General features: G+C 31.7%; 1 protein-coding gene across 1 annotated transcript; it reads left to right on the forward strand.

Annotated features, from left to right (window-relative positions):
* The first annotated feature begins 20,402 nt into the window (after positions 1-20,402).
* Positions 20,403-36,969, forward strand: SPON1 (Spondin-1). Its single transcript, XM_051215808.1, has 7 exons — positions 20,403-20,480; positions 22,804-22,990; positions 24,442-24,934; positions 27,243-27,572; positions 29,201-29,553; positions 32,884-33,255; positions 36,212-36,969. Exons 2-7 carry the CDS (start codon positions 22,971-22,973, stop codon positions 36,492-36,494), a joined length of 1,851 nt encoding a protein of 616 aa, XP_051066342.1. The 5' UTR covers positions 20,403-20,480; positions 22,804-22,970; the 3' UTR covers positions 36,495-36,969.
* Positions 36,970-72,089: the final 35,120 nt, after the last annotated feature.

A 72,089-nucleotide genomic window follows, 5' to 3' on the forward strand; every position in this document is an offset into this window, starting at 1 on the left:
CGCGCGAACACTTAACAACTAGACCACTGAGCCGGTATCCAACGGTTTTAATGTCTAACTTCAAATAATCCACGAAATTGAGCGATACATTGACCATTGTCTTCAGTGAGTTATTATCTCACAACAGACCCGGTTGAAATCCACAGGTCACTGTTTCTCATTAGAAATCCAGGAAATACCTTTTGAAGTCAGTCACTATTGAGTATATTTTGATTAGTATTAGAAGGGGTTTTGTAGATATTATGGTAATTTTTATAGTTAAGATCATGAGTCAATTGATGCTAGACCACTATGGAAATAAATAATTATTTCAGAAGATAGTGTTTGCTACAATTGGTTATGTAAGTGTGAAGTTTATTGGTCTTCAATGCAATAGGTTCTATATCCAACTGACTAGTAAATTATTTAGATACTATATCCATTTAAAAACTTAGTGAAAAGAATAAAAAAGTAGTATTTTATTGAATTAAAATGAAATCAGTCTCATAGAAATAATACTAACAAAGAAACGTTGGTTTTTGAGTTATAACCTTTACATTTTTAATAAACAAAAGAAAAGTATCTTGTGAGACGAAAAGTTTTTCTTACTTACTTACACCTGTTACCCCTCGTGGAGGAGCATAGGCCGCCTACCAGCAATCTCCATCCAACTCAGTCTTGGGCAATCCTTTCTAAATCTTTCCAATTGCTATTCATCTTTTCATATCTGCTTCCAATTCTCGACGCACTGTGCTCTTTGACCTTCTTCTTTTCCGTTTCCCTTCAAGAGGCCAACTTAGCGTTTGCCTCGTGATATAGTTTGATGATTTCCTCAGTGTGGGTCATATCCACTTCCAACATCTTTTCCTAATTTCCTGTTTATCTGGAAGTTGGTTTGTTCTCTCCCATAGTAGACTGTTTCTGATGGTCTCCGACGAATGAACATTCAGTAAATCATCAGTCAGTAAGGTATAACTTGCCTTGAAATGCCTATAATTAATTTAAAAAAATTAGAGAGTAATAAGAGCTAAATTCTTATCTTATTATTATTTTAGACAAAACGTTTTATATAAACTCTTGGACTAACATGTTTTATATTGTTTCTGTCTCAACGAGTAATAGATTAATTGTAATTCACTTATTTCGACAAGTCACTCGCATATGCTGGATTGATCATTACATATTATTTATATTATCATCAGTCAAGCAGTAATAATAAAATGTGTTATTTTGTTGAAAAATATAACTGGATAAAACGAGATTTCACAACCTGTACACATCAATGCTTATTCTAGTTTAAGAGTTCAATCAGAATTAAAGCCAAGTAAATTAAAATGAATTAGGATACTTTTAATAATAAAAATCGATTGAGTCATATTCAAAGGTATAATCGAATTCCAAAGAAGCACTGATTTACACTTTTACGCGATTATAGAACAACTATTATGTTTGTTACATTTACATGTGCATGTACTCTTATAGAAATACATATTTATAACTAATTATACGGATAATAAATATTAGTAATAAAGCGATTGAAATTGTATAAAACAGTATAATTTAGTGAGTAAATGGTCTTTCAATACATACACTATAAACTAGATTTATGCTAAGATTATCGATATCTATGAATGATGAACGCTCTGATATTGTTAGTCACATGGTAATACTTTTATGGGGAAAAAATTAAAATTGCTGAGACAACATAACAGTTTCATTATAAATTGGATCATATAAACTTAGCAAACATGGAAACGCGTGGGTGTGAGTAGTTTCAAAATCCAATGAATTGATAATGATTATTAATGTAAATATCGGAATAGCAAGGAATCGGTAATAACGAAATATGTACATTCTCGAATCTATAAAATCTAAAGATCCTACATTAAATGCATTATTTGCATATTTCCTTTGAGTCGTTCTTCATATACTTCATCGTTCTATCAATCCTGTTGTTGTCCTGATTACTTCTTATCATCTTTCCTCTTCTCATTATTTCATTCTTCTACTGGTAAGCGTCCAAGTTCAAATTTTTGCCACACACTACCTATATCTGTCCACATAAGTATCGCGTACTACAAACTGATCCTCATAATAATTTTTGGCTATCAAGTCTAAATGATAGACATTCAGTTTGTTTTTTTAGATTTCGGAAAGTTATTTTCTTACATATATTAATTTTTGCAAAAGTATTTAAATTCAAAAGAAGGACTTTACAATTATTATCAAGAAATATGCAGATCTATGAAACTAACTGAATGATCATTCCAGCTTATTTTCATTACTTCATGTATACTAAAGTTGATAAAATCAATGATATACGACGTACTGCCTTAAATTTATTGTTACAAACTATGATATCATTCGATCTGGAAATTAAGACATGGATCATTTTTATCCATATACCTTATACTACAAAGAGTTATCATGTTCTTGTTAGAAGATTGTTTGTGATTAGATTGTAGTGAAGGAATGTTGTAATAAAAACTAAGTACCCTGTAAAACAGATGACATATTCACTTTTGATACTGTTCTTACAATAAACGTGTTTGTAAATATTTCAGTGCTGAACAAATTTTTTAAACAATTCGGACTATTCATTCAGTTATTTTAAACAGCTAGAAGGGAGATGTTTGCAAATGTGTCTTTACCGCAAGCGTATATTTTTTATATAGTTATTCAATTAAAAATATTGGCTATGTGTTCCGTAAAATCATAATTCAGTGTAGACATTCATTTGCCTTTCTAATAAATATCAATCAAAATTATATTTAACGTTATAAAGCTAACTAACCAGTCGTGGACGCGCACTGCTGAGGAGTCCCATACTAGGCCGAAATGGCCATCCACTGCTTTCAGGTTTTCAATGATTGTCTAACATTGATCATTTCATAATCTAAATAAAACCTCTTAGGTTTGTAATCAACATACTAATCAATTTAAGTAAGGCTGTATGAAAAATGTAATCTATTAATAGGTTTATCGTCTGGGTTTAGGTGTAGTTAAACTGACGGAAATTATGAAGAAAATCCATTCTTTTGTTTTAACAGTAGAGAATTTATTGTTTGCATGAGAATAAATTAACACGACTTTATTTATAATATAATAATGTTAGAACGTTTGTTTAAAATCATGAAAAGATTCCTTCCGGAATGAATAAAAAATATGGAAACCCAAAAAAACTCAAGAGCTTGTCAATTTAGTATTAATTTTTAATGCGAACAATAGAATTCAGAGGAAATTCTTATTTTACATATGTTCAATGTACAGTATGTACATGATAGGAGCAGGGAACATACTCCAAACATACCTTCAAAATAGTGTAGAAATCTTAAATAACCGTTCACGGAGGCAAACGAATTTCTGTAATACAGAAGGATACTCTTTATATCTTTATGATTGTTAACAGTAATTAAATCTTCAGGTTAGATGAATCAGAAATCAGATAAAATCACTGTTGATAATAATAATAATTGAGAATTTTACTGGCAAAAAAAAGAAGTTTCTCCACATTTGTGATATCAGCATAACACAGGAACGATTAGGTTTTAAAACGAAGACTAAATGACATTCCGCTGTATAGCTATACAATTATTTTTCATTAACTAAATATTCCAAAACAACAATTTCCTAATAAACCTATTAATCTCACTTAGAATGTCCTTATTTGGATAAAATAAATTTAGTTTATCGATTTGATCATTTATCTAAATATGTTCCAATACTGAAATGTTGTTATAACATGTCATTATAACATGAAGGTCTTGTTTATAATAGAGTCTTGTATCTTTATTAGAGAACTAGGTTACTGTTAAACCATTTAAATACATTCGATCTCAATATATAAATGTATAAGATTCAAACCAATATCAATATCTTGATGTACTTTTGATAAAATAAAAGTATTCAAGTTCGATTCCAAGTATAATCTATAATCCTGAGCAAAGCAAAAAACGTTAAACGGAAAGGCTATAACCTAATAAGTAATTTAGATTCTTCATTTCACTTGTAGTTAAAATAAAGTTCATGAATTATAAGGGTCTATTTGTTAAATTATAAGACAATTTATCTAACTTCTCATGATATTACGTGAAAATTTAAATCAAATAATTATTACTCTAAATATTATTTCGGCTGAATGTTGAATTCAAAATAAATGCAGTAACGTTTCAAAGAAGTAAAACGTGATTACATATATGCAACAAAAAAAGCAAACAAGTTATTCTCCCGAAACTCACTATTCCTGCAAAACAGTACAAGTGAATTACTTTACAGACAAAAATGGATAACTGTCATTGAATATAAATGATTAGTATCAGAAGGGGTTTTGTGGAGATTGTGGAAATTTCAATAGTTGAGATCATGAGTCAATTGAAGCTAGAACACCATGTAAGCACTGGATGGCCATTTCGTCCTCAACAGTGCGTATTCACGATTTCGCCTCGCGGGGTTCGAGCATATAACCTACCAGTCTCGTGCGTGAGCAACAGTTTTGTTGTCTTTCATCTCCCAACTTCATACTGTATATTGTTGACGCTTAGTCAATTTTAATAATTTCAATACCCTAAGCAAGTTATTTTAATTATCTGTCACTTTTAATGATTCGACTGTAATTTCCTATATATATGAAAAGAATTATTTACACCCATTTTAGGTTCTTAAAGGCTTTACGCTACTTCTTGTTCACCAACATACACTACTTATCAATAAAAAAAAATTTCATTGAAAATGATGTAAGAAGATGTTTAACACTGTGCATTTTCATGCACAAAAATTATAAGTTTATGTAATCAGTTCATTAGCACTAAGTTTCTTATTCCATATTACTCTGCTTTTCTCTGTTAACATTTTAGTTAAATACTAAATCAAATGAAAAAAATCTCAATCAAAGATTCATCAATAAAGTTCTTTAGTTAGTTTAACCCTAAAGCTTTAAATTTCACAAAATCAGGGCATTTTAATCAACAATTTCAAATTTACTTACATCTTTACAATATCCTTATAAATATAATGGAATATTTATGAGATTATCCTTAGGTGTCCTAAAAGATAAACAGTCAATAAAAAAAATCCTCACCTACTTTTAAAGATTCAATCGAAAGGCTTGTTGCCATTGTATTTTTTCTGTTCAAATCAATCTTAATCTTTAGGATTCTTTAGAAAATTTTATTTTAAATTAATTTATGAATACAGTTTAAATGACATGACTTATGAGATCAACGTACTCAACTCATCACTATTGACATTTCAAACATTGATAAATAATAAGAATAATAAAACTCAATACTTCAAGAATATCAAGCTTGTCGATTACAATTGAAGATTATCCCATATGTAAAAATCAATATTCTATAGGAATCTAAATATATCTGTAAATAAAAATTAAACATTTTATCTTCATGTTTTCCCTGAGAAAAAACTTCATCAAATTTGTGAATCAAGGAATTCATTTATAAAAAGTAAAGTGACAAATCGAACCCAATTAATAAATATAGCCTATACTCAACTATACATATTTAGTCTATATAATTAAATTCATATTTTTAAGGACTTTCTATATTACAAACATTAACAAATATACAGTGAAGTTCAACCGGGTCTGTTGTGAGATAATAACTCACTGAAGACAATGGTCAATGTATCGCTCAATTTCGTGGATTATTTGAAGTTAGACATTAAAACCGTTGGATACCGGCTCAGTGGTCTAGTTGTTAAGTGTTCGCGCGCCAGACTTACAGATCCTGTGTTCGAATCTGGCGAGATGGGATCGTCGATGTGCACTGGTGAGGAGTCCCATACTAGGACGAAATGGTCTTCCAGTGCTTCCAGGTTTTCCATTGTGGTCTAGCTTCAATTGACTCATCATCTCAACTATTGAAATTACTATAATATTCACAAAACTACTTCTGATACTGAATATACAAATATTTTTAAAAAAGTCCATGAATGTTATGACAATGGTTGAAATAAATCAACTATTTTACAGACAGAATTTCGGCATCAGTTAGCAGAAAATTTATTGTTTCAATGAAATTCGTAAAATTATTATTTTTTGGTGTTTGAAGCGAACGGTACTGGGTTCGAGTCCTGGAGTGGATATCAACTATAGAATGCATGTACATATAGCTGATGTGTCCCAAATAGCATGAAAAGCGCGTCCTAGATTCCACTACTAGTCACTATCCATCCTTACATAGAAAGGTTGCGAATTAAGGTAATATCGAGGTAAGACGCACAGTTTGCACATATGCCAATAAGAGACCGATCAATCGCAGTCCTAAACATCAATTGGAATATTTAAGTAAACAATATTAAGTGCATTATTATTTAATACAGAAAAAACACCCTTAACACAAAAATATTCCTACTATTAAATGTCGAAGTACTATTTGCATCATTTGAAAATTATTTGTTTCTTCTGTTTGTTTGTTTTATAATCGTAAAGCTGGTAAATTTTCTACTGTGATAAAAAGAAAAGTTGAACAATTATCTTATACAATAATTTGTTTAAGCAAATTAGAACAAGGAATTTCTTTGACATCTTCTAGCCTGGCTGAATAATTTAAGTATTTGCTTGAATGGAAATAACACATTTAAATAAATGTGTAATAAAACACCGAATTTACCAACAAAAATAATAATAGGAACTGTTTTATCATTTGAGTTCATATTTCTCCTTATAAAAGAGATTTTATGTCTACATAAAACTAACAGACAGTCTTTGGGATCAAAAAGTGCCTTTGGATACAATATTTTTAAATATCAGTAAAATGTTCAGTACCGTCTTTTCTACGAACAAATAACGAATAGGTTTCACAAACCTCTTAAATTCTTGCTTCTTAGCGTATTATAAATGTAAGAGATTCCTAGCCAATCTAAAATAAACTCCTTTATTATGAACAGTACTTGTATTTAAGATATCAACCAATCATTATAAAAGACCAGTTAGCTCAGTAATAACGTCTCTGACTGTAAATTTAATTGAGACTAGTTGAAATCAATTGGAGAACATTATTTATCTTAAAAGTATAGATGCTTGTTATTCACAATTCCCACCCACTAGAAAATGCAGACCCAGGGTCTGTTAGTGATTACCTTTATTTAACATTAAAATATGGTGGAATATTTGTCCTCTTTCTTTTCATTTATGTAAAATATAATTAAATACATTCTTATTAATTTCGTAATACCGCGATTATCAATGCAAACATTCATTAATTGGAAAAATTCGAGTTATTGGTAAAAAGGGATTGATAGAAACTGTAGAAATTCCAGTTCAAATCACCATCTGCTTTTAGTTAGACCAACACTGAAAACCTGTAAGCACTAAATGGCCATTCCGTCTTAGGATGGGATACGAACTGCTGAAGAGTCCCATACCAGGACGAAACGACCGTCCAGTACTTAAAGTGCTGGTCTCACTACGACCAACTCTTGACTTAAACTATTAGAAGACTGAATTACATATACATAAATATGGTAAGCGTTATTCTAAAACGTGCATACGTTTTGATGTAAAAGGTAAATAGTTTTGGAAAATTCAACATGAAAAATTTTATGAGATTGTTGACCAGCAACACCTTGTATCACTCTGTCATCTGACTCATTACAATTAGCCATGATTTATAACTTTATAAACATACATGATCTTAGTGATTTCACTACGAATAAGTCAGTATTAATTAATTATCTATCTTATTCTGTCATGTTTGAAAATTAAACATAAATTTTTAGTGGTCCGAAATCTGACTCCAATAATATCAGATGAATGATTGTTATTGATGATATACATTCTGATTATTCTCGTATATAATTATCGACTTAGATTGCGTTAGTCAGTAGCGGAATTAAATAAGTCAAATACGAGAACGAATTTTGAAAGCGTATATTTTGTACACTCACTGATCTGGACAGGGAATCAGAGGGATGAAGCGAATAGAAGAGACCGAAGCAAAACGACGAGCAGTAGAGAAGGCATGTGAGTCAGCTTAATCAAGCGTTAATCTATATTTATAGTCACATAAAATTAAGTTACAGACGTGATCAATGGGATAAGAAGGGCACATACATATGTGCTCATATAAAAACAGTCAAGATTGATAAGCGAATAATTAGCGAGGTGAAAGGTGACCCAAGTAGAATGAATAGATTGGTCTGTCCGAAAGCTCGAATAAGGTATATGAGATTAACATATCAACCGACACTATAGATTCACGTTTCATAGATACTTTCAATTTTATTAATTTTAATGCATTTTTGACAATTACTGATAAATTTTTCATATGATTTCAAGTTATTTATCGATCGAAATTGTTATCAACATTTTTCCTAGTCCAACAAGTAATAAGTAATTTACATAATTTGAAATCATTCATTAAACGAATGATGAATTGTAATAGCTTAGCTTCGATAGTCAAACACCTTGATAACCTTCGTTACATAAATCTCAACGGTGTTTGAAATCAGAGGGCAATAAGAAACGGCGACGGTTAACAAATCTATAAACACACTGAGTAAATCAGGAGACGAATGTGTGTGTGTGTGTGTGAGCAATTACAGAGGCGAATTTATAGCCAAATCAAATCAAGGAGCAGCTAAGAAAGACAATGGCTAATAATAGGATTAGAGTACATATATACACATAGGGAAGGGAATGATTTATCGAGCGATATTCAAGCTATCGACATTTTGTCTAGAGAGATATGTGTGCGTAAGCTGTCATGTGATCAAGCGTACACATTTATACAGGTATCATGGTGATCATAATAGAACAAAGAAACAGACGAGTTGCTAGTGTTCGGATAACATCGTCTGTTAAGTAAGTTAGTAAAAGGGCTTAACAAAATTTAACCACAACCGAAATTGATTGCAGGAAAGTTGCCATAGTATCATATATCTTTTATTTAGGACATAATACATTTCAACCTAGTAAACCTTTGTTGAAATGAATAATAATAACAACATAATGAAGTCTTCGAAGCATTCAAATAAAAAATTAGGAAGACTTAAACATTGACAGACATATTCAGTTCAGCATTAAATGACAACTCAGTAATTTCATTGGTAATATATATATATTCAAGATGTAATGAATTCAGACCGCTTCACTACCATCGACTACCGAACAATACTAGCAAAAGATAATTCATCGTTGAACAAAGTACCATCAACGACATAATTAAATTTTAAGACGGGGTCGTTATTTCATCGTCTATCAGTTACAAATGATACATTTTAACTAGTAATCAAAGCGCTCTTAAATCCAAGTTAAAATAGAGTAATTTGTGAGTCTATCATTCAAATAAAATTATCTGCTCTATTCACTTGGTAAATATAAGAGAAAATCAAAACTTCGGTGAATTGGAGGAGTTTCTTTATCATTTATCAATCTTTACGTTAGCTATTAACAAGGTTAAAATAAGGCTAAATCATTAAAATAACTTGACGTATTTTGGCCAACAGTAAGATTTCTATAAATTCAATTTATATTTCTTCATACAACACTCAGGTTGTATTTTCTATCTGAGAATCGTTTAAATGACTTTTGTTGTGATATCATACGATAGGTTTTGTGTACGATTTTTTTAAAGTTTTTATATTCATCTGACGTTAAGGAATATTCTTCCCCATAGTTCTTGATATACCACTCTGATAAAGCCTGATATTTCTATCTAAATGATTGAACTAACCAACCCGGTTATCACAGAATACATGATTTTGTATTAGGGAATTTACACACTTACTATTATCATTTATAAGTAAAGTTGTAACAATAAAATCTGAATCATCAAATGTCATATTTCCCTTAAAACAAAGTGAATCTTTCTTTTGATTTGTAACAGTTTATGTAAATTTGTTTTCTGTTTGCAAACTATTTTATTTAAATTCTACCAAAAAGGTACTTGAAATAATCAATTGAGAAGTTTACTTGCCTTTTATTAAATTTTGAACCGTAACAGATACTTGTGCATTTTGAACAGATTATCATGTAACTGGTAGGATTCAGTTATGTTACTTAACAGTCAAAGTTAAGATGATCTTTGTCGACTGGTCTTTTTGATAAGGTCTTGATAATTTTGTTTTTATATTACATCAACCGCTTAAGTAAATGATAATATTTTGACATAGTAATAGAAGTTTTAAGAATTTCCACGTTTTATATTAAAACAACATATATAAGAGAACAACATTGTTTTTAATTATATCCTCATCAGGCTTTACTTTAATGTACAGTAATATTGATATATATATATATACGAAATTATTAAACCAATCAAGGCAGTTTAAGAGTCAATGATTACATAAATATAATAAGTGAAAAGTACAAATTGGTAGTGTGATGACAGGTGTACTAGTAGTGATATGAATAACAAAGGCTCCAATCAGTGTTACTGATACTAGCTGATAAGAACTTCATGGTTTTATTAAAATGTGACTCAATAATTAATGTTGTTACTATTAAAGACACGAATAAGTTTATGCTTATGTACATTTATGAATAGATCACTAATTTTCGATGCATTCCAGTTTATACTGATTACCATGTTAATGTCAGTCATTTATGAAGGTATTTTATGATTAAACTAAATAAAGTATAACTTCCAATCTGTTGACTAAAAGTAATTCTTGTCATCATAGAAAAAAAACACAAATAAAATGACGTCATTGCCATAGGATTTAGACAATAATTCTTTACTGATTAACAAAAAGCTGATGTATGTAATAAATCAGATGCATAAGACTTTGACGTAAGTTAAGCATCCTTGCTTGATAATGATGATAATAAAGTTACATTACATTAATGTAGACTGTTTACCTTGTAGGGGAGTAAAACAATTGGCAGATCTTAACTAGATGTTTGTAGGAAAAAAAATTATTTTCCCAGAAACTTTAAGAAACAATTGGAAATCATTATTAATTCAATTAACTGGAAAAGAATACACAAATGTTGATACGAAATTAAGTGTTTCAAATACTTGATTAACCATAGATATTGACAAAGCATCTTGAAAAATTCAATCATTTTCAAGTGAAATAAACATATTTATGACTTCATTTTGAGATTGAAAAAGAAAATATGATGAATAAATATATTTTGATTTGCATTGTTAATGAAGAAATGAAAAATAAACATAACTCTTTTGAAATATGAATTGCTTCTATTCGGGATAGGATTAAACAACAAATTTCTTGATATCACATGAACTCTTATACATATGAATTATGTTTTTGATTGAGATCATGAACCGATTGATGTTAAACCACCGCTGGAAACCTGGAAGCACTGAGCGGCCGTTTCGTCTTATCGTGGGGCTCGTCAGCAGTGCCCATCCACAATCCTGCTCGCGGGTTTCGGACCCAGGGCCTTCAGTCTCGCGCGCGAACGCTTAACCTACTGGACCACTGATAAGATTTACCAACGTGAATAATATCAAGCAACCAGTCTGTTTACTTATTTTGATGGAATTATTAAAATCTAGTTCATAATTAAGAACTTTCGTCTAAATTTGAACGAATAGTTTCACGATATTTGGGCGCCGAGTTAATTTGAGACATTAAAAAGAAGAATATATTTGTAAAATCTCAGCGAATGAATTTTAAGTAAATCCAACGTTTCGCCTGGCAATCTGGTCCAAGCTTTTTCAAGGAAAATAATTATTTGTGCAAATAAATGTAAGATCTTGTTCATTTAACCGTTTTTATTTAGTGGAAAAGTAATTTCTATTAGAGAATGAATGAATTTGTGACTGCTAGTAGAAGCCAGGACCCTTATTTCGTCCTAACTGATCTCCATTACTTGGATGTACCTACGCCAGTGTAGATAAGTGAATCGTTAGTAGAAGAATAGGGTATTTTTTGCTTTAAACAGAGCTTTCTCCACTGTGCTACTGACTTCAAATTGTGACTAGCTTTTGAAACGGGTATTACATTTGAACCATTTAAGTCTCGACATGAAAATAAACACTAAGAAGAGGACGAATTCAGTCGATGAGTCCAAAACAGGACGAAACACGGATCCTGCATCTTATTGGAAACTGAAAATTTATTTATTATAGTAAGGAAATTGGTGAAAAATGGGTGCATCGAGGCAGTATACACAAATACCAACAAAGACTGATCGAAATTCAATTAAAATGATCGGCGACGGACTAATGCGAAATCATTTTTGATAATATAATTTCTGTTACTTATTCGGTTATATTTTGTGAATATCAATTTTGCTTGAAGCCTGAAATAACGGAATTAAACTCAAATGAAGTGAAACTAGTGCAACTCCAGAAGTGTGCAACTGGAAGCCAGTAAAAGTATATAATGTGAAAAATCTGATAACGAATGGTTTTTGATCATTTCAAATTTACAGTAAATGAATACATTCATGACCGTACAAATTCATTCACTACTGCCTAAGAAGTAATGTATAACGCCACATTGACAATTGTACATATTAGGTCCTCAGCTATCACCAACTATGAACTGCTATATTCAGGTACCTAGCAAACTTAAAGTTAATGATGTTCCTGTATATAGGAACATTGAAAACCTTTCTATTTTGTATTCATTAGGCGAACATCGGGATACAACGTTCTGTATGAGACTAATCGCGCAAGATTTATTATTTCCAATATTTTAACCATTTTGATGATTTTCTCGAACTAAACAGTATTACTGGCTAAATATAAGTAGCATGAATTCAATATGATAATATTTCATGCAAATTTATCAGTCAGTTTGATCATCGTCATTAACTCGATGGTTTTGTTGATTTCAGAATCAATTAACTATAAGTCACAGTTCAAAAAATTAATTAACTTGGGCTAGTTAGTTTTCATTTACCAGAAACAATAAATCGATCATCATCAATAAAAAAAATGTGGCTAACACATGATTACAACAGCACTAGTTAGAGTAAGAAAATTAGAATATTTTTTTCTAAATTTAATTTATTAATGGATACTTTATTCAATCTCATATCACTAGGCTGAACAGCTCCATAACTACATTTCCGGCACTTATTAAAATATATGTTTACTACTAATACTAGAACTACTTGTTATAGACAGAGATAAGTGTAACTCACGCATCTAGAACATGAAAAGTATCAATTCTAAAACAGGAAGAGAACAACAAAATATGGTTACAAATCACAATACGGAAATATGAAAATTGTTAAATCTTCTTAATAATGTGCTTTTCCAGACCAAGGAAGAACAGAAAAGGAAAAAAATGACTGAACAAGTGATCATTATTACATCAGTTGAATGCCGAATTAACCTACAATACTCAAGAAAATCTTTGAAAGTCAAATTGTTTTTTTTTCCTTCAAGGAATCAATGGAATTTGTTTGAACGAAAATAAAATCCAGTATTTGAGAATGTATGAGTTAGAATAAATTAAGATAAATATCAATAATTACCATAAGGAAATATTGTTAAGATCTGAGTACCTACTTCATAGAACTAAAACGTAAATGTTACTCTTTGATTAGTCTTGGTATTGATTTTAAACGTTATCTGAAAGTTGACAGTAATCTTCATTTGGTCCTAAGTGTCTACCAATAAAAAATATCCGACAATGAAAAGTATAGTGTCTATACCAATACGAAATAGTTTATATAACGACTATATATATATAAGCTAGAGAGAGATATGTGCGTAGGCTGTCACATGTGATCAAGTACGCACGTTTATACAGACATGATAGTGATAATAAAATAAAGAAAATAAACAAATAGTTACTGTTCTAATAACACTGTCTGTTTAACAAGTTAATTGAAGAGTTTGACAAAATTAATTGTAGGAGAGTTGCTATAAATTTATTTTATGTGTGATATGCATCGCACCGTTCTAATTAAAGGTTATGGGCATAGGAGTTCATCCATATCGGAAGCGAGAGGGTTATTACTGATGACACAAGATGGTCATCATACTTCATTATGAATAAACTGGTACTGAACAACTAGATTCTAACTCGGTGGAATAAATACAATGAGCTTCCGACAAGACCTAAATATACTGAGTTCAAGCTTTAGTAAGGTTGTGGGCGTTCAAGGCTAAATAATCTTATACTAAAACAAAAATGTCTAAAAATTTTAATTAATATAACCGATACGTAATATTTATTGGACAAAATTTACCCTAGTTAGCAAAATAATTTGACATAAATATTCTATCCTTATATACTTACACTCATGCAATAATTATAAGCCACCATTATGTACGAAGAGATTTATATAAAAAGTATTAACAGTAAGGTAACCTACTTAAAGCAAAAAAAATTTGGCTTGTTTAACTCTTAAAAAGTTTCATTTATGTTTTCACTAGTGAATAGCTTTGAGAGATAATTCTCCGAGTTCTGATGAGAAGCCGTGACTAATGGAGTTAATCTGTGTCAGGTAGAGACTGGTATCTACTTCAGACAGTAGAAAATTGTCGTGCCATATTGCAGATTGGTTGAAGTTAGACATTAACATCGTTGGATACCGGCTCAGTGGTTTGGAGGTTAAGCGTTCGCTCGTAAAACCGAAGGTCCTGGGTCCGAGTTCTGCGTGCTGCATCGTCGATGCACACTGCTGAGGAGTCCTATATCAAGAGGAAACGGCCGTCCAGTGCTTCTAGGTCTTCAGTGTTGGTCCAACATGATCTCAATTAAAATTTATGTTAATCTTTGTATCTTTATTATACATTGAAACAAGTTCCAGAAATGATGAATTTGAGTTTAAATCGATTTGAATAAATCAAAACAATTATGTTCAGTCATGTTGTAAAATATTTGCAACAGTGTTTCAATTAACATTATCTGACATACAAAGTCAAAATGAAGTAATTTTAATCAATTTTTATACTTCCGTTTGTCTTTCAATTTCCGATTTAAACTAAACACAAAAAAATATTAAAATTCACTTGGTAATGTTTACTTGAATCGTTCCATGTTTAGGACAGCGATTGACCAATCTATTATCGGCATATGTGCATCCTGTGAGTATTACCTCGATAATGCCTTAATTCACAAGCATTATAAGCAAAGATAGATAGAGGCTAACAGTGGAATCTAGGATGCGCGTTTCATCCTATTTGAGATTCGTCAGCTGAATGTACCTGCATTCCATAATTGATATTCACTCTGGGACTCAAACCCAGTACCGTTCACTTAAAACGTCATCGCGTTGTTCAAATAAACGTTACCAAGTGAATTCAAATATCACCGCATGACTCAAGCAGGTGGTTATCAGGACTCATTAGTTAAGTGGATAATGCGATGGTGTTAGAAGCGAAAATTGATAGGTTCGAATAATGGATTAAACATCAACTCTGAGATACAAACACGTCCAGCTGACGTGTCCCAAATAGGAAGAAACTTCAGTCCCAGATTTCACTTCTAGTTACTATCCTTTTTAGCTTACAAAAAAACATTTATTTAACCTTCGCTGAATTAATATTAGTTTGTGCATGTATGTAATTAGTAACTTAAATAGTGTTATATGTCAACTCATATTTTATGAATTATCTTCATAAATTACTGAACATCACGTAATCATTTCAATAAGTATTCATCAAAATTATTCACTATCGCATATCTAGATAAAGAAAATCATCAACAACAAAAAAGATGTTGATATTGATCATTTTATTTGTATCGTGTATCATAGTAATTTTGAAAGTGTTTAGCTCAAATTTTACTCCCTTATCATTCATCTGTAGCATATTTATAACTTAATTATTGCGTGTTAATTTCTCTTACAGTACTACTATGAAACTATGTTTCTAAATATTTGGATATCTAAATTACATGCCAACTTTGTTAGAAATGTTGACATTTGTAGCTTATGTATAGATATGTCTGAGAATAAATAAAATAACTCATTGTAGGTGTCATTACCAAGGTTTAATTTGATAATTTCAAATAAATTGAGTAGATTTTTATGAATAAAAATAATAAATTTGTAATATCTTATTAATTAAAAGATGAAGTATTTAAAATTTCTGATGTTTCGTGACTCAATATAAATCACTTCTTCAGAAAATAAGTAACTAAATTAAATTTATTCTTGTTAGTTTAAATGAGAATAACCCATCGCGTTATCAGTTTTAAACAAACTGTAATAAACTGTACTTTAAAGGCGTAATTTAACCATAATGTGTAAAAAATAAATTACTGGGTTTGCTAGATGAATAGCTCTGAACTAAGAAATAAAAGTCTAGTTTCAATATTTAAATCCTTCTATTTTTGTGACTTACAAATGAGTTCATTCAGTAAGCCATTGTTTGAACGAAAAATGCTAATACAAAGAGTAGTTAGATTCTATTTTTCAAAGACGAAGTACTAATTTTTTGATTGCCAGATGATAAACTAAACTTAATAACTTACTTACACATATAACCCCTCGTGGAGGAGCATAAGCCACCCACTAGAAGTTTCCATACAACTGTCTTAGGCAATCCTTTCCAAATCTTTCCAGTTGCTACTCATCTTTTCATCTCTCCTCCCAATTCTCGACGCACTGTGCTCTTTGACGTTCCTTTTTTCTGTTTCCCTTCAGGATTTGAAGTTAGCGTTCGCCTCGTGATATAGTTTGATCATTTCTTCAATGTGTATCCTATTCACTCCCAATGTCTTTTCTTAATTTCCTGTTCATCTGGAAGTTGGTCTGTTCTCTCCCACAGTAGGGTGTTGCTGATGGTACCCAGTCAATGGACATTGCGTATCTTGCACAAACAATTGTTCATAAATACATGTACCCTTTTGATAATGGTTTTAGTAGTTCTCGAAGTTTCAATTCAGTACATTAGAACTGTATTGAGGTTCGTATTGTAGATTCCGAATTGATGTTGGTTGACAGTTGTTTTGAGTACCATATGGTCCTTAGTTGTGCAAATTCTGTCAATGCCTGCACACTTCCACCAGATCCTTCTTGTTTATCGATGATGACGCTCAGGTACGTGAAAGATTCCAACTCTTCCAGAGTTTATCCATCAAGTGTGATTGGGTTGGTGTTCTTCATGTAATATTTGAGGATGTTTCCTTTTCCTTTGTGTATGTTGAGTTCTTATGATGTAGAGGTTGCTGCTACACTGTCTGTCTTGACTTGCATTTGTGGATGTGTGTGAAATAGAATAGCTAGGTCATCGGCGAAGTTCAAATCGTCTAACTGCATCCAACCTGTCCATTGTGTTCTGTGCTTACCGTCAAATGTGGAGGTCTTCATAAATTAGTCAACCTCCAGAAGAAAGAGAAAAGGAGAAAGTAGGTGGCCTTGTCGGACTCCGGTTCTTACCTGGGATGTGTCTGTCAGATGTCCTCCATGCACAACTTTGTGGTGTAATCCGTCGTATGAAGTCCGGATGATGTTGACAATCTTTCCAGCTACTTATTCCATAGTGTCAAAGAAGGTTCCATAAGGACTTCCTGTTCACATTGTCAAACGCCTTCTCGTATTCAAGGAAGTTAATGTATAATGACGAGTTCTATTCAATTTACTGTTTAACAATGATCACGATTTGGTCTGTGCACGATCCTTACAGAATCTAACTTCCACTGGTGCTGACAGTAGTGTGATGTCTCTGTAGTTCTCAGATTTGCTCAGATTTCCTTTCCTTGTTATTTTGACGAGATATTGTTCCTTCCAGTCCGTCGGCACTTGTTCTTCCTCTCAAATCCTACTGCATAGAGCGTGAAGGATACTTGCAGTTACTTCTATGTCTGACTTCAGAGCTTCAGCTGGTATATTGTCAGGTCCTGCTGCTTTCCCATTCTTGATTTGTCTGATGGCCGACCATCCTGATTTCCTCGATCGTTGGTGGAGTGACATCTATAGGAAGGTTTGTGTGTGCTGCTTCGATGCTCAGTGTATTCACTAGAGCTGGCCAATTAAAGAATCCCTCAAAGTTTTCTACCCATTTGTTCCTCTGTTCTTGAATCTCAGTGATTGACTTGTCTTCTTTGTCCTTGACCACCCCCTCTGGTTTACTATATTTCTCTGCCAGTTTCCCAATTGTGTTAATTAGTTGTTTCATATTTACTTCTCTTGCAGCTTTTTCCGCTGTCGTTGATAGGTCTTCCACGTAGTTCTGCTTGTCGGTTCTAATGCTCCTCTTCACTCGGCTGTATGCTTCTCAGTATTCAGCTTGTGCCTCGGCTTTCTCTGCTCGTGTTCAGCTGTAATTAAATGTTGTCTTCTCGTTCTTCCTTCCTTGAATCTTTTCCTGGGTTTCAATAGCGATCCATTTTTTATTATGATGCTTCTTGCGGCCCAGAACCTCCTAACACGTTGAAGATAGTGTTATGACTTGTGGCCAGTTGACATATCACGTGCTCGGTTCGCCAATCAGAATACGACTTATACAATCTACAAACTGTGCCACAACAATGACGTACTGACCGGTATGAGCAGCTTAGCGTCCTTATTGGTCCTTTTTCTTCCTAGCTATGCCTTTCGTGTCCAGAGCACCAATATCACTTCCCACTACATGAATCATTTATTTCAGACATACTAGGTTTATATACAAGCAAACCAAACCACATCATAATATAGAATAAAAATAAAAATTGTACAGGATCAAGCCAAAATGTGGCAGTGATTGCGAGTGACTGTTACTAATCAATAGAGAATATCTTAAGAATAGTAAATCATGTGATAATAGTCAATAGGTCAAATAAAAGCTTATAATAGAAGGAATATGGATGTATACAATCTAGTCACTTAACAGTTGAACAATAAGAATATATGTATAATAACAGTTCATAAATAATTCGTGATGGTTACCATTTATTTACTCTTCATCCGGATATAATGATTAGTACTTCTTTGATCCTGTAGTCCTCCATAGTAGTTTCCTCCTCGCTGAGTAAATTTTGTCAGGTTTGGAACCTGTTGTTGAGGGCTATTTTGAGTCCGTTGAGTTTGTCAGTATCTTCAAGAAAGGCTGTATGGAACCTTTAGTAGTGCCGTTTCCCCAGTTGTCCAGTGCTTCTTTAGCTTCGGTTCCATAATGATAACCATCAACTAGTGGTGATCTGAAGCTATGTCGGCTCATCTGATGGTTCTTACGTCTTCCGTGATTGATCTTTTTAATATTTTCTGATGTAATTTGACCGATCTGATTCTGTGTAGTGTGATCCGGTGAGACCCATGTAGCTTTGTGTATGCGTTTATGTGGGAATATAGTGATGCTCACAACTACTTTATTTAATGCACATAAATTCAAAAATCTATTGCCGTTCTCGTTCCTTTCTTCCAGCCAGTCCATGTCGTCCCATGACATCTTCATACTCGTTGTTATCTATTCCGACATCAGAGTTTAGGATTACCATAAGGATCGACAGGTTCTCCTCAGAACACTTCGCTATGATCTATTGCATTCTGTCGTTAAACCGATTTTCATCGTCTTCATTACCAGAATTATTGGGTTCATAGTACTGATTAACATTCATTATAATCCCCACCTTTATCTTGAATGATGCTTTAGTGATTTTAAATTCATGAGATGCTGTAAGTGCTTGTTTGGACAGCATCGGAGTAACTCCTAGAGTGTGTGGAGTATTTCGTAACCAGAGTACAACAGCATATCTCCCGTACTAAACTTTGCTATTCAGCTTGAGTCCAATGGGTTTCGCTGATTTCGAGAACCGCCAAATTGTATCTCCTCATTTCTGTTGCTATTTGACTGGTCTTTGTGGTCTCCCACATTGTTGGGACATTCCATGTACCTCGTTGTTAGAAGAAGCTTAGGCTTCATGACTTTCGAAGAATGTGAGCTTCCATCAAGATGTGTCATAATTCTTCCTTGAATTCCGAAAGCAGAGTTTAAATTATTTAGTTTGTTTAACCTGGCAGGCTTTTTTTAGTAATTTTTTTACGGGACAGGGTTGCCGATTTCACGCTCTACCATCCCACTTTACCGGGGCTTGGGATCGGCAGTATCCCTAGAAGAGATAAACTAAACACTTCAAGTATGTATCCACGATCATAGAAAACTTGTGATTTTACAGCCGAAACTATTTCCTTAGTTCTTTTATCAACTCACATCTTTATCAAACTGAAACCAGTGTTTATAAATGACTATTAGCTCACCTTGTGAATTCATTATTTTGTTTACATGAAATCTCTCTAATAGTCTTTTCGCAAATAATCCTCAAGTGCATCACATTAGATAATAAAGATTTGATTTATCTAAACGAACTATTATTATAATCATGATTAATAATGAAAACGTGATTTCATTAAGAATATGGATTTCCTATTCTCTCTAGACAATTTATAACCAACATTTATTTCTCTTTTCTTTTTGATTATAAATGTATCATTATAAACTTAATTTATAAATAAACAAAAGCAATGAGATCTCATCTTATTAAATCGATTGAAGAAAGAATGAATTTTTTAGTTTAATCTTTCTATATAATAAAGTTTGTTTTTTTCCTCTTCAGATGACCTTACATTGAACTCTAGTTTGTCAACTACACTATCTACATAGAACTTTGTTGTTTAAAAGAAAGATTTCATTGTAAGTAAATAACGATTGGAATAATCATGTTTGTCAATATCGATAAAAAGAGGACAATTCCACTGAAAAAAGGTGAATTTTTGAAATGTAGGCAAAATTGTTATAATCTCTTAGTTTAAACGTGACTAAAAGAACTGATTAACTATAGTAAAATAAAAGCTAAAATCAATATTACACGGAAGATACTTTACAACTTATCTGTAATCCTTAGAGTCATTATATATTTTAAAGGAAACTATAAAAAGTTACACAGAGAAGGATTTTTTTTTTAAAACTAAACGCAGTTTCATCATGTCTTTTTTTCATTTTTCTAATCGAATCTTCAAAAAAATACGGATTTTTAATGATCTTAGATTTTAAGTTTTTCTAGAGGCTGAGTTGAAAAAAACGCAGCGAATGCACGAATGAACAGACCTCAGATAGGAAATTTATACGAAGCGTCAACAGATATGGTGTTTTTTTATTTGTATCTTCTCATTATTATTTGGGATTGCAAATTGATCAGCCATTTGATGGCATATGTGCATATTGTGCGGATTGCCTCAATAAATTCACAAGCTTTTTAAGCAAAGATGGATAGAGGGTAACAGTGGAATTCAGAACACGCGTTTCATTCTATTTGGGACTAGTCAACTGGATGTAACTGCATAACAGACTTGATGTTCATTCCATTATTCGAATCCAGTACCGTTCACTTCAAACGCCATCGCATTATCCACTTATCTACTGAGTCCTGATAGCCACTTGCTTGTGAAATGGTGTGAAGTTTAAATTGACTTGGTGTTATTTTACTTGTATCTTCCTATTGTTATTTAGGACTCAGTAGCTAAGTGGATAACGCGATGGCGTTTGAAGTGAACGGTACCAGGTTCGAATAATGGAGTGAAAATCAACTCCGGAATTCAGGTACTTTCGGCTGACGAGTTCCATGTAGAACGAAACGCGCGTCCTGGATTCCACTGCCGGCCATTATCCATCTTTTCCAACAGATACGGTTTTGTCAAACATTACCTAAATTTAATCTAAGACATGATTAAAGAATTCAGTTGTCCTTAATAAATAAATTTAAAAGTATACAAAATAATAGACTGAAATTAGAAATTACATTATCTATTCAAAGAATCTCATTACGGCTTTGATCAAAGCACCAATATGATTTCCTAACATACTTGTTTCCTTGAATATATAATTAGTTATTTCATTCAAGCATAATTAAATATTGTGTGATTTTACCGAGATTTAAAATGGATAACTTAGTTTCCAATGTCTCTTTATTTATACATCTTAAACTAAACTTAATACATAAGGTTCAGTTATTAACTTTGAACATAGAACAAAACTTTTTAATATTTAATAAGAGCACAGTAAGACAATAACAAATGGTAGTAATAAGCATACCAGAAGTAAACAACCAAACAATAATCTCGAATGTTTCATGATGACAAAATAAATACGCCAAGAATAAGACTCATTATTTTTGGACTATTAGTTAGCAGGTGTATTTCAGTTCATGTTTATATCATAAAATACTGGTGGTTGGTAAATGATTTTGCAAAGCAATTTTGTAATTCATTTTGTATTGTTTGTTTGTATCTTTCCATTGATGTTTAGGGCTGCAATTGATCGAGTCCTAGAGTGAAAATTAACTCTGAGATGCATGTATATCCAACTGACGAGTCCCAAATAGGACGAAAAGGGCGTCCTAGACTCCACTGCTAGCCACCATCTATCTTTGCTTATAAAATTTTTTGATGATATTATATATTATAATGACTAAAATTAGGGAATAATGAGTATATGTAATCAATCCATACATTTTTATGATTAATAGTCATATGAAATATAACTACTGGTATTTTTTTTAAATGTCACAAAGTAGAAATGCATGAAATCCAGTATAACTTTGCACGTCAGCTACGTAGTAATCAATAGTTAAAGATATAACTCAACCCCACATAAAATCAGATTATGTAACTGTAACAATAATTGTAAAACTTTATTCCCCCACTAAATATGAATGAATAAACTTGTTATAAATCCAAGTACCGTTAATAATTTTTTTCGCCCCTCCTTGTTTTGTATCACTCCTGATTGATTTCGGTTTTAACTCTCATTGATTTATAAATGATAGTTGTGTCTGATTAAATGAAGCTAATTACACAATAAATGGAGTAACACGCTAAATTTTTAACAGTTAATCGCACTTTAAATATAGTTTTCTTAGTACTGTTACTATGTAAAATATTCTAATTTGATGTTTATCGTTGAAAATTTATTATTTTAATATTATAACAGTTTTTCTATGCATTAAAATAATTTATAGGTGCTTCACACAGCCCACAATATGACATTTTTCATGCTGGTGGCTATGCATCACCCGCTGTTGATGCATTATGCACTACAAGTGATGTATCCAAATTGGAAAGTGAATTTCGTAATCAAGCAGGTGAGAATATATTAACTGTTATACGTACAAGAGGAATTGATTCTATGGCTCCACCTGAACAAAGGTATGAGATTCCAATTATTTAGTCTTTTTAGTTTTTAAAAATAAAAAAATTCATTATTGTTGTGAATTTCTAATGTTCCTGGATTTTTAAGGAAAACGAAACCATCTTCAATGTACATGAAGAAGATTTAAATGATACTACTTTTTTACGTAAACTAATTCAGACTGAGTATTTCATTTTTAATTTCACCTTTGATTGTTGATCATTTCAGTATAAGATATTTAGGTGTTCCAACTGTGATATTTTAGTAAACTTTTTAGCACATGATTTCCAAAAGTTAAATGGATATAGTGTTATCGAAATATGGCAGTAACTGAAATCTTGATATACTTCCCCACATCACTCACTTCTCGTGAAAATGGAAGAAGGTGATGCGCTAAAGGATACTTAGTTGTTGTGATAAGCAGTTTCTAAGTGCACTTTCTTTTCGACCTTAAATTTATGAATTTTAAAACAAAACAATAAAATTTATTACATTTTAATTAAAACATAGGAGTTTAATCCACATGAAGTTCTGTAATCTTTAGAACAAAATGAATTAATTTCATAAAGTTTGCAATGTAACTAATAGGCCAATTAACCTGCCGTTATAATTTACTAATTCTTGTGTTTCAGAAAGCACTTAATCAAGATTTGTTTTCTGAAATTCATTGTCACAGGATATCTACAATATTGAGGCTTGTTTGTCCTCCGAAGTACTAAATGTTTGTCATCTCACTAAATGACACGTATGCAATGAATAATTTCATGAAGCCAATTATCAGCGTATATATATTGTTAAATTTGTAGTTGAATGAAAGTGTGACGAGGGGTATTGAAAATACATATGAACCATCACCTTGTTGTTTTGCGAACTAAGCAACAATAGCTAGCAGGTAGTCAGGTTTCAGTCTTGTTTTATTCACTGAATGAAGGCTAGTCAGTCTTTTAAATACGACAAAAGTTTACTATTTTAAATTTTTTTATCATCGTGTACAACAATAACAGATAAATTGAACAGATTAATTACCTAACAATCGACTCCAGATATTATCTGATTCTTAGGCAAATAAAAGTTTCTGTTTTGCTTATAAAACGAAGATAAAACGCTCAATGTACGAGTAGGATTAAAACGTGGTTACAAGTTAGGTTTTATAGTTTAGTCAGTGTTGCTCAGTCCAGTCTTGTTATGAGTATTAGGAATTATAGGAAACAATTTGTCTAATTATGAATACATTCTTTGTCTTTCCACCTAGAAGCTGCTTTTTCGGGTAGTTTATTCGTTAGTCAGTAAATGTTACCGTAACTTATTACCTAACTTTTATATCTGAGTAGGTAGTCTATAAAATCTGTTTAAATGTTTAAAGTAGATGTGAAAAAATTAGAAATTACTTTTCTTCACATGTTTAAACTTTGTTTATATAATGAGAAAACACTTAACTATTTCAAATAATCTATCAAATTCCGAACAGATTTCGCTCTGCCCTGTTTGCAGTCAACAGTTCTCATCATCTGTTATCATTTTTATCACGTATAGTTCCAAGTCCCGATTGGTGTACAGGTTTATCAAGAGTTGATATATGTCTACAAAATTGTTCATGGCCCTTAAGAATGCAATTTCGTTTAGAACCATGGGATGCTGGCGTTATGACTGGTAATACATATATTCCCATTGAAAATTCTGAAAGATTAAGAGAACCAAAACCAATGTGTCCAATAACACCTGATTTACGACCAAATACTCCATTTACTGTTTTGACTGATTACGTATCTCTACCGAATTCGGATTCATTCAGTTTAACTAATCTACATACCAGTGGTTCAAATACATTTAGAAATCCTAATTTAGGTTTACCAATGTCAGATCAAATGAATCTATTAAATATTCCATCGACCAATGGACGTATGCGCAGACAATTTGCACGACTTGGTACTGTTGAACTGGAGTTATTACGCATAAATGAGGTAACAGCTATTACTGGTAATAAATACTATTTAATGAACAAAAAAATAGTTAACTTGTATTTGAAACGTAATTTTTCCAGCTGAATAAATAAAAGACAAATTTCTAAGTAAATGAATTCAGCATCTGTATTGAAAGTGACTATAACTAAAATGTGTTGCAAGATGTTAATAATAATGTCATTTATATATTGAGACAATCAACCGGAAGGTAATTTATCAAATGTTATTTTATCAAACAAACGGTATATAAAATCTAATAAACAATGAGCTGTAACAATTATAAAAGAGACTAACTAAACGAGTTATATTGATTAATGATAGAAATGAATTTTAATTAAGTTGGAATATTATCAGTTGATTAACATATCAGATTTATTCAGTGATTAGTAAAGTATTTATGAAGAACTGACGTCTTCTTATCTTATATATTACATGTCAAAACATTGAATATAAACTGAAGTTACATTATATATGAAACTAACGATAAACAAAAATGGATGGATTACTGACAAATCAGTTAGTTCAAAATTTAGACAGGAAACTTGATTTCCGAAAAAAATACCAGTGCTTTAAGAAACTTAACATTAGTTACTATTGGAAAGTCAGTCTTTTATATTCTAGTTTCGGTAATAAAAATGGATGTGAACATAGATGAATAACTTGTGACAGCAAGATATTTAGAAAAATCTCAATACAACTGAATATTCCAAAATAACAGTTAAAGTATAATTTATACGAATATTCGTCAAGATTAGAACGAATAGTTTGACAGAAATTGGGCGCCGAGTATAGAGAAGTCATTATATGTGAAAATTATATTTGAAATAATTTCAGCGATTGAAATTCGAAATAATTTCAACGTTTCGTTCAGCAAACTTATCTGAACTTCTTCAGGGTAAATAGTTAAAGTATGTTTAGTTTTTTATTAGATGGGGAGTAATTTTGTATCCGAAAATCTTATCAGTTAAAAGTTCCTTATCGATTTCCCATGCAGCTTATCAAGTTGATTATTCCAATCTTTTAAGTTAACATAACCAAAGCAATACTACAAGGAAGAGTTCATTATACCAAAACATTGAATTTTGAAAACTTGACATTTTTTTACTACAGTTTCTTTCGAAACATCTCATGAAATGTTCTGTTCAATAGATGATTATACAATAGAGAGATTATTTCAAGTATTTTAAAACTTCAGATTAAACTGTTTATCTTCTTTTTTTTAAAGAAAAACTTAGAACAATCCTGAGACTTAGAATAAATGTCATTCAACCACAAATTTATTTCAGAAATAATCTTCTCAACAACAAAAAGATTTTCTCAGTTTAAACAAAAATAACTGAGTTTGGCGTTTGGTAAAATTAAAATTGATCATAATAAACATTTTCAATAACATTTAGTTACTATATTTATTAACTCTAAAGTGGTTGAAAGAACCAACTAGAGTAATCAATGAAATGATTCAAATATCATCGTAAGAAATTCAGATTAACTAACTCTTTGACTGTAACCTACGTTAACAAACGTGCACAAATTCTAAATTCACTTGGTGCTATTTTACTTGTATATTCCTATTGTTATTTAGGATTGCGAATTGATCAGCCTCTTGTTGGCATATGTGCATACTGTGCAGATTGCCTCAATATAGCCTTAAGTCACAAGCATTTTCAGCAAAGATGGATGGTGGCTAGCAGTGGAATCCAGGACGTGTGTTTCATCTTATTTGGGACTCGTCATGAGACTGATCAATTGCGTTCCTAAATAACAATAAGAAGATACAAGTAAAATAACACCAAGTCAATTTAAACTTCACACCATTTCACAAGCAAGTGGCTATCAGGACTCAGTAGATAAGTGGATAATGCGATGGCGTTTGAAGTGAACGGTACTGGATTCGAATAATGGAATGAACATCAAGTCTGTTATGCAGTTACATCCAGTTGACTAGTCCCAAATAGAATGAAACGCGTGTTCTGAATTCCACTGTTACCCTCTATCCATCTTTGCTTGAAAATGCGCAAATTCTGTTACTGAATAAATTTGAAAAATTATAAAACAATTGATTAGGCAGCGAATCATCTTAATAATTAAATCCATTCAATCATTATCATCAATTCGACATACTCAAAATGATAGAATGTTTGTAAGTATTATTGTATCAGTTAGAATTGACTGCTTAACAAGATTCCACTGCTAGCCAACATCATTTTTGCTTATTAACAACATAGTTGTATTAGTGTGAGGATACTACAAAAAACTAATATCCTCAAGTTTATTTCCCTTAGATATTCATTTTATAACATATTTTCAGCATGAATCTTGTGCTACCGAAGTTCTTCAAGAAGATCAAGCTATGTCAAAAGCATCAAATTTTCCCCGTCGTGATTCTTATGGAGGGTCTTTTGATATAAAAAGTGGTACAACAGAGAGTGACACGAAAAGAACACCAACTGACTTATTGGGGGCTCGATGTCATTTAAGTGAATGGTCACCATGGAGTCCATGCACTCAAGTCGATTTAGATACTTGTTCCACTAATGAGGCTAAATCATTCTGGACCAATACACCACCTCGTATGTGGCGAACGAGACATAGTATAACCCAATCGAATAATGAAGACTGTTTAGCTGCTAAATTAAAGGTAAATATTCGTGAAATAGGTCATATGCATAAATATGAGTATGATATTATTGGTTTTAGCTGAAGAAGGTAGCTTATATGTTATTTAAAATTAAAAAAACCATGAGTGTGACATTCTACTAAAATCTTGATGATATATTTTCATTATCTAAATCAGGAATTAATGTTGACGTTTTTCTGAATCTTTTATTTATTAACGGGAAAGGAATGATTAAATTAGAGTATTACTTGATTGGGTCATTTCAGTCCATGAATGATGAGTTTGGAAATCTATGATGTCCTGTTGTTTTCGTGATATATTTATCTACTATGTTGTAAACAGAATATATATTTGTACATGTGTCTTACAAATGTGTATAGTATATTATCCTCCTACAATAATTGTTCAGAAAAACTCCAAAATTTTACGTTACAAATAAAGCTTTTTGATTAATGACCTCATAAATTTCTATGGACAATCTAATTAAACATCGCATACATTTTTTATTCATAGATCAATTTTATTGATAAGGTCATACACATCTGTTAAAGTATTCATAGAAGATCTTTTGGTCCATAGTGGCATCTGTAAAACATAACCCTTACAAGCAACGAAAATAACAAAGGAATAGTAATTGATCATTTGACACAATTAACCTACTTACCCTTGATTGTGCCATTGCATTAGATCCATGTTCACGTTACTGTGACTTTTTTTAACCTATGATATTATAAAACAGGAAACATGACAGAAAATGGAACTGCACCAAAATGAAATAACTTGTTGACTACTTTTGTATTTCTAAGGTAAATTAAGTGAAGAAGTGTTGTGACATTTTCGAAGCCATGTCAAACCATCTTCTAAAATTAATTTCACTATATACTAATTATGATAATTGGCTTTTACTCAAGGTCCATTACAATTTCCTAAGTAACAACAATATCACAACGCTTTGCCCTTCTTCAAAACAGTCTGATCTTGAGAGTTTTGTGTTTGTATATTTCAGTAGAATATCTATGGTAATGGACCAATCAGTAACGTCAGTAGCTATCCATTTTCAAGTTATCTTTTTATTCAGTAGCAAAAGTTACATCATATTTTAGTTCCAACTTTAATATCTACTTAAAAAAGTAAATCTCAACGCATAAACAATAATCTTCACTCTTTACATATACAAGCGGTTCAGAAAAATTTGACTGTGTCTTAGAATATGAAATAAACTTTAACTTCTCAACAAATAAATGTAAAACTGATAGTTTAAATGAAACAAATTCATCGATTTATCCATGTTAAAAACTTGAAATTTCGATGCAGTCAACTGAATTGGACAACAATCTGTTATGTTCTCATTTTATGAATAGATTTATTGCATACATTTATTTTATGACTGTTTTTACAAAGACTCAAGATAGTTCCACTTGTTAAGCTGTGTATAAATATACTCAGCAAGATTTATGACATAATTATTTGGTTTACTACTTTGTCAAAAAATCGCAGAAACCTGTCAAAATGACTTTTTGTTTTTATGAATTTACAAGGAAACGACACTTCAGTAATTTTTTTTAAATGTCGGAAAGTCAACTTTTTCCTGACTTCTCACATAGGTGACTATTTCCTAAAAAAAACCCGTTTTTTTATATGATTTCCAGGAAGAAAAAGCTTGTGAAACGCCTACAGCTAAACAAACCTGTGGACCAATTCCAATTAGTACACCTAATACAAGAATGAATTTTATGGATACCTGTAACAAATTACCTTGGGGTCCATGGTCTACATGTATTAACGCAACATGTACGCGTCCAGGAATGATTTATCGTTGGAGGCGGTTTCCTGATCAAGCATCTAAAGTAGCATGTGAAAGGCATCCACTAGCAAGCCAAGTTGATACTTGTTGGCCACCATCTAATTTCCAATGTTCTTTGACGGAATTACAAACAGCATGTCTTGAAGAACCACCAACTCCACAAAGATTATGTGTTAGACCATTGAACACGACTAAACGGTTGGTTTGCTATAATACTCAATATTTTTACATTTTTCCTTTCACTTCTTCACAACTAAATTTAGTTAAATTCCATTTTTCTAACTAGGTAAAATATACAAACTATTCTTTTGAATATTGTATTTTGTCAATTTGTCAATTCTTCAGAAATTTATGCTCAAAAACTATTCTTATTTTGACAGGAATATGATATTTGACATTCACATTTTTAAGGTTCAATATTACCATTCTCATCACGTTCACTATAACAAACAATCAGTTCGTAATCTGTTCACGTTGTTAACTTGTATTTTTTTCAAATGTTTTATATAATGAAGTACATCATAGGTTGGTTGACATTAAACATAACGTTTTTTTTGGGACGTCATATCTTACCTTAGATAATAGTTTGTTGTATAAATACAAACAAACTTTAAATAATAATGACCATGGACAATTCAAATTTAAATAGAATGTTCCCTCAAATTCAATTTGGTTTATTCTATTTATTAGTTATATAAACAGAGTAGATTCATTATCATAGTATAATCAAACAATTTAGTTACAAAACTAAAAAATAGACAGAAAAATAGAAGAAATGAAATAAAACAACAGTCATAGTTAGTATTATTCTAACCTACTTTAAAACAATGAACTCTACATTTGATCAATTAAATAAACAAAATTTAAGTATACACACTTTCAAATAGTTTGCCTGATTGATTCTGACATTATAAAACTCAAAGCTAATCACAATTGGTTTTAATTACAATTTTGAAAGTTTTCTAGTAATCCAAATAAACAAAAAATTGGGATTTAAAATGTAACTGTCAAAAGGGACTAATCTATTGAAAGTGATTGCAAAATATATATGACAAAATTAATGTTTTTTCTATTTTATTAAATTGTAAAATTTTATAATTATAAACCATAAAACCCTAATGCTTAACTTAATCATGTATAGTACTTTTATAATGTATGAACTACATTTTGATCATTTAATAAATATCTACTATTTTCCATAATACTGAATGTTTATGAACTATAAGCAGTTTACAGAAATAAATAAATACATTTGTGGTGTATACTACTTATACTGACAGAAATGAGTAGTATGTAGCCACAATCGGAAATAGAATACTTTACAGCAGAAGATTGGAATAAAAAGAAAATAAAGTAAATCATGTAGTAATCAAGATAACAATAAAATTAGAGGAATAATAGTGTAACTCAAAAAAGATGTGCAAATGATATATTTAATGTATTTTACAAAAGCACTGTGTAATTTTGGTTTTCCACACTAAATCTCATTTATTACATATTCACTTTCTGCTTACACCAGTTGAAATAATAAGGAGAAGATGTAATGGCTGAATGCATTTAATCAACTTGGAAATTATATCAAACGCTTTTAATCAAAAGAACTGTCATCTTTGTTTATGTTCTTCACATTTCTTTTCTGACAATGGTAGTTAGTATTTATTACTTTTTCGTTATCTAAGTAAAATAATGACAAGTGTATAATTCCTTCCAAAATTCTCACTCACAACATTCAGTCAAAAACACTGAAAATTCCGTTTCTCTGAATATATGGATTTTGTCTTGACTTAAGACAACTTTAAGGTGTATATCATTGAGATCTCTATAGATCAAAACTAATAAAACGTAAAACCAATCAGGTATACGATACTTTCAAGTCGCTAGATCATATTGTATCGACTGATATTTTGTAAGCCATGATCAAGCTACAATATGAAACAACTTTTGATAAATATTCCCGAATTGAAATCTCTCACCATTCTGAAGTTTATTAATCTTTCAGCTCATGGTTTTCTCATAACGATATATAATGATGAGTCAACTATTATTAAAAATTTTACCAACTCCTCAGTAAATCATATTGGACTAATAATGAAGTATGAATAACACTGTAAGAGTACATTAGTCCCCTCAACTATATGTTGAATGAATAGGAAGTTTAATTGTTCGAAATTAGAAATAAACAGCTGTTTGTTATGTTGAATTTTTTTCAAGTAAAATTAGCATACAGTGTAAATAATTTTCTTTAGAACGTTTAGTAACATTAAAGCGTATATATATATAAACCCAAAAGATGGACTGTAAGTCCTAAATACATGCCAAAAACACCGTGATGGTAAATTCAAGTTTATCCGTTTATTTCTCGAAAACGCCACTACACAACAATAGGATTTCGTGTGTGAAATAATATGAAATATCGATTGATAATAAATCCGAATTTCTCCCTACTGCTGGTTACGTGATCTCATAATTTATGGAATTTTCGAAGATGCATTATGATTATAAGTAAAAGATGGCAAAAAAAAGATATTTGGGAAAAACACGATAATCGTCCTAACAAAGCCTTAATATCATTGTGGTGGGGTAGCTTAGAACTTTCTAATAGTTAACTACTTTTATCTAAATGCCAATTGGTTAACCAATTCACAGTAGCACGAAAACTCAATTTTCAAGGACAATAACGAACAAAAATATCATGATATTTAGTACATATTTACACATATTAATAATTATCAATAAGATCCACTTACGATAAGTTTATTTGAAACTTAAAATGGAGCTATTACGATACATAACATAGTAACTTGTGACTTATAATAATTATGAGAGTCATTTAACCTTTGAACTCTGTGATTAGGATGAATATAATCTGGCTATTTTTGAGGGACATTTATGTACCGGATGTGATATGAATAAATAGTACAATCAGTACTATGGTGATTGTTGCTGAAATTTCTAGTAACTGAATTATTTTGCAATCTTGTTATACATATTTCTTACTAATAAACTTTCCATTTTAATAAATATAATAGAGTATATCCTCGATGATACAACAACCTGAATACGGAAGTGAGGTTGGATACTGATTCAAAAATGGGCTTTATTCAACTAAAGATCAGCATAAATTTAACAAATAACCTCAGTTTCATAGTAAATACGCAGTTTTCATTCTGCTTTCTAATCGATGAATTATGAAAGCTGATAACTCGTTTTTAGGAGCTTTTGCCCCCATTCAAATACTATTGAAAATAGATAGATGCATTCGTCAAGCTTTTCTAAATTTTATAGTCATTAATTCTCAAGATAATTGTGTGCAGAAAATGGAAGCTTCGGGTAATAACTCAGCTAATAGTACACTTGTCTTGTTCAATAAATCAAACTTCCTCTTCGGAGGATAACTTTTATCGCTCGTCTAGAATCAAGTTTTTAAAAAAAACGAATAAACATTTGTCAGTGTAAATGCTCACTGAATATCTATTTGAATATTTTATTACTGAGATTCTAAATCATTCTTACATTCAATTACTCTAGATACTACTACTCTTCAGCGACGAAGCAATGCAAAGAATTTGAATATGTTCCTGAATGTCATCTTCGTGCACTTGTTGCAAATCATCCAATTAGTTTAACCAGAAATGTATTTAAAGATCGAAACACTTGTGAACAACTGTGTACAAATAAACAAATTCAAGCTGATGCTGTTTGGAATCCGATTGTTAAAAGAGAAACAGAGAAATTACAGCACAAATGTGAACAGTCATTAATGAAAGGATCATTGTGTCAGTCGAATAAAATATCTTATAGCTGGTATTATGATAAACAATTTAATAGATGTATATCTTTTGAATATCTCGGTTGCTATGGAAATGAGAACAATTTTAGAACAGAAAAGGAATGTATCACGTAAGTAAATTGTAATTATATTTGTAGAATCCTCATTATTCGAAATGAGTTTAAAAAAAATAAAAAAGGTGAATTGAAATCGACTGAAAGATTTCAAGCATTTCAATTCCTAAAATCTTATCTCAATTATGTTATCGTATAAAGAGAAAAAATAGGGAGATTATTTTGATTTTTTGTTGAATGATAATGCCGGCGTTTCATTTTTAACCACCTAAAATCAATTAGACAATGTATATTATGTTCTATTCCAAAAACTGTTAACAAATTCAAAGGTACTAGAATATACTTTAAAAAATTCAAGCGTACCTTACAAAGCGGACATAAATTATCACTGCATAAACAACTTTTAATGTCCGTGATTCTATTAATAATCAGATTGAAATGATCACAAATTGGTTTTACAAGAATCTTAGTGAACAAGAACACCAGTGGGAACAATCGAATATATTTGACACAAAATTACAGGACTTGTTAATAAAATCTAACAATCATAAAGTAAATGCTTGATTTGCAAAATGTCCATCAATTGTCTCAAAATGTGCCAGACTTCATTGTTCTTGCATTTTCATACAAATTGCATCCTGTTTCCATCCTTTACTGTTCGATCCTCTTGTCTCTCTGCTGCCAGACATTCTGTTTCTGACTAACATCATCTACTACTTATGTCAATATAAGTAGCACACACCACAGAATCACTTATGACTTGACAATTTCATATATGTTTTACTATTCAAAATTGTATCAATTTAATGAAGTTTAATTATTCGATTGGTAAAACTAAAATAAACTGATGACTTAGAGTGAACAAATCAGCTTAAACATACTCTAAACGCTAAATTGCAACCTTAACAATCCTAAACCCAGCGTTACTCAGTAAAATATTACAAATAAACTATTGTTATTATTATGATTGACTTTTTAAAGGAATTAAAATAAAATAATCTTTTTAGTCGTTCCTTTTATTTCATTCTGATTCCCTTACTTTACTCATAATTCTCTGTTCAACGTATTCATATTTCAAATCGTTGTAAACTTTATCAATTTAGAATGAAACATAATGGAATTCATAAAAGAATTAAGTAGAATGAATAAAATGTTTATTTTTTGAAAATTATTTCCTCTACCTAAGAGATTACTCGTATTGATTTTTTTGAATGTATAGCCCTCAGTTAAGTGACAAGCGTTGTCTTATATATATATGCTAGTTAATGCATATCACTTAATTCCTTCAAGGATTTACTTGAATAAAACATTTTAAATAATCAACCAGAATGCCCTTATTTGTTCCATTAATAGGATATAATTTATATGATGATATTCATTTCAATACAAAAGTAAAATTGTAAATCAATCAAATACATAATAGGAAATAACAAAGGAAATTAGAAAGAAAGATAACACAAAACAAATATAAAAAACATCAAATAACATAAATGAATCACTTGAGTTGATTTCTATCTTATCATAAGTAAATTTTCAGTAATTATCATTTGGTTAATTCATGAAGGTAATAAAGGTAAAATTCACTAATTCACTTAGACAACAAATATGTTGATAAGCATTAACTTTTGATATAAACAAAAAATATTTAGTTTTTGAACAAAAAGTCTAATGATAAAAGAGAATGAATCAACTGTTCCTAGTCTAGAATAAACAAGGTATAATAATAATAAACATGCATTTTGGTTTTATTGTATGGGATTCAATAATATTAAATCAGAAGGGGTTTTGTGGAAATTGTAGTAATTTCATTAGTTTAGATCATAAGTCAATTGAAGCTAGACCATCATGGAAAACCTCGGAACACAATAGAATGAAACGGCCGTCCACTGCTTCCAGGTTTTTCATGGTGGTCTAGCTTCAGTTGACTCCTGATCTTAACTAATGAAATATTAAATTAATTTACTTTAAATACAAAGTATGTCAATTAACCAGAACAATAACTCTATTATATACAAGCCATATGATAAAATGATAATTTTATTATTAGTATCGAGTGTTATTCGCGTATTTTTGAAGTAGTAACCAAAATGGTATAGATTTTTCTGTGGCATTTAAATATATATATATTTAATTACAGAAAAGTGTAGCAGTTTTTTGGCATGTTTAGATTGATACAAGGAAACAAAACATGTACACATTAACTGAAATGACGTTATTCATATACTGTTGCCATAGTATATAGTCACAAAGATTTTAACAACATAAAATAGCTGTCGAACACCAGTAAATTTTTAGATAGGAAGACTGAGACGCCATGTTTAAGGATGAATAATGTAGTGAAGGATGATTTCAACATCGTTACAGGGTACTTATAAACATTTACAATTAAAGAAAACAAAATAAATACAGAGTTCACGGAATAACAACAAGAATTACTGGGATAAGTCTGTTGTCACTAATGAACAGACCGACGAAAAATTCAAGTATTTAACTTCTGATAAATAAAACTCTGGGCAACTTATAATAAACTGAAATATACAACTCCTATAACCTGGTATCAACAGTCCTTTTGACTACCTCCAACCACCTTCTTTTCTCAACATAACGCACGCAATGTCGTATCAACTAGAATAGTGGCCACATTGCAACTTGGTTGATAGGATTCGATGTACACTAAGGAGAACTTAACACACCTGAAAATGATCACCACCCAGTGATCAATCAATTGTCAACAGTATGATAATTTTAATATGAGACTGACGATTGTTTTTTTCGTCGTCAACTAGGCTTATTAAATGATATGATTAGACTTGATAAAGCATGTTTTCATAGTGATGAACATGATAACAAATAATTATCTAACCTGATAATTATTTCAAGCTGATAGTCACTACTGTTTGAAAGATTTACTAATATAAATTCATGTAAGGAAATTGTATACTTCTAAATTTGATTTCAGATATCATTATGGATCACTAATACTTTTCAAACTGATTTTTTTATGCATTTTCAGTCAATGTGTCTACCGCGATAACACTACAAATGATTTAGATCAATTAAATTTGACAAACAATAATAATAAAACATCACTTTTAAATAATACTTATGATAAGTGGATTCAAATGCCTCAAGAATGTCGGTATACGCAATGGACAGATTGGTCGAGTTGCAGTACTACCTGTGGACAAGGAATTCAGACCCGTGTACGTGAACGAATTTCATCGAAATCAGACAACTGTCAGAAAATTTTACCGGAACTTAAACAACAAATGAATTGCTTACTTAAGGCTTGTTAACTAATAATCACAAACTGGTCATTTCTAAGTTTTTCCATTTTCCTTATACATATGTTAAAATATTTTTCAGTTATTCATTACTACTGACCGAGATATACTACTCAAGTAAAAACAAATTATAAATGAATACTTTTCAATAATGATATTTGCATGGAGTTCATAGTTTCGTTTTAGTACATATACTGTGTTTTTTTTTCTTTTCCAAATAACCTGTCACTTGTTGACGGTTGTTTGCTATTTTAAAGTATAGAAGATTATCGATGTTAAATGTTTGCATTCCGTTGTTAATTATCTAGCATTTTACTCCAACTTTTTTCTTTTTTTCTCATCATTAAACTATTCGTTTTGTTCTTGTTATTATTGCTTGTATGGCTGCAATAATTAGTATTGTTATCATTGTAAACTATGAAGTGAATGAACCTTTTAAAAAAGAAAAGCAACTTTCAGCGAATATTTAATAGATATTTTTCTTGTATGATTCAGTTATTGCTTTACACCGACTGAAGGTTTTATTATGCCGAGTATTTTATGAAAATTATTAGTTGACTTCTCAAACAAAGTTAGATGGTGAGTTGAGATACGGGTAAATCAGGTTGATGAATCCTAAGTGGGACGAAACGAGGTTATCTCATTCCAATGACAGCAACCATCCAACCCTGATTATGATGTTAATAACTTAACGGCAATAACGAGGCAATCCATACACACCATTCGTATAGACCAAAAGATACTGATCAATTGTGGTCCTAAGCATCAATGTGAAGATTCAAATAATCAATGTTAGGACAGCTGAGTACAAAGCAAGTTAATATTTGTAAACTTAAGCCATTAGAAAAATTTGATCTACTTGAATTCAACAAAAAATGTGTTTCTCACCTTAAACCATATGTGATTAAAATTATCTCATATGAATGTTGCAGACGGTAATCATGATTGTAATTTAGTAAAGGTTAATCATTGTGTGTTCACTCCATAAGTGTCCCATAGATAAACATTATTATTTTAGTGAGAAGCCGTTACCAGTGGAGTTCAACCAGGTCTCTTGTGAGCTATCAGCTCACTGAAGACAACGGTTTACGGTGGCGCAATTTGTGGATTGGCTAAGCGTTCGCGCGCGAGACTGAAAGATCCTGGGTTCGAATCTCACGAGGTGGGATCGTGGTTACGCACTACTGAGGATTCCCATACTAGGGCGAAAAGGCCGTTCAGAGCTTCCATTTTTTCCATGGTGGTCTAGCTTCAATTGACTCGTGATTTCAGCTATTGAAATTTCTAAAATCTTCACAAAACCCCTCCTAATATTATTATATTGTTTTAATTTTAATATACGATTATCTGACTATAAATGCGCCAAAGTTATCTTATGATAAATATAACTGAGTATGACATTTTACAATTTCATCTAAATTATCTACCGTTATTTTTCATTAGTACACTAACTAATAAAAATGGAAATAATCTAAGATGAATTTCTCATATGTGATACTTTATTCATTACCACTTGTTAATGACTTACATTTTGATTTCAAAATGACCAGTGCTTGAAGTATTTATCTTTTGGAATTCTTAAAAATTCAACAAAGAGTAAGCTTAATATAAGCGTTGACTGAATAAATTCATCTCAGTTTTTAGATAGTGCGTTATTTAGCATTTCTGTATTGATTAAAAAACTTAATATTACCTAGATACAAATTTCAAGTATTAATCATCATTTACAAACTGATTATTTTCATGAACCAGTTTAAAGAAATATTTTAATGGTTTATAGTAAGTTTGAAATCATGTTATGTTTCCGCATTTATTAGAAAATAGTTTAGTTAAGAATTAAAACCGTAAAATTAGATGATGGCTGAAACATATCTGACGAGGGTTTTGTGGAGATTATGATAATTTAATAGCTGAATTCATGAGTCGACTGAAGCTAGACCACCATATAAAACCCGGAAACACTAGACGGCCGTTTCGTCCTAACATGGGACTCCTCAGCAGCGTACATCCTCTATAGGTCCTGGGTTTGAATCCCGCGAGGCGAGATCATGGAGTTGCACTGCTGTGGAGTTTTATGCTAGGATGAAATGGCCGTCCAGTGCTTCCAGGTTTTCCATGATAGTCTAGCTTCAATTGATTCATGAATTCAACTATTATCTGTTTGCTTAAATGAAAAGAAATTTACAAATGGGTGATAACTTATGCTTCTTGATTATCAAAAATCCTTTAATCCATGTCAATTTATGAGGAGACTTAATGAGTAGTTATCTATTTGTCACTGAACTATTTTTTTTCATCAAATGACATTACACTTGTCAGTCCTATAATATAATAAGCACGAAATCTCATAAGAAAAGAAGACAGAACTAGATTTTTGTAAACAAAATGAATGACAAAAAGTAGTCAACAGGAAACTAATTAATTTCATGTTTATTCATTAATTATTGCATAACAGTAAAGTGACATTCATACTATACACTCCATTACTACCGTTCATACAAATATAGCTCACATTTAGTCGTTGATAACCAAAAATCCAGTAAAGTGGTAACAAATTGACAAAACAACTTGAGAAAACATTTTATGAATATGACGTAAAATATCATAAAGAAAAATAAACATTTTTAGCAAATAAGAAATCGATAAATGAATGATCCCTAGATGAATATTGATTTTGAAACATTAAATTGGCAAACGATTTACGATATTATCATAAATTACATTTATCTGTATTACTCATCATTATTTAACTGAATGTTTACATGGATTTGATAAATACAGATACTTCTTTCACCATAAAAATAGTTATTTGCTGCGTACCACAAAATGGATACACCATTGAACTTTGTTTCAATATCATGATGACATCATGGTTACTACAGGGCCTGGAGGTTATGTCCATGATTTCGAAAGCGATACATTTTCAAACCTATGGATTCAAATCCGTAGGACGTTTTTTATTGCTCCTTTACTTAGATAAGAATACCTAACCTTAAACAAACTTTTCCGATGGTACACTTAGCTAATTTATTCATATTTTACTTACGAAAATATTTGGATATCATTTGTTTACTGAGAGAATGCTAAGGTACTTTTCGCAGTTGAGTCTTATATCGCATGTAAAAATTCCAAGCAGGACTATGATTTTTTACATCTATTCAATGTCTCAGCATCCTAGTGTACCGATTGAAATTCCTCATAATACAAACCGTTCTGTAACCTGGTAATATTTAAATCGACAGCAATTTTAAAGTTTTGGTATAAGGTTGTGGAGATTGTTGACTTTTAATTGCGATCATGAATCGAACTTGGAACATTCGGTCTTGTGCAAGAAATGAAATTCAGCATCTTCGCAACCCCATTATGGAAATTAATATGTGCTCAATATTGAATACCTTCAAGAGGAAATTTCTGGAGTTTTAGGTTGAAGCCATGATTAGTGAAGTTCAGCCGTTCAAGTGTGCGGAAGTTACCTACTGATGAATATTAAAGTTGATCACTCAATCTCGTGGATTGGTTTAAGTTAGACATTACTACCGTTGGATGCCGGCTCAGTGGTTTAGCGATTAAGCATTCGTGCACGAAACCGAATGACCTGTATGTCGAGTCCTGTGTGCAAGATCGTGGATGTACATTGTTGAGGGGTTCCATACTAGAACGAAACGACCGTCCAGTGCTTCCGGGCACCCAATAATGATCTAACATCGATCGATTCATGATCTCAAAGTTTTAAATTTATCTTATAAAAATCAACCTTGAACTTTTTATCACAACAAATATACTCATTTTGAAATAATTGCTTGATTTCAGTAGTATAATCATCTCTTTTAACTTTTAGTTACTTATTCTGTAAAGATTCAATGAATTAACTAAATCCCTCACTGCTAAATCAAAAAAACAAATTTCAAAAGATTAAATATTTTTTCTCAAAGTATATTATACGAACCATTGATTTGGTCAAAACATAATATAAACACATTCATAGCCATAATTAATAATCAAGCAAAGTAAACAATGAAGTGAAAATAAAAGTTTAAAGGAAAAGTGAAAAATATCAGAAAAAGAAAGTTTTTCATATTTTTTTCAAGCTAATATAATCATGGAAACAATCATTTCCTCCTGTAGTATTGATCATAGTAATTAGGATGTTTTGATGAAATACAACTAAAATGTTGATATTTGTTTATGAAGAAAACATTACGTCATTTATCATGTGATGTGTAATTGGATAAATACGTTGGTACTTAATAGAATAACAAAAACTACATGTATATTGATTTATAAATTCAATTGGGGAAAAGAAAAACTTAATTTTAGTAGGATTAAAATTTTCAAACTTTAAGTAGTAAATCAAGTTCATATATTAATTATAATCTTCATTATTCAATTGTTCTCATTTCAGTTCAACCAAGTTCATAATCATAGTCTAAAAAGAACGTTATGGTTGTCGAAAGGGTTCTCCACTTTAGTGGCCCATTGATCTGACTCCTGATGGATCGTATGAACGTTTGTTATCACCTATCCTCGTATATAATCATCGACGTAAATCGCGTTAGTCAATCACGGAATTAAATAAGTCAAATAACGAGAATGGACTTGTGGATACATATATTTTGTACATAAAGCGAATGGAGTAGAGAGAAGAGAAACGACGCAGAGTGGAGATGGCTGGTAAGCCAACACCCCTTTAACCAAGCCTTAATCAATAGTTATAGTTACACAAAAGTAAGTTACAGACACGTGATGAGTAATGGGATAAGAAATGTTCACACACCTACGCGCTCATATAGAAACAGTAAAGATTGATAAGCAAATAAATAACAAGGTCAGAATGTGACTCGATTAGAATGAATAAAATGGGCTGTCCGAAAGCTAGAATATGGTATATGGGCTTAACATACTAACCGACACTACATTATAATTATCATAATATTTACCATAGAAATAATGGTTATTTCTTAATATTTAATTATAATTCCATTAGGTGTCATCTCAGTAACAGTGTGATAAACGTAACAATTAAATTCTTGCTATTTTTGACAATGAAATTAGTTCTAAGTTATAATTAATATGAAGGAACTCGAATATTCAAATAGTCTGATAATTACATCCGAACAAATGAAGTATTAGAGGAAGTATTTGATAAGTCTTCTAAATGAACATTATATCTGGTTTTCTACCCGTATCTAAAAGGCTCAGGCTAAATCTATATAAGAACTTGAACAAAATAAAAAAAGGAGCGAAATGCTAGAAAACGCTTTGTTCTAAGATTTGTTTATGTACTGAAAAACAATGGTATATAAAGGGTCACAGAAATCCTTGAGCTTTGAGGAGTTTCTGGAGCCAAATATATTAGCGGCATAGGTACAGATCAAATCAAATATTAGGCAAGTGACTCTTCTCATTGTAAATGTCTCTGGGTAGCTTCTACCCAACTCTAAATAAAGTGTTTCCTAGCGTTTTCTGGGCTTCTATGGACTGTTCTGAAGAAAACTAAGACTCTAACTGTATTCATTAAGAGAAGTAATTTTAGATCTTATTGGACGCCAACTCAGTGATCCGAAGGTTAAGCGTCAGTAGGCGAGTTTGAAGACCATGAATCTGACTCTTGTGTACATTGTTGTGCGTGCATATTGCTGAGAAGTTCAAAAGTAGGACAAAACATCTGCCAAGTGCTTCTAGGTTTTCAATGGTGGTCTAACTTTTATTTACTTCTCTTAACCGTTAATCTTTAAAAACCTCTGTTCCAAATATTGTAAGGGATTAAAAAAAAGATCACAAAAAGGAAAGCAAAGAATTGTATTGAGCAGTTTTCTAAGGTTTTTCAAAGTACTCACAGAAGTATACTTTTCTTTAAGAATTTTGTTATATTTTGATAAAAAACTGATTTTTAATGAATTTACACAATATAAATTAGATTTTTATTTAAAACAATATTTGCTTAAATGTATTTATGTGATCAGCCTATATCAACTATATATTAAATGGGTTTACAAACAAAATCCTGAAAAGTCAAAATATCACTGATACGGTTATTAATGTTTGATAGATAAGCCTATTATCCACATTATAAATTATCAGTTTTCAATCAAGTAAAAATCTTCTATTCGTTTCTCTGAACAAAATTTAAAATGGTTTTGTTTTGTATTGATTGTTTAAATTTTTTCATTGATGTTTATGACTGCAATCGATCAGTCTCTTATTAATATATGTTCACCTCGTGCGAATTACTTTAATAGTATCTTAAGTCACAAGCATTATAAGAAGTGATAGACGGTCGCTAGCATGCCAGGATTCCACTGCTAGCTACCATCCATTTCTGCTTAAACTTTTAAATAGATAAGATATTCGGTATTCACTTATATAACATTAGTTTTACTCAAATTCCTTTTGCTGTCATAAAATATTATTATTTTTAGTGTTTGTTACAACTACTAAAATAACTCGTTAACTTCCAGTTCATTTATTGCATGAATATTTCAATTTGTTTGTGTATTTAAGAATATCATTGATTTATATTCCTTCCTATGTATTAAGGATTACTAGCACTATTGAAACTGGTTATTTATCATAGATTGATTTTGATAAATACTGCAAAAACTAACTTTGCACCAAACATTATTGTTAACTAAATAAACAGATTACATAATAAGAAAATATTTTTGAAGTCAAGTACTAGTAAAAACCAATAAATGAAGTTATTCGAAGTTCAACATGATAAAATTTTACTTATCACTTAAGTGCCTACTTGTTGGGGACGTTAGATCCCCAGAACTCACTTGGGAAAGGATCCAATTTTGTAATTTATTTAGAAAATTTGAATTTCTTTGTTTTCGCACCAACGGCGCTCTTGTCACTTTCATGTCATATTTCCCACTGGGAAATATTTTAAATGCTATTGGTCCGTTGCGTCTCGTAGTATGTTATTTGGTAACTCTCTCCAAGGACGATTTTGTACTGTATATATACGTTTTGAATTGTGTTTGTTGTTATCGCTCGTTTCTGGCTGTTTGCAGAATATACTTCCCCATTCCAAGCTTGGACTTCTCCCTTTAGTTGGCAGGGCTTGGACGCATCAGATAGCTAGCTTACTGGTCTTTGGTCACTGAGTTTTGTTCTCGTTTGCAGATTAAGTGAACTCGTGATGGCTTCAAACCTAGCACTACTGAATACTATCAAATATGAAGTTAAAATATTCGTATATACCAAAATAAAATATTAATGTTGTTAAGCCTACTCATCAAATTTACATCCTTCTTTTAAGCAAAACAGACTTCATATCAAATGTCATGAAAATTATTATGTTTGACAGAACAAACGAAAAAAAAAGAAATTTTCTAAGTTATTCATTGAGATATCAGTAGATATTTTGCTGCTTTTTACAATTTCAGTTTATCATTACCTCTTTCCTTTGCCAATTTTAACTTATCAATAATCTAACTCACCTTGAAAGATAAACCAATCAAAATATCACAAAGATAACTTCTACAAGGATTCATAGCGTTTTCCTAGTTGTCATAATATATTTTCTGAAATAGCTAAGAAGTATCTGTTAATAATAAACCGCCAGATAATAAACAAATAATTTAAACTAGGAAAAGTTAGTTTTTCATCTAAACAGACATTTTTACATAATTTATATCTTTTTGTTAGATAAATCACCATAATAGTAATAAAAATATGATACTAAATTATTTTAATATCAAATATGACAAACAGATAGACGTTCAATTTAAACGATTAGCAAAATTTGATTTACAACAACAAGTTGCTTTATTGTATTGATAGCAGTAATACATCTATTTTATTATTGAATACTGATTTTCTATTACAATATTTATGTAACTGCAAATAATTCCATTTTGATATAATATAGACATTAATATAAACTAGAATATATAATTAACTTGTGCCAATATAAAGTAAATGCTTTAAAAGAGTAGAGATAACGAATCTGGAAGCCTTGATATTTCCTTGTGAATAAATCATATACATCTTACTATTTGATTTCACCAAGAATTGAAGTTTAAATTGATTTGCATAGAAATTTTGTGAAAAAATTCCCGAGAATTTTAGAGATAATTTGACAATAAATTTATATCCATTATATTCATTGAATAACAAGTTAATCATTGCTTCTAATTGACTCCCATCTTTTTCTTGACATTAGAACAGATAAACACTGTACAATATTATTTCATGTTGATGAATATAATTGTTAGTGAAATTTTAATAGTTGAATTCATGAGTTGATCTAAGCTAGATTACCAATGACAACCTGGAAGCACTGGACGACCATTTCGTCCTTGTACTTTACTTTTTTTAAAGAACTATCAAATTTCCTCATGGATGATTTAATAATTTAATAAATCTTATTGTTAATGTAAAATATTACGTTACATTCCCCAGTCTAATATTGACCGTCAATAGTTACATAATAATCACTTATTTGAGATTATCAATTAATTACTTATTAATAAGTTAGATAACATATAACTGGACTTTGTATGACCTTAAACTCAGTTGCTTAAATAACCAGGCTTTAGTGATTAAGATTTGTATTAAATAGGCTACTGGATGATGGGATATTAAAAACTCCATAACAGATATTCTCTATTCTACCGACTACATCACTCCCTATTAACGTAGAGTAAATGATAACTGAATTAAGTTAAATGGTTTCTTTTTGACTCATAACCAACAAACTAGTCAAAGCCACTATTATTATCTACTTGATCGAATAAAAGATAATTTAATTACTTTTACTGTTTGCTTTACTCATACTTATTACAGTACAAACATATAACCAACTAGATTAAATTGTTGTTTTCTTGATAGTGTAAAAAATGTCAAAATGTATTGATTAATCTTACCTTTCTTTAAAGTTGTTTATAGTGTTTTTCTATAGATATTTTGTGATATCACCACTAAAACCGGGTTAATTCCGCTAGATACACTCATTGTATATGATTCCGTACTTGTAACTGACGATTATGATAATTAAATAATGTAAAACAATTAGTCTCTTTGATAAATTTCGATAATGTAATCTTCGTCTTCTAATTACATTATCAAAATTAAATAATGACTTGAAAACCATTACTTTTATTAATCAACTATGATCATGTCATTAGACCACGACTGTACTATAACTCTTTAAGTATTTGACTGACATGTATAAGTATTCCTTTTAGTTTTTTTATAAATTAACAGGGTTTTAAACACAAATATTATTTAATTAAAATCAAAACACTAGGAACTCGTCATAGAGATGTGCTATTAAATAAGTTCTTGATTAGTAAAGCAAGCTACTTTTCAAATGGTTCGACATTAAATAATACATGAACACATAAATAACTTATTAAGAGCAGTGAACTAATAATTAAATGTGGTAAACATATGCCATTTGAAAGAAAGTTTGTATCGTTAGAGTGCCTGTTACACAGTAATAAGACCACTTGTTTCATTTCATTCGAATACAAGCTAGTATTATAGGTTTTAACATGTTGTATTTCGTTTTTGAATCCTTACAAAAAAGACATGTTAAAATGAAGTCATCATTATTGATCGTCGGATGAAACAGAGGAACGGAAATTTTAGAGATAATGGTACCTTATTTATAAATCAATAATTATTTTTACTAACGTATTCAGTTGTTTCTTTAATGAAATTTATTGCCAATTTTAAACAAAGAATAAATATTTCAATAGGCAATAAACGGTCGATTATTTTTCACTTTCACAGATTGAAATCATGAGTCAATTGGAGCTAGACGACCTGAAAGCACTGGACAGCCGTTTCGTCTTAGTACGTAACTCCTCAGCAGTGCGCATCCACGATCCCGCACCCCGCGATATTCGAACCCAGGACCTATCAGTCTCGCGACAGGCACTTAACCGACTAGACAACTGAGCCGGCATCCGACGATGTTAATGTCTAACTTCAACCAATCCACGAAGTTGCGCCACCGTACACCATTGTCTTCAGTGAGTTCCTATCTCACAACAGACCTGGTTGAACTCCACTGGTAACGACTTCTCGCCAGAACTCACTAGAATTTAGAAAAAATAATAATAAATCAATAACCAAATAACTGAATTGATCAGGAAATCAATACTATCATTCATATACAAACTATTCAATTAAAACACTGATTGACTTATCAGATAATAAAGGATACAATGAATGATTATTTTTTTCACTTTGTCAAATCAATTTTTATTTTCTCTTCTTTATAACTACAGCTACTATTCATTGATTTTCATAGACTATAATTTATTCTTTATTTATTTTCATTAATCTATTTGTTTTTGATAGTTTTTTCTCTTCTGTCAGTTTGAATGATCAAATTTTGTTTTTCCATTGTATTAGTACATAATTACTAATTTAATATTCTATAAGAATTATTCAAATCATTTTATTATTGTGTATTTCCTATGGATATTATTAATGAGCAAATTAATGAAGTCTGAAATTTCTAAACTATTTATCGTTTAACAAATTACTTTCATAATATTCAGCAATATAAATATAATTTAGTTAATTTATTCTAGTCTAACATCATTATCTCTCTTGTTTTTCTGTTCAGCTGAACAATATTTCAGTCTGTAAAAATGTTAGAAATAAATCTTCATTTTTAATCAAACTAACCATTGAATATGATGTGTTTGACTAATTTGTTTAAATAAAAATTTTATCAATAAAATAAATTCTTTCTTTATTCTGTATAAAATATATGATACTTCATTGCATAAGTAGGTAGCTATTAGAACTCAGTAGATAACGTGATAGAGTATGAAGCGAACGGTACTAGGTTTGAATCTCAGAGTAAACAACAACTTTGAGATTCAGGTACATCCAGCTGACGAGTCTTAAATAGGTTGAAATGCGAGTCCTGGATTCCACTCCTAGCCACTATCCATCTTTGATTAAAAAGCTTGTGACTTAAGGCCTATATCTAGACAATCCGCACAGGATGCACACGTGCCAACATGAGACTAATCAGTTGCAGTCCTAAATAACATTAGAAAGATACAAGTAAAACAACACCAAGTGAATTTACAATGAAGTTATTTTGATTTATGTAGTTTTCGATTTATATGTATATATGAAATATAAAATATTTCTTCATTTGTATCTCTGTTATTCTTCTACATGTGTTTATCATTAGTTACTTGTTTTCATTTAATACACCTTATTTCGTAAACACTTAATCTATCAGAAAATTCTACATCAATATTTTAATAATAATAACGAGAAGGACTATGAATGGTAATAAGCTTAACATATAGAAATAACAACGTGTTCATACATAGACAAGATTTTAAAAAGGTTAGATACATGATTAGATATTCTTCATAAACTAACAACAAAACAAACATAAAAGTAATTTTTCATCATTTATATAGAGAGGAGAAATTAGAATCTCAATAATATTATGATACATTCTGATTGCCCTTATCAGTACTAATCATTTTCAATTAGTTAAATATAATTAGTGAGAAAACATTTGTTAGACAACATCATAATCGTTAGTGTTAAATGAAAGTTTCATAATCAGTAATAATTAAACAACTTAACTTATATTAAATATGAATAATTCAATACAATTCACTTGATAACTGTTTCAATAATCAAACACCTATTGTAACATTTTTCAGGAAATAATTTTAGATGGGGTATAATTAACAGAACTAACTGATAAATCTTGTTTCACTTTGGTTACTCATTTAATAATGTTAAGTTAAATTTTTCCTAACCAAGAGATTACTGAATACATATTCATTCAATGATTTAAGAAGCAGTAAGATAGAAAACATGATTTGTTATTAATCAATCTGTAAAAAAAGTTTACCTTTTAGCTTTTGTTGTTTTGGGGGGGGATATTAGAGAGTTTATTGATTAGTTTTATACGTACATATCTCGTATACGGTTGGTGAAAGTGAATTATTCGTTAAGAATAGATTGTTTGTTGTAAATATTCTGATTTTTATACAAATCTTATCATCATTATGACTAAAAGTTTGTTAAGTACGTGAATAACTTCTGTTATTACTTACTTTCTATAAACTCTAAGTTTTACAAGCTAATAGGTTAAGTAGAAATCAATATTAAGCAAATTTCACCCTGTCAACCATGAATCATTTTTACTTATGTTCTACTTCGAACAAAGCTTTAGGTTCAAAAAAAATAAAAAACAACAAACATAACTTGTCATACATTATTGTGTTGGTAATTTGAATCTTCCGATTGATGTTTGAAACTGTAATTGGTCAGTATCCTTTGATATATGAGGATCCTGTGTGTAAATCGCCAGAATATTGCCACTAAGTCATAAACATATAAGCGAGGTTGAATAGTGGCTATCATTGGAATGGGGTAAATTCATTTCGAACTTACCTGCATTTCCAGGCAATCCCCACAGGATGCACATATTCAAAAAGGGAATGATCACTTGCAGTCCTAAACATCATTGGGAAGATCCAAACAACCAACACAAAAATGAACTAAACTTCACCTCACTGGACAAAACAGTGCCTAACTGAACTCAGTAGATAAGTGGATAAAGCACAATAGAGTTCGAGGTAAAAGGTACTGAGTTTGGGTCTTGGAGTGAACACCAATTCGTGTGCAGGTACGTCTATCTGAATAAGACGAAACTCGCGTCCTGAATTCCACTGGTAGCTTATAATAACTTGTCATTATTTTCAAAAAAATTCTCTCGGGACTTGGTTCCTTACCAATAAACAATCTATGTCACTTATAGAGCTTTTTGTTTTTCATTTACAATCTCAAACACACTGTTTACCAGTATATGTAACTAGTAGACTAATAGTTTTCACTATGTAGTTCACAGTTACAGCAGCATTTATATGACTGTTACTATAAAATCGATTTCATGGAAAGCTTTCCCGAACACGTTCAACTTGCACTAATCACTTGCCAATTCCAACACTTCCAGCAGTATAGCACAAAATTAATTAGTTTTGAATAATTACATTCATACAATGCGAAGAATAAAACTTTGTGCTTACTCAAGTCTTCGTAAGCACAATAAAATAACACTGTAGTCGTGAGCTCATCTTCATGCTTATCCACGGAATTGTACTTTAGATCAATGAACTATCGTATAACTAAACTCATAATACAAATCAAAATAACAAACTCAATGATTTAAGTGGCCAAACAAGCGCCATTTTCCAAATTTCTCATTCACTAAAAACATATATTTGAATCGTCAAATAATTGCAATTAAGTAAATTATCATTATTTAGTTTCATTTTTAATTATGAACAAATATTAGGACTGTAGAATTCATTTGTTGGAAAACTTATAATTAAACTTCAAGTATATTGATATGGAAGTTGTATGACAAGAAAATATCAGTAGTTTTCTCAACAGACTATTAAGTCATCATGTTAATCTAGATAAAAATACAACATGAGATAACAACTACCGATGATTTTGTAAGTTGAAAACTCAGGCCTATATACATGAATAAAAAATAGTCTTCAAAAGTTAATCTTGTAAATATTTGAACGCAACCTAATAAAAATCACAAGTGAATACAACATGGATAAGATTTCGAATGTGTTATCAGTTTTCAAATGATGAACTCTCTATATCTATGGAAACTACTTTTCTCGCTTCGAATAACAGTCAAATGATTCAAATGATTATTATTTCTATTATTCCTATTCTTATTCTTATTCCTATCCTAATTCTTATTCTTCTTCTTATTATTATTATTATTATTGTTATTATTATTATTATTATTTACTACGACATTATTCACCCTCTTTTATTCCTACTCTGTCTTTATTTTTCGACTTATACAGCAGCTGAGCTGAATATGTCTGTTAATGTTTAAGTCTTCTTAATTTTTTATTTGAATGCTAAGAAGACTTCGCTGTTTTATTATTATTATTATTATTATTATTATCATTGTTATTATTATTTCAACAAAGGCTTACTAGGTTGAAATGGATTATGTCCTAAATAAAAGATATATGATACTATGGCAACTCTCCTGCAATCAATTTCGGTTATGGTTAAATTTTGTTAAGCCCTTTTACTAACTTACTTAACAGACGATTTTATCCGAGCATTAGCAACTAGTCTGTATTTTTGTTCTATTATGATCCACTGCCTTGTGGGTCAGACCTTCAGGTCGAAGGCTCGGGGAGTGGCCCCCTAAGAAAAATACCTGCTCCGGTCTGGGGACCCGGGCAGTATCACAGCCCACACACAAATGAACACTTTATATCTATGGAAACTACTTTTCTCGCTTCGAATAACAATCAAATTATTCAAATTATTATCGTTACTATTATTATTATTATTATTATTATTTACTACGACATTATTCACCCTCTTTTATTCCTACTCTGTCTATCTTTATTTTTCGACTTATACAGCAGCTCGTCTTTGGTGGAAATTCGGTTCTATCTAAACGTTCTCGAGTCACTGTCCGGTTGAAAATTGTATGTTACCACCGAATATGAGTACTGAAGCAGTTTTTCTGAAACCACGTGCACCATTCAAACTGGCTGCCTTCAACGTTCGCACATTTATGCAGGTCGGACAACAGATAGGGCTGGCTATGTCTTTAGAAAGTCTTAATATTGATGTTTGTTGTCTATCCGAGACCCGTATTCAAGACTCTGGTGAAGTACTACAAATTCGATCTCCATCTGTCGCTTCGAAAAGCTTGTTTTACGTGCGTTTATCCGGGGACCCTGTGGCATCTTCGTCTGGTCTTGCTGGCTCTGGTGTCGCACTAAGCGCCAGAGCTGAGGCAACACTAATCGATTGGATCCTCATAAACAGTCGGTTATGTGCTGTTAGATTAGAGAGTTCCATCAAAGTGAGAAGAAATCGGCGTGAGAAACGATGTCTTTTCGTCATCTCCACCTATGCCCCGACAGATTGCAGCCCGGATGCAATCAAGGATGAGTTTTACCACCAGTTATCTGTTCTTCTCCAGAAAGTTCGTTCGACAGATATTGTAGTACTAGCCGGAGACTTGAATGCTCAGGTCAGGCGTCTAGGCACAGAAGAGAGTCGTTTAGGTGGCCGATGGGGACTCGTTGGTCGCAGGTCAGATAACGGGGACCGTCTACTGCAACTTTGCACAGACCACCACCTGTTTCTGGTTAGCACTAACTTTCAGCACAGTCATCGCCGATGTGCCAGCTGGCGTCCTCCCTCTGCATCTCAAGCCTGGACTCAGATTGATCACATCGCGATCAGCTACCGCTGGCGTGGTTGTGTACAAGACTGCCGCTCCTTTTGGAGTACCTATCTGGACTCTGACCATGCCTTGGTCTGCGCCAATCTTACCTTACTTTTCAGTGGCCAACGAAGTGACCGCCACCAACGGATTGATGTTAGCAAGCTGGTTGCAACTTCTGTTGCAAGTAAGTATCGAACCGAGCTAGTTTCTCGGCTAGCTACCATTCCACCGAAAAGTATAGATGAGCATTGGTTGCCATTGCATGACGCCATGAAAATGGTGGGTACAGTTAGTTGTGGGTTCACGAAACGTCCCGCTTATAAGCACTGGGTTTCTTCAGGCTCCTTACAACTCATTGAAGCCCGTCGGTATACTCAGGGTGACCGTGAGTTTAACTACAAACGAAGGATGTTACGTAAAGAAATTGGGCAAAGCTTGCGTAAGGACCGAGAAGCCTGGTGGTCGAAGCGTGCTAATGAGCTGGAAGCAGCAGCTGCATCTGGCAATTACCGGAAGCTCTTCCAACTCATCCGAGCCACTGGCAGCAAGAAGTCTGGTGTGAGCGAAACAATCTGTGAGGATGATGGGATGCCAATCACCAACATCCATCGTCTGTGACGATAGGCAGAATTTTTCGAAGGGCAGTTCAACTGGCCTGCTGCTCCGGCAACACCGGTCAGATTGTCCTGCCCTCCATGGCCGGTGACGACTGATCCACCAAATGAGGCGTAAGTCCCCAAGGGACTCCAACTCTTGAACCGTTACAAATCACTGAGCCCATATGCCTTACCTCCGGCTCTTTTAAAAGATGGTGATGACTTTCTGACTAAGGAACTGACTGTGTTGTTTACAAAGGTCTGAGAACTAGAGAGTGTACCAACGTCATGGAATGAGTCGATAGTTGTCCGTATATTTAAAAAGCGTTCACGTCGTTCCTGTAGCAACTATCGGGGATAAGTCTACTTCCGATTGCGTCCAAGCTATTGGCTTCCGTCATTCTTCGTAGGTTGTTAAAAACCCGAGAGAGATTGACTCGCTAGGAGCAGACTGGGTTTCGTTCTGGTCGGGGATGTACTGATTATATCTTCACCCTCCGCCAAATGTTAGAACACCGCCATACTTATCAAAGGACAACAATCGTAGTGTTTCTTGACATTAGGGCTGCCTTCGATTCGTTGGATAGGACTGTTCTCTGGGATTGTCTATTGAAGAAGGATGTGCCTGAGAAGTTTATTAACATCCTAAAAGCCCTATATAAACACCTCAGGTAGAGTGAGGGCACACAACCACCTCTCTCCATTGTTCCATTCGAGCAGTGGGGTTAGGTAGGGTTGCCCAATCTCACCATTCCTCTTCAACTTTGTCATCGATGACATTCTGGAAACAGCTCTGATGGATGTAAGTAATGGTGGAGAAAGACTTCTCGACCTTGAGTATGCGGATGATATTGTGTTACTGTGCGATAATGCCCAAGGCAAGCAATCCGCACTTAATCAGTTGGCAATCAGTGTCCGTAGGTATGGTATGCGCTTTGCACCTTCCAAGTGCAAAGTACTTCTACAAGACTGGCAGGATCCTAATCCTGTACTCACCCTGGATGGTGAACAGATAGAAGTAGTCGAGAAGTTCGTGTATCTAGGTAGCTGCATAAGTGCTGGTGGGGGTGTGAGTGATGAGATCAATTCATGTATAGTGAAAGCCAGAGCGGCTTATGCCAATCTGGGCCACCTTTGGCGCCTTCGTGATGTTAGTCTGGCTGTAAAAGGTCGGATCTACAACGCGTCGGTGAGAGCAGTCTTGCTCTATGCTTGTGAAACTTGGCCTCTCCGAGTTGAGGACGTTAGACGACTCTCTGTGTTCGATCATCGCTGTCTCCGAAGGATTGCTGACATCCAGTGGCAACACCATGTCAGTAATGCAGAGGTTCGGCATCGTGTGTTCGGGTACAGAGATGATAATGCAATCGATGACACCATCTTGAAACACCGACTTCGGTGGCTTGAACATGTTCTCCGAATGCCGTCCCAGAGAATTCCACGTCGTGCATTATTTGCCGACTCTGGGACTGGTTGGAAAAAGCGGAGAGGTGGTCAGTGCATGACATGGTGTCGTGGTATGAAAGAAAGCTGCGAAGGACTGGCTTCTGTCGGTCCTTCATGACTCCCTGGTTGAGGTCCGAGAGATGGTGCTACACAGTGACTAGAGACGTTATCAGATATGGCTCAGAATAGAAGCCAGTGGCGATCCTGCTGTAACCTTCTTTACTTTCTTCATAAAAAGTGGTTGTGTCTCCCTTAACTGAAAGATTTCTTCTGATTGTACCTTTCCGTTCCCTCATTATTACTATTATTATTACTACACTACCTTACACCAACCTCTCCGTTATTGTTCTCTTTTTTTTCACGCTCCCTACCTTTTTTTCTTTCTCTTCGAATTCTCATTGTTTCGTGTGGCGCATATATATTGACGCTCTCTTGTACCAAGATTTATGTGTTCAAATAAATAAAAATGAAAAACGACTAACGAACCTTCAAAACCGAAATCCAACATTTTGGTAATAAACCAACCAAATAAAACGATGAACTATGACGTTTTTTTACTAAAAACAATAAAATTAAAACGAAGAATGACGTTATAATCAATGATGGATAATGGCTAGCAGTAGAATCCAGGACTCGCATTTCAACCTATTTGGGACTCGTCAGCTGGACGTGTCTGAACTTCAGAGCTGATGTTTACCTTGGGACTCGAACCTAGTATCGTTCGCTTCAAGCTCCATCGCGTTATCCACTTATCTACTAGGTCGTGATACCCGCTTGCTTGCTTAAAATGTTTGCAAATTAAGGCACTATCGAGGTAATACGCACAAGATGCATAAATACCAATAAGAGACTGATCAATTGCAGTAACTAAACATCAATCAGTAGATTCAAGTAAACAATACCATGTGAATTCAAGAATGAAATTCATATAGCCCTTTGGCCATTTTAGCTCTATATCCATCATCTATGAATATTAACGTATAAAGTTCTTACAATACTTCTTATAAAAATAGAATCATCTGTCATATACAATTAACTAAATTATTGTTTTTTAAAAAAAAACAATGAGGATAATCAACCAATCAAACAAAGGCTCTAGTTTTGTCATTATTAATAAATTTTATCATTTTGTACTTCACCATCCTTTACTAACTGATCGGATCACAAATGTTAATCGAATAATCTAACATATGTACTAATCTAATAAATATATTAATTTTATTTTTATCATAATTAATCTAGTTATTTGAATGATATGATAAATTACTACATTTATTTGTGTTATTATAAGTATAGAAGATTGGTGTAAGGTGTAGCCCCCGAATGCCCTGGTACGGCCGAGAGTGGGGAGAGTCCGCTCTCCCTCTCGAAATACTCTCACACGGCCACGCGTATACAGCCTCTGCCAGGGAAGTCCTACTCACTGCCTTCTCGCACCACGGGTGTTGTTTACGAAAATGAGAGGATGAAAAGCAAATGTCAGGCACTTTAACAGGATCCCAAACCAATGGTGCACATGGGCTCCAGTATCCTGAGTGAACAAATGGCGTATGAACCAATCGTTGGTCACCGGTTACCATGGGACTGCATCTCCTTACGATGCTCCACTGCCTTGTGGGTTAGACCTTTAGGTCAAAGGCTCGGGGTGTGGCCCCCTAAGAAAACCGCCTGCTTCGGTTTGGGCACCCGGGCAGTATCACAGCCCACACGCAAATGATGAACTCTCTATATCTATAAGTATAAAAAATTTATCAAGATTAATTATTTTGTAAATCATATCTTATGATTAATTGACATAAACTGAGATTTAGAGCAGTGAACATAGGTTATGTCATAGTTCGTTATTCATCAGTAATATATATTTACAATCCTGTATGATTTCAGTCCCTAGAACTTTTAGTCTCATGAAAAGACAGAACCACTGGATAAATTAGTTAGTACATAGTATAGAAGATCGTAGAGATTATTGAATCTTATAGTTTACATCGCAGACTAATACTAGTTAGACAACCAATAAAAACCAGAAAGTACTGGAGAATTGTTTCGTCTTCTTCTTGTTCCAAGCAAAGATCTTTAACCAAGACGATAAAAATAGCCTTCTATGATGCAGTGATTCTCTAAAATCTTAGCCAGTTATCGAAATAAATAACATCAAGCTTGTACCTTACCTACAACGATGATCATATCAGAAATTTGAAAATCAAACTTTATCAACTAACCCGGACAATGTTTAAATTAAAATACATCAGTGAACTGTTACATTCTGAAACGTTCAATAAGTCATCAACATAGATTATCTAAACAAGTTAATATTAAAACGTCTATGAGTAGTATGCATAGCGATAACCTATAAAACTAACTATGACATTTTCTTGTATTTTAAGAAAATTTTCTAACAAAAATGTAAACGATTGATATAATTACATGATTCACATACATTTTTGCCAATTTTAATATAGTCTCACTCAAAATAGTCTAAGTGATTCTAGAAATAATCAAACATTCATCGTATTCATAACTTATCTACATTTCGTTAAAAATAAGAGAAATTTATCATCTAGGGAAATGAGAGAATATAATCGATTAGAATTTACTATACACATGATGCATTTTTTGTTAATATGTTGGAGGAAATATTCAATCATCAACAATAACTGTTGTTATGACAACAGACAATTAACTTTTTTTCCAAATTAGCACAGGTAAATAAGTTTGCATATTAAATAATAGTTAATTAATAAATGTCAGTAATAAATGTTGAACAGTTTATTTACTGTAAGTTCCTAGAATTGTAAATTGAAACCGATATATAAATATATATATATAGGTAGGAAGAATTCAAAAGCCTTTAATTGACTACAAAAATAAAATGCTATTGTAAACAATCTATCGATTTATCATTAGAGGATAAACAAGTATATATTTCACTCCTATATTAATTCTCGATATACATTATCTTATATCCAGTTCAAAAGTACCAGAGACTGAATGATTAAATAAAAGGCATATTACAGGAGGCAAATAAATGACTTTAATGAAAGTCAACTATAATAACAAATCTGACCAACTCATTTCATACACAAATACCTTTTGCATGCACATTATTATTATTATCCTTTTCTATTCAACAAAAACTACACTTAAGTTTATATATTTTTTTGAAGTGTATTGTTAGTTTATATAAATGTCTTTTAAGCACGCTTATTTGTTAATTTAAAAAAAGTTAATTGTCTGTTGTCATAACAACAGTTATTGTTGATGATTGAATATTTCCTCCAACATATTAACAAAAAATGCATCATGTGTATAGTAAATTCTAATCGATTATATTCTCTCATTTCCCTAGATGATAAATTACTCTTATTTTTAACGAAATGTAGATAAGTTATGAATACGATGAATGTTTGATTATTTTTAAAATCATTTAGACTATTTTGAGTGAGACTATAGTAAAATTGGCAATAAGTTTTTCCGCATAAAAGCAATAAGACTAATGTTTACTGGTACTACATTCTTAAAATAAAATAATCAACAAAACTATCATTGTATGTAAACAAGTACTGAATTTCTTATAATACTCTTGAATATTACAACAATTTCACGACAGAATCACAGACAACTTGACGGGATTAACAAAAAAAAATAACATTTACATGAAAACGACCCAGTTCAAATAATTTGAGTGTAAACTTTTAATCAGATTACAAGTTTACGCTTCAAAATAGTTTAAAGAACTACTAGATGTGACCGTTTTTATCAGTAAAGATGTGAGTCCATCGACTTAGCATATATTAGTTGCATACCGTTCAACTGGATGCTAGTTTTCCATTCACAGAGTTACTTTTATTTTTATAATATCGCTGTCATCTTGAATATTCATAGTGCTTAATTCTATTAATTTCCCTACACTTCTGTAAAACTGATGGCTGACAAACGTTCTGAAACTTGTTGATGCACATAATTTACATACTAATACATTATAATGTAGTCACAAACAGATAATGAAAATCATGAAAATACTATTATCAATTTTAATCAACTTACGTTCATCAAGCAATGTTTCAACTTTTAAATTTACTACGAGTACCTTATTTGACAGAATAATTAAAAGTACCTGATACTTCATAAGTGCTTTGCAATTTGTCTTCACTAAGAACATCCTCAAGAATAAATAATTTAACAAAGTTATAACAGATTGTAATACCAAACTATGTACTTTATTAAGCAATGTGACCTATTTGATTATGTAGTAAATTAATCCTTACTTGTAAGAGAAATACGAACAGACATATAAAAGATAAATCAAAGTATTTTAAAAGCTACAATCATTTATTAACATTTAAAATTGGAAACAACTTATGAAAATGAACTCCATATGTCTTTCGTGATGATTTCTGTAAAATCAATAGCATCACCCGCAATGAGTCAGTCAGTTACAACGTAGGACCAGGCACATATATGCCAAATCTCATTAGTACAACAACATGAACACCAAATTCATAGTAGTCACTTTAATGGTAGTAGTATATAAAAGGAAGATTGTGTATAAAGATATAACACAGGAACAAAGAATTAGTTCCTAGAAAGAAAGGTATAGAGTAATTTTAATTTCACCTGCAACGAACAATTTAGTTAATCTAGAAAGTTTACTTTTACATTAACAAAAAGCAACTTTTCAAATGAAATGCAAGTAACGATGAAAATCTCACTTTACACTAGTAATTTATGGACTATCTGGGTTGCAGGAGAAATTAAAAGTATTTAATCATGAAAGAACAAGGGATTGTCACTTCTAGGTTCCATCCCAATATCAAAGAGTACGCAGTAATAGGTCTTCGTCACGAGAAACTTTCTTCACTAGCAACACCAAGCTATCACTATCTCAGATTTACTGAAGGTTCACACCAATAGTCCAATAGGTTATATTCGTCAAAAATTGATCTGTTAGAATACCATCAAAAGAACCAGGGAGCACTGGACATCTGTTTTATGCTAACATAAGACTTAGCAGTACGTATCCGTAACCTCTAGAGCGCAAAGCGTACATTTTGACTACAGATAACTGAATTGGTATCCAGTGGTTTACATTTCTAATTTTAGTCATCTCTAAACTCCATGACTTCTTACTAAAACTTTTTTTAAGTAGGTCGCTAGTGAGCTAAATATTATAGTTGAATGTTTTCATGAAGACTGATCAAATTTTTTGGTTGTGTTGATCCTAGATTGATTTATGCTGAGGATTTCGTACTAGAACGAAATGCCTATCTAGTGCTTTGTGAAAATTACCAACTAACAAATCAAACTAATCTCCAAAAACCCTTTAACTAAATCAATAACGTCAATCAACTATGAACAATCAAAGCTTTAAACAATTCATTTGGTTAAAAAAAAAGATACAACACTAAGGAGCTTTCGCCTAACTAGAAATCTATTGCTTCAACTCTATATCGATGTTACGCACAAAACAAACCAAAAAAAACCCTTAATTAACATGCAAGTTTAAATAAACTCATTAAGAAATAAAAACAGATACACTCCTATAAACTACTATATACTAAAAATGTATTCTCCTTTTTTGTTATATTAAACAATTGAACAAAGGAAAATATTATTAATTGAATATTAACAAGGTAAAAAAATTTTAAAGAGGAAATTTTGTGAATAAAGGCAAAGAAAAAGAAATATGCATGTATGTGTTTTTAAGAGATATAGAATGTTAAATTAACAGTCTTTGTATAATAGTCCAAAATAATAATATTAACAATGATAATAGTAATAATTCATTGGGCGTGTTAATAATAATAGTAATCTAAATCTCTATCTATCATGGAAATGCATTCATAAGTGACTAGAGATTATAGGAGATAAATGAATAATAATAATAATAATAATAATAATAATAATAATAATAATAATAATAATATGAAAAGTATAGGGAGATAGGTATAAAGAAAAGAAAAGAGAAATACGGAAGGGAAATAATAAAAAAAGAACAATGGAATTCAATACGAATAAATCCTTAAGGAAAAAGATATTTGCATAAACTAATAATTCATTTCCTTTTTTAAAAAAAATCATTGTATAAAACAATTTAAATGCATATTTTATTGGAAAAGATAAAATCATAATATTCAAGGGAAGATATAGTGCATTATGATATGCAAAGCGTATAATTGTGTATGAAGTTGGATGAAGAAATTTGTAATTATATGAATAATTTCTATTTATACAGATAAGAATGAGTAGTGAGCCGACAGTAGTATATATAACATTCGAGGATCATAATAATATGAGGAAACCATTGGAGAAAAAAAAGCACTATGAGCATCAATCAATGTTGAAATATTATGTCGAATGAATGATGATAATATGAAACCATCTGAAAGATAATTACGTAATAAATAACATAATCTGTAAAATACATAATAATGAAATAAGAAAATTGCTACTGTATAGTGGATAATATTTTGAGAAAAGGAAAAAAATAAAAACAAAGTTCCATCATAGAAAGCGTATGTGTATGTGAAAATACATTGGATTTTGTGTATAATGGTTTAATACAATGATGATGGAATTTCGAAATGTTGTCCTAGTGACGATCACCTCGTTGTCGTAATAACCTGGAAAAGAAGGCAAGAAATTGTCAAAAAATAGAAAACAATAAATAGCATGGAGCTAGGCGAACCATAAACCATTATGATGTACCTCGTTCGTAGTATATCCCGGATATTGTTTCCTGATATTATCACATAACGCGAAGAAATCAATACTGATTATAATCATGATTACAAATTCCCTAGTATATGTAGCCAGGATCGCGTAGAGTATACTGATTTTATTGAACTACTGTCAAAACAGTTAAATTTCAGCACACGTTCCATTCACAATTTCTATGTGATAGGATGTTACTTGAAAATGTAAAAGCTCATGTCTATACAGCTTAAACCAAATTCAACGATGAGGACAGTTTCACTAAAGATAAAAGTCCTGAGGTTAGAATCAATGATATACACAAACTTCTGGATCTCAATGAAAAGATGAAAAACAAATACAATATGATTACCAGCGAATAAAAAGGGTGTTTTATTATTGTGTGGGTAGAGGTTCAAATGGAAAACTGGAAAGTGACCACTTAAGGAACCATCCGTTTCCGAAAAAGTAGCGACATTCTTCTGTTCTTAAAAAGGTTTGAAATATTAAACTATAACATATAGATTTCTAAGCATGTCTATTTCATCTTAAGTTTTATGCTCATCCTGTTATAGTTCCATATAGTCTACAGTATTTTTTAGCAAAAAGAAAGGATTATGATGAAAATATACATATGCAAAGCTTCACCATTTAACCTATTATTTAACGTAATAGTATCTTGTGTTAATAAATATAATTTGTGTACTAGGAACAATCGGAATATAGTGGTTTGTTATTGTTTTGGTTTAGAGAATGTAGTGTAAATTAAGAAAACAAAATGATAACCAAGTGATCAAAAACAAATCAAATGTCAACTATAAATAATTCTTATAATTATGGAATTAGTTTATCAAGAACAGATTTCTATACATAGCTTTGATTCACACGCTTTCTGTAGGAACTAATTATATTAAATGGTTAATAAAACTGAAATAGGAGAGATTCTGCAGATCACCAAATTATTGTTGCATAAATAAAACTTCAATGTAAAATTAAGAACATTTTAACTGGAACAAGATTATTTAAACATATAAACATTGGTACAGAGATGCACCACATAGATAAGCGCCACACAAATCGAAAGATTCGTGTGAGGGCTGGAATACTGACCGGACGCGCAAACCGAAACAGGAGCAGACTAGGCATTATTATACACATAAACATGTAAGCGACATGTTTGTAGAGACATTAATCTTATAGCAACATGAAAATCTACTTTAAAGCAGACAAAAGTACAGATTATAAATGATCGGATTTTAACGATTGCAAAGGAACTAAAAAGTAATTATATGGATTGATTTTTTAAGTCCCATTTTAATTCTCTTAAAAAGTGTTTTTATTGACATAGTAAATCTCTAAAAAACTCCGTATTCCTAAAATCTATTAATCCAGGTTTTTCCAGAAAGGTTCGTATAATCTCCCTAGATGTAATTGTTTTAAGAAAACTAGTTACACTAATACGACAAGTAAACTAATAAAAACTTGCCAATTCCGTGTTTTCCATACTATTAAATTCAATATTACAACCGAAAACTATGTATTACTATGTTTCTACTTCGATTGAAATGGAAGTAAAACTTAAAGAATAGGAGTCATGCATCTACTAACCATTTATTTATCCTACTTGCAACTTTTGACAATTTCCATAACTTGAGGGTAAGACTAAATACAATGAGGAGCAACAAACCAGAATAAGAATGTGTAGATAACCAGATGACTACCACAGACAATATTTATTTGTGAAGATACACTTCATATTCACAAATGTTTCAAGATGCATGTAATCACTCAATTCTCTTCACGGTTAGAAATAATCTACTGATCACTGACTAGTAGTCTATAAAAGATACATCTGATTGCCTGGACCTCAGAAGCTGATGTAAGAAAATTAAAAAACAGCAGCTTGAGTTGCTTATCATGACTGAACTTGAAATACTCATAGCAATGAAATGTAAAGTTTTTTTATTGAAGTACAGTCGCTTCTAATTGAAAACGATTGGGTACGCTTTTTACACATAAAGATTTACGCCAACTAGTTAAATAGGATGACTGATACAGAACTTGGACAATAATCCCCCAGCGCGATGGAAGACAGGAAGAAGTCAGAAGAAGCTTGATATTCAAGAAAGTTAAATCCGAGGCACAATAATTGTGTTAAAGCACGGAAACATTACTATGAGACACAGCAAAACTAAAGAACTAAAAATGGCAACAACCAACCAAACAGCATCAAAAGTCAATGTGGATTCAGAAATAAGTTATCGCAGTTATCTTTATAGAGAGATGACTAGAATTTATTAACGCAAAACTTGATAATCTGAAGTTTACCTGGAAGGAGCCATAATCTATGAAATATTATTACTCAAACGAAACTTAAGTTTATAATTTCTGATTATCATTTAACTTCAATTCATTTGTGATGAAACATATGTATGCGCGCATATTAAGTTGCAGCATTTAAACAATCTTGGTCAAAGATGCACAAGGTTCTGAACTAATTTAATTGAGAGAAAAAAACATATCCAGCACCATATTATAAAAACAAGATATAACTAGAAAATAATTAGCTTTCAGGAATAAATTTACTCCTCAGTAAACAACTTACATATTCTCACTCGCTTCATCAATTCCATATGCTGCATTTGGTGTTTTGCTAGATGTGACCAAATTTTCTTCAGCTTCTTCTCGTTTAGTACGCTCACGGCGTTTTAATTCATAAATTAAAATAATTATGAACAAAACTACCACCTCTAGGATAATACCAATTAAAGGCCATAGAGGAGCACGACGATCTATATTGCAAACAAACAGTAAGCAGACACGTTAAAAATACTTTAACATGATGTAGACGAAACTTGTTTATGCAGTTACATTGAATCTTTTTTAAACTTTAATAATTACTGTTGCTGACTATTATATGAAAATATAAGGTGTTTTATGATTATAAGCATCACAAATTCGAATCAAAATTATGACAACAATAGCAATTACATAATATCTAAACCGTCTGATTGATATAAAAACGTCATGTACTGAATGAAAGATAGGGTTCGATAATACCCTATTTTCGTGTTAGGTTCGACGTGCAGTTGCAGAATACCAATTACTCAGAGTCATATCACGTCTACACATTTTACGAGAAGCCAATAATTAGAAACATGAGATGGTACGGTGAAGAATCGGTTGTAAGAATAACAATCTCATTGTGAAGACATTTACAACGATCTCATAAAATTATAAACTTACAGACAATTCATTATTGGACTGGCTGACAAAATTTGAAATTTGATACATAATAATGTGAAACATACAACTCTATGTAAGGGGGTCTTAGAAGTCAGTAAATTTTCCCAAAAGTGTATTGATTTTCGATTTCCACATGTCCTTATATTATGCTCTAATAATTTATGGAACTGTTGATAACAACCAATCTTAAAAACATAAAGTTTTGTTAGCTAGCAGATAGGCTTTAGGAACTACTAAAACAGAGTGATCCAGAATACGTTCGAGCCTTATACACACTAAATCAGTTTTACTGCGACCATGTATATCTCTATATATAAGTTTCAATGAGCAACGGCTTAATCGATTGGAGTGGGACTGATATATGAAATTGATCGTCTGTGACATATAATCACATCTTGAGGAATGATTATGCAACTTTATCAAATAGTTATATCTGTCGGTTATAGATGCTTGACTGTAAGATATCGAATTTGTATTCACATAGTAAGTTATTGAGTAACTGATGTTAAATGCTACTGTTTCAAACTATACAAATCTGATTGTTAATTTAGCTGTAAATAAGGCTAATAACTTAGCCTTGTGTTTTCATTATGCAATGTCGGATTTAGGAGTTCAGTACAAAATACAAGCCACTTAAGCATCCAACAAGCATAACAATTCACACATAACTAATTCGACAAACAGGAAATCCAAATTTATATCAGTTAGCTGATAACTTTACACTAGCAGTTTACAACTCAATACTGAACACTCAGAGAATACGCACAAGTATTTACAATTCGATGGGTAATACCAAAAGAACATTACTTATTTAACTAGTCTTATACTAGATTTTCAATGACTTTAATGGGTCTTAATGAAGTGAATAATTTTTATGCTTCCATCAATTATCCAAGTGAAAGATCAAGACAACCACCGATATAATGATAAATACATTGGGACAATACGAATGACGATTTACTAATCCTAATAACTTGTTATCATTAATATGAAATTTATTTTACTGAAGCGAAATAATAATGTTCAATAGAAATTTCCAAGTCATTCACAATGCATGATTCAAGAAATCTTAACAAAATGTTTAATTCACAGTTGTGATTAGAAGATAAAACTACAGTTTCAGACGAAAATAAATTAAACATAAGTTTGATAATAAAAAAAAGTACGGAAAACCAAAGATGTAATATATGGTGTGAGTTTTTGCTTTTGATGAAATAAAAATAACAAATTACCAAGAAGCTTCGATAAGAATTCATCAACAATATTAAAATAGAATCGATCAAATTTACTACGTCAAAAAAGCGTTACAATGTTACAAATTAAATAGCAGTCAAAAATTAGGATTGAAAATAGCACATTCATACTGTTGAGAGAAGTCATGAAAACTGCAATTTTTTTGTTAGGCTCATATATATATATATTTTTAATTTAGACAACAGAACAATAATAGTGGATTTATTTTCCCATCTAAGACTGGTGTGAGGTATTGGTTGACTACATGCTATGAAATAAATATTTATCTAGATTAAAAAATTATACAAAATAGAAGATATTTGAGTGGACAATTGTTTTCAACAACTTCATTATTAGGTTATAGTTATAAGTCCATAATTATAATATCTTACAAAAGCCAAAATAAGGCATTCATTAATGAATTTGACAATGTTATGTGTTAAAAATGGTGAACGTTTGCATCTGTTACGACATATATACTCCAAAATGGTGTTATTTGTAAATTAGAAAGGTCAGAATGATTTGTAGTAAAATGTCAAGTTATAATCAGTATAATAGTAATGTAAAAAAAATAATAAATTGTGTGAGTAAAATGAATAATAGGAGAATTCCATCTTATTAATCGAGGTGATAATAATAATATCGCTGTATGAACATATGTAATGAGAGGTGATCCAGTCGTGGGCCAAGGTAAACATAGAGGCTAAATATAACTCTTCTGGACACATAAGTTCGATTTTCTGGAGTTGATCCAGATGGCTTCGGCTATATAGAATAGCCGCAATCTAGCTCCTTGAAGTAGATTCTTTGGAACTTGATATAAAACAGAGAAAGCTTTGCCAACTCGCGTCACTTATGATGCAGGCGAGATATCCATCTGTTCAACAGTTTTCTCCGTTCTACTTGATGGATGTGATACATAGCCTAATGGCTACGTGGAGTAGAGTATATTCATAAGTTACTAGTATTTGAAGCATTGCTCGTGTATTTTGGGACCATAGAGTAAATAATGTTTGGGTTAAGAGTAGAGTACTAGGTAAAGATGGGGAATCAAATGATGAGGTAGCAAATTTTCATCAATTGAGATGGCGGAGACATGTGTTACGCATGCCCAACCACCTCCTACCTTGACGGATAATGTCTTTCGGAGCAGTAGTCAGGAGAAACGATAGGAACAGCCAAACCCTGATATCTGCTCATGAAGTCACTGACAATCAGGCTGACTCGTGTTAATAGGTACAGACTACCTGGTTGGGATCCGCGTGATTATCGTAACCAATGATTATAGACTTCGAATGACATGACTCAAAGTCATTTGCAATGGTGAAGGTGCATCCATTCTTTAGATTCCCCTAAATCCTGAAATTCTATATTCTTCATAAATTTATATTTTTATTTCGCCAATTTATATTTTCTTTTCGAGTCGCATCTTCAATGTCTAGTCTTTCCTATTACTACGGACATTGTTAATACCTTTACTATTCTGAGATTTGGCCTGACAACTTCATCTCTTTGTGTTAATAGGGTATGGAGACTTGAAAAAACGTACGCGCGTACAGGTTTTACGTTGTGAATGACTGACTGCCGTGTATACAAGATAAGTCTAAGTAAAGAGTAGTCTCTTTAGAAAAACAATTATTAAAACTATAGAATTCAAACAGATTGGGCAGAGAATATTTACGTACAAACCATTCTCATGATTTGAAGATTTTAGATCTACATTCTGCACACTTTCATCACATATTCACAGACTGAATATACTGGTTTCTGACACATTAAATTCATATGAAAAATAAGAACTGAGTTCCTTACAGCATTTATCTGCAAAGAACAAACCTTTGAAGTATAAAACCAAACAACCCCCTGTATATTCATGTCACTACAGTTCTCAGCAATACATACATCAAAATGTTAGGATAAACAAGAAAAATATGATGAAAAACGAAGAAAAAGAGTGAGAATAAGCTTTTAAAAAATATCACTAGTTAGAATACATTTCCAGACTATAAAATGTTCACTTAATGTTACACGTATTAGGAAAACATATTACTGCCATGTATTTTTTGAATGATTAATATCTTATCGACAAACGAATCGAAACAGGCTACATTATTTCGTAAACAAAAAAACTTTGTTGATTGAATTCATATTGTCTTGTATTAGACATTTAACCATATAAAGTTGAATATTTCTATCAGAAAAATTTAGTTTGAAATAAAAACCAACCTTTTACTCGTAAAAAGAAAGCTGCTGTATCATTTCCAAATGCTCCACGAACAAAACATGAATAGACAGCTCTATCATCTGGTTGTATTGTATCGAATACAATTTGATCATTGAGAACGTTTTTACTTTCAAAATGTATACGATTTTCAGAATTATCATGAACAGGAATTCGACCATTATGTTGGATTACTAGAGGAACATCATTCCTCATCCATGAAATAGGTTCAGTGATTGGTGGGTAGGCAATAATATCACAGAAGTAAGTGTATTTCACACCAGAATAAAGATTTACACTACGTTCATTTTTGTGTATTAATGGTGGAACTTGATATGTATATAAGAAAAAATTTTCCAGTATGAAGATATAAGGAAAAAAATAAATTAGTTTAACAGTTAATTTAAAGTCATAGCATCAATTAAAATTAATTATTAGTAAATAAGTCACTAAGAACAATTATTTTTTGTACAACAATACTATTTAAAAAGTTCTACACAGATACAATTGATCAGTATTATGAATATCAAGACGCAGAAGATTTGTAGTTCAGATGAACGGTTCTGGTTGAGTTTCGTTCTCTGAGCTCGATGACTTAGTTGTAGAACCTTCATCGTTCTTCCGGGCAACATCATTAGCACAAGCTTTGAGTAGATGCTCGACGATTAAGCCATCCACTTCAAAGAACAAAACTCCACCGGAAAGTACGGATAGCAAATCATGTTCAAGAGTAAATTTAAGATGTAGTATGTTGAGATTGTAATAATTCCCAAGTCCAACTTGAAAAACTGAAACGCTTCCCAGTTTAAATATGTAGTTCATCTCAACGTTCATCACATAACCTACAAATAGTGATAGTTGCTCTTCCCCTAAATTAAATCGAAACCTATTTATACATGTTGATGAAAACTTACAGCTTAACATAGATAATCGTGCACTTTTGATGAAACGGATAAACTGTTTATATAATACTTCAAATAACACTTTCTTATTCAGTAATATTTTATTTCCGGTGATTTTACATATTTTCTTAACCTTTATCCAACCTTTTTAGACACACTAATTGTTAATAATTTCATTCTTTTTTCTTTGTTACTTGCCGTCTACTCAACGCATTACCGAAATTCTTTATTACTTTTGTCTAACTGTGTTATGTCTTGTGACCTTGTGTCCTATTAATATATTACACAATGATATCGCCAATTAAAGAACAGTAATTTATCGACCGGACCAATGACGCATAAAATCCATACGAGCAGTCTAGAGTCTTTATCGGTCCTTCTTCCTGCCTAGACCTGCCTGTTAAGTCCAGCACACCGCTGTCAGCTTCTGCAATACGAATCAAGTATTTTAAATATATTGGGTTTATGTACAAACCAAACAGACCACATCGTACTATAAAAAGAAAATAACACGTACAAGATCTAGCCAAAAGTATCTGTGAATATGGAAGACTGTAATTAATAGACTGAGCACAACTCAACAACGGTAAATCGTATAATAATAGTTTATAGGTCAAAAGAAAGCATGTAATAAAATTATAGATATACACAATCTAGCTACTAGATAGCTATACATTAATATACGTATAACACTTGTCCATAAATAGTTCTCAAAAGTTGTTAACATTCATAATTCTCATCGGGATATAACAGTAAACAAATAAGATATGTACAGAGAATGGTTGATATGAATCCAAACAACATACGCATGTAACAAAATCTAGCAGTATAAAGGTCTTTATAATTGAACTATATGATTTATTGTGTATTGCTTTGATTTCTTATTATTTATACGAAAATGTATTAAAATTCACCGAACATTTACTCTTCTTATCTAGTCTGGATAAAAAAGAAAACAGCCAGTTATCAGGGAGACGCCAGGATATGAATCATATGTGCGTGCACGTACACTTGTAATTATGTATGGTTGTAACAATGGATTATAATCAATCAGGTATTTTGGAGATTACTAGATTTTCATCATGAAGTGATCATAGTTATACTATCACTGACGACTGTTCAGTGCTACCTGGTTTACAGTGGTGGTCTAATCAAGATTAGTCCCGGATGTAAACTATGAAAACATGACTAATTAGGAATTAAGCATTAATACCAATTAATGACAACTTTATAAGTAAGTGCTACATGATCTCTTAATTTACTTAATCAACCGCAAAACAACATTGTTTGGTATTTTTCGGTATTCTTCACACTAAAAAGGTTTGAATTTTTCGAACCGTGGTCACAATGGGTGATGGTCGAATGACCGAAATAGCGCAGCTTTAACTCGTAACTGGGATTTTTATCACGAGTGATTTACTCTCTAACTCAAATATTAACAACTAAAGATAAAACGAGAAAGAATAAGGATTGTTAAATGCCGGCCCTGCGATGGTTAATGAAAATACAACCGAGTACTTGTAGGATTTTCACTGAGACGAGTCTCTAAAATTTTGAAGTTAACGAAGATAAAGTTTCGTCAATAGTTTAAAAGCTTCAAAACGAGTGTGAATAAAACCACATTTTAGCAGGTTCTAATGGGGTAGCCTGAATTCACAGTATTTTAAAGTTTAAATTAATGAATTTCAAGAAATCCGATGATTATTAAGAGGATCATGCGATGAGTTGTGGCGCTACCTAGTGAATTTTTACCGGATAATCTACTATTTCGGCAGTAATAAATATTTCCTAGCAATATAAATACCTACTTTGGTCATTCAATGAAGAAACCTGAACGACCAATTTTTAACTACCATTTTTACATAAATATTAATATAGTATTACAATAAATTATCAAAAAACTAGCTCACTGCTTATTTGTAATTCAGCTGTCTCCATAGTACCAGGCACAATATTGAACATGCAATAATATTTTCCGTACAGTTCTTGGTCATAGGCTATGTTAAGAGTAACAATTCCAAACGATAAACAAATCATATTTCGTAAAATATACAGGAACCTGGTAAAATCATACGTTAAAACTCAATAAAAACAAGCATCAGTGTTAACTAAGGTAGTTTCTATTTCTAAAACGCACTTAATTACGATTGAATAGAAACTTCTTAACCTTAACAATATTTTCCATACTATGCGACATGAAACCCTTACCCTCCATAAAACCTTGAATGACACAGATATGTACTTCTGAACGTAAAAGGACTAATTTATTCCTCTATTCACTAGCGCACAACTAATGGAAAAATAAATCTGAAAAGTAGCTAAATCATAGATCAATCAATTGAGACAATAAATAAGTAGTCTTTAGTGAGGCCCTTCAGTTTGACGTCACTTAGATCGAAAGATGTTATCGACGGGCTCCCCACTTTAGTGGCTTGATGTCAGACTCCAATTGGATCGTATGGATGTTATTGAAATACACATGTCGGTTATCCTTGAATGTAATAAACAACTTCGTTCGTGTTAGTGGATAATGGAAGTAAATAAGCCAAATACGAGAATGGATTTTCGAACACATATTCTGTATACTCACTGATCTGGACAGGCAATCAGAGGGACGAAGAGAAGAGAATGAAGCGAAATGAAGCACAGTGGAGAAGACATGTAAGTCAACTCTAGTTAATCGAGAGTTAATTTATGGCAAGGTAAAAATAGGTTACAGATATTTGACGAATATGATAAGAAGTCTACACACATACGCTCATATTAAAACAGTCAAGGCTGATAAGTGAATAACTCACAAGGCCAAAACGTGACTCAAGAAGAATGGATAAATTGGCCTGTCCAGAAGCTAGAATAAACTATATGGGCTTAAGATAGTAACTGACACTAAAAGCCAGTTAAACAGCAATGAGTATGATTAGAATTTATGAAGCTGTTACTATCGCGATAAGCCTGTTCAATTTAAAGTACTATAATACAAGTGTGAAGAATAGTGGTTTTTATTCGACGTAGAGTCAAATACAGAATATGCGATACGTAATAAGATGTTGACAACCAAAATTGAAAGACACTCAAGTACTAGACATTTAGGAAAGTTGATTGCCTCCAGCCTCGCAAATAATTTGAAAATTCTTGTTTTTAATGACTCGCTACTTCACGTTATCGTGATACGAAGATTTCAAAAGTAACGTTTGAGTGTGACTAATGAATAATTTGTTAAGTCTCTATAAGAGCATAAGTGTGTAAGACAAAAGATATGTACTATCGAATCATTAGCCTAGTAAATGTTTGTGTACTAGGCTATAGGTCACAATTGTTATGTAAAAACTGGGAACACAATATGCTTATATATAAAAGTACATAGAGTGGAAATGAAGCCTGTCACCAGTGATCGTAAATCAAGTGATTGGGTTAATGTCACTAGACGAAAAAATCTTTACACTTGTGACAAGTATCAGGTTATATGAATTATCAAGCTTAGGGATGAAATATGAAGTATTATAGAACAAGTGGAGTGAAATCATCAAGCTTACAAGGATGAAGCAATGTCAAATTACTCCATATAATGCCAGACTTTTCGTCTCGACTCTCAGTAACTTTGTAAAGATTGGGTTTAACATGATACTTTCCGCCTCTCCAACGGACAGTAGTGTATCGTATACCGTTTGAACCAACTCGGAATTCACACGCAACAACAGGATGATAACTTGAATTGATTGTGTTAATCTGAAGACTGTAAGCACCAACCACCTCATGTTTTTTTATCAAGTGGACAGTACTACTAATCTTGTTTAAAACTAAACAGGAAACTGAGTTATTAACATAAAAATACCTCCATAAACGTGAACATCTATCTGACGACTGGCAAGTCCATTAGTACACTGATATACGCCCGACATATTAAACTGAACGCTGACGAGCAGCAACGATACTTCTTCATTTTTTTGAGACGAAATGGTAGTATGGCCTGTATTATTTAGTGGCGTAAACGTTCCATCTTGTGATGGTGCATACAGCCATCTTAGAAGATGTTCGTCA

Source organism: Schistosoma haematobium, chromosome 4, assembly GCF_000699445.3.
Source record: "Schistosoma haematobium chromosome 4, whole genome shotgun sequence".
Classification (NCBI taxonomy): Eukaryota; Metazoa; Platyhelminthes; class Trematoda; order Strigeidida; family Schistosomatidae; genus Schistosoma; species Schistosoma haematobium.

Bases quoted from the DNA above. Each gene is read 5' to 3' on its own strand.
- SPON1 (XM_051215808.1), top strand. From the start codon at position 22,971: ATGGCTCCACCTGAACAAAG. The intron at 22,991-24,441 runs GTATGAGATTCC...AATTCCGAACAG, and splicing joins ATGGCTCCACCTGAACAAAG to ATTTCGCTCTGCCCTGTTTG. The intron at 33,256-36,211 runs GTAAGTAAATTG...ATGCATTTTCAG, and splicing joins ACAGAAAAGGAATGTATCAC to TCAATGTGTCTACCGCGATA.